At 47.0% G+C, this 72,089-nt stretch overlaps 1 long non-coding RNA gene and 1 pseudogene across 1 annotated transcript; one reads left to right on the top strand and one right to left on the bottom strand.

Annotated features, from left to right (window-relative positions):
- Positions 1–29,729: 29,729 nt before the first annotated feature.
- On the bottom strand, positions 29,730–54,055 carry LOC144582864 (uncharacterized). Its single transcript, XR_013536376.1, has 3 exons — positions 52,676–54,055; positions 42,507–42,715; positions 29,730–30,993 (listed from the first exon to the last, which is right to left on the bottom strand). It is a non-coding gene; the product is annotated as an uncharacterized LOC144582864 (long non-coding RNA).
- LOC118154246 (U6 spliceosomal RNA) lies at positions 35,347–35,442 on the top strand (annotated as a pseudogene).
- Positions 54,056–72,089: the final 18,034 nt, after the last annotated feature.

The raw sequence follows: 72,089 nt of genomic DNA, 5'->3' as shown, positions 1-72,089 counted from the left end.
TTTCTTTTAAGTTCTCTGAGCCTCAGTTTCCTCATCTGCAAACTGGGGATAATGATCTTTTTCTTGTAGTATGATAAAGATTAAGTTGGGTTTTTACCACTTTTTTTAATGGAAATTTTTATTGAGGTAATTGTAGATTCACATGCAGTTGTAAAAGATAATACATAGCTGTCCCTTTTACACTTTGCCCAGGTGCCCCCAGAGGTAACATTTTGCAAAACTGTAGTGTGATATTACAATTGGGATGTTGGCACTGATGCGATTCAGGAATAATTAAGCTGTGAGTTTTTCCCCAGGAATTTGTCAGAACATCCAATAAATATGGCAAGGGTGAGCATGAATTCAAACCTGCCTCTCGTCTGGTTCTGAGATAAGTAGCTATTGTTTCTGGCTGCCAGCACCCTTCCCCATCCCCCTATTCTCTATATTTCTCTGCATTCCCCTGCCTGCCTCCATGACACATGACTCACGCCACAACAACCAGCATGGCTTTTACTGTGGACTAAATATCGGTCAGAGATGTGCTTGTGACCCAAGCAGAGCCAATCAGAGTTCTTCCCCAGGAAACGTAAGAAGCTCCGTTTCCAACACTATGGCACCTGGGACCTGGGCTGAAGCATGTCCTCCTGATCTTGAGGTGAGAAGCTGTTTGCAAAGACAAGCAGAAGAGAGAGAGAGAGACAGGGAGGGAGCAGATAACATAGGTGCAGCTCCACTTCTTTCTTATCTCGTCTTGCCTTTCTTTGAGCCTCATAATAAGTGTTCCAGTCCTCTAAGCCAACATGTTTCCTGTGGTAAAGCAAGCTTTTTATTATGCTCATGGCACATGTGCCCAAGAGAGTCCAGAGCCAACATCATTGTAAGCATGTCACTCTGAGACTTCGTTTTCTCACCCTTGACATGGACAGTCATTCTACATTCTCAATGTGACTCAATGCAAAGATTCCCAGATAGGGTCTGGGGACCCTTCATGCTTGCCGGCTGATAAATTAAGGTGAATAATTTACCTTAAGAGGGAGGAAAGGAACTAGATGCTTGACTAGCTCCACCTGAGCTCATATCCCAGCTTTCTGAAAGACTGGGATTGTTAAGAGCAGTGCTTCTTAACCAGGTGATTCTGTCCCCCAGGGGACACGTGGCAATGTCTGTAGACATTTTTGGTTGTCAAAACCAGGAGGATGCTACTGGCATCAAGTGGGTAGAGACCAGGGATGCTGCTAAACATTCCACAGGGCACAGGACGGCCCCCACCACCAAGAACAATCCAGCCCCAAATATCACTAGTGTCGTGGCTGAGAAGCCCTGGTGTGAAGCGTTCTGGCAGCCAATCATTCAATTTCACCTTAAGATGTAGCCTATCTCTTCATTAATCACAAATGAATGATCAGGTTAATTCCAGTAGGCATTGTGACAAGGTGGGGAAAGTTCCTCTCCCAAGAAGCTTGAGGATCTGAGAGCAGGTATAGGGCAGAGGCAGAAAATAAAGCCACACATAAATTGAGGTCTACTCTGGCAGGGTGTTTGCTGTTGCCAATATAGTGGGCTTTCCCACCAAGCAAGGATGAGAGTTTTGCTAAATAAGTTTGATGGCACCAATGAAGACTGGACCTTGAAAGGCCTGTGGCTCATTTCACCAGATGTAAGTGGGAGCCTGCTCCGAGGCAAGCCCAATTCTAGGAACCGAGTACCTTGCAGTGAAAACACCAGGCCCAACCTTCCTTCCAGCCTGACGTTCTTGTTGGTGAGTGTTATGGGGGAAGAGAATGAGTGAAAACAGTAGGGGCAGAGGAGGGGATGGATGCTGAATTCTCCAATCTGTACCTTCACCACTCACCCGGGTGCTCCTGGTTCTAGAACTCTCATTTACCAGGCAGAAGGAAAGAGAAGCTAGCATCTATTGAGTTCTACTGGGGCCCAACTCTGTCTACACAGTCTTAACTAATCTCATTAATCCTCCTCCTACCTCTATGAGATAGACTCTTTATTTGGTTGTGACAGAGGAGGAAACTGAGGGCCTGTAGAAAAAGGAATTACTTCTATTTTTACATGACTTCATTTCAACTTTGTTTACAATGAGAAAAAAATTAGACATAGATTGCACCACTGCACTCCAGCCTGGGGGACAGAGTGAGACCACATCTCAAAAAAAAAACAAAAAATCTGGCACAATATTTAGCATATTGTAACACAGAAAATGTTTTATGAAAGCCCTCTTGCTTCTTCTCCTCCATCCTAGTTCCCTGGAATATGGGTGTGATGGCTGGAATTCCTGCAGCCGTAAAGAATCATGAGGTGACATCATTCTGAAGCTGCATACTAGGGACAGTGCAGCAGGAAGACAGATGGTGCCAAAATCCCTGATAAGTGTGCCTCCATCCCAGCCCTGGGCTATTCATCTTCAGACTTTCATGCAAGGAGATATATCTGTTTCTTTGAGGTTATTTCACTCTGGATTCTGTTCCTAGCAGCTGAATTTGATTTCCAACTGATTTAATGCTATGTCTAATTTTTTTTTGAGATGGGGTCTCACTCTGTCCCCCAGATTGGAGTGCAGTGGTGCAATAATGTCTAATTCTTTTCTTATTGTAAACAAAGTTGAAATTGAATCGTGGCAAAATAGAAGTAATTACCTTTTGTTGTTCCAGGCCCTCAGTTTCCTCCTCTGTCACAACCACATGTGGAGTCTATCTCATAGAGGTAGGAGGAGGGTCAGTGAGTTAGTCAAGATTGTGTAGACAGAGTGTCAGGCCCTCAAAAGAACTCAATAAATGTTAGCTGCTCTTCCTTGCCCCCTGGTAAACAAGAGTTCTAGAACCAGGAGTGCCTGGGTGAGTTGTGAAGGTACAGATTGGATAATACAGCATCCTTCACAAGTGTGACTCACAGAAATAATTTAAATTTTTATAGTAGCCGCAACAAAAAACAGTAAGAAGCAGGTGAAATAATTTTAGTAATATATTTTATTTAGGCTAAGATGTGCACAGTACCATTTCAACATGCAATCATTACTAAAAACGCTTAACGAGTTGTTTGGTTGGGGTTTTTGTGCTAAATATTCACATCTGTTGTGTGTTTCACACTCACAACACATCTCAGCTTGGACCAGCCACATTGCAAGGGTTCAGGAGCCACGTGGCATTCGGCTGCTCTTGCAAATCACAGGTCTAGAGCCCTGAGGTTCACTGTACCCAAGCAGATGACGACAGCCACAGACCCTGGAGGAGCCAGCCCACGCTGAGCCTCTTTTGTCACTTGGGACACCTTGACAGGGTCATCCCAGTGAACTCTCTTTTCACTCAACACAGAGCATAGTCCTGCGTGGGTCCAACAAGACTTGGAGTGTCCCTAAAAGAGACAAATAGTCTCTGTGGACCCAATATGTGTAGGTTCGTTCATTCATTTACCCAACAAGTATGTGCTGATCGGGGACACAGCAGTGATAAGACCTTTCTCCAGTATAGTGTGGTGGTTGTCAATGAGGGAGAGTGTTTTCTCCCAGGGGACGTGTAGTCATGCCTACAGACATCTGCGGTTGTTACAGCCGAAGGTGGGAATGCTATTGGCCTCTAGTGGGTAGAGGCTGGAGATGCCAATAGACATTGTACAATGTCCCCGAACAACAAGAATGATGCGGTCCCCAGTGTCATTGGTGCCAAGGTTGAGAAACCTTGTTCTGGTGAGGGAGCCTCGTAATCACCATAGCACAGTATGTCCAAAATGAGAAAAGCCAGGGGACTTGGAAGCACACAGGCGAGACCGTAGCCCGTGATGTCTGTGCTGAAATCAGAAGGAGGCACCATGCTGTGGGCAAGGGGGAGGCAAACAGCGTATCAGGCAGGTGGCACAGCCTGTGCAAAATCGGGAGATGCAAGAGGCTGATTTTCTGGGAGGAAGCAGAGAGGGCTGTGTTGCTGGAGTGGGTGGTGCAAGTGGAAGAATGGAACAAATGAGGTTGAAGAAGCAATATACAGAGGTCAGATCATGTAGGTCACTTAGTTCAGAATCTTGACTCAGTCTCAGGGGCAATAGGGAGCCTTAGAAGGTTCTGAAGTGAAGTGAGGGTTTGTAACCAAAACAGATTTGTCTCTTAGCAAACCAGGGAAGGAGACCGTTTTGGAGGCTGTTATGGTCATTCATTAGTATTTAAAGACCTCAGAGTGGGCTGCAGGACTCAGGCGCCTGTAGCCAGCTCTGCCTGTTTTGCTGCTGCGACTGCTGTTGTCTGTTTGATGCATTTGATGAGGGAAAAGCCTGCACTTCTGCACCTCCCCTTGAGCAGCATCTGAGCACGAGGAGTGCCCTGGGGCTTTGTGCTTCTGAGTTGGAGGAGGTGGGAAACCAGAGGGCTGTTCCAATGGCCCCTTCCTGCCCCTTTCCCCTACGTGCCCCTCTCCGCAGCCTGTCTCCAAACCAACCCTCCCGAGGTCCCAGCCTCAGGAACAAAAGCCCCAGACCATTTCCAGTAATGCAATTTCATGCTCTGAGGTCTTTCACTACTCTGGGAGCTTTTTTATTCCAAAAAGTGTATGTTCTCGAGAAAGACAAAACAAAGCCCAGCGTTTCTGTTTAGTTCCAGGAAGCGCTTTGAAAAGTCCCAGCTCTCCTTTTGACAACTGTGCTTCCTTTGTGGCCACTACCACCAGATCTAATTGTCTTTTTTTTTTTTTCCTTAAAAATGAATTTCCAGGCTGGGCACTGTGGCTCACACCTATAATCCCAGCACTTTGGGAGGTTAAGAGCGTGGATTACCTGAAGTCAGGTGTTCAAGACCAGCCTGGGCAACACGGTGAAACCCCATCTCTACTAAAAATGAAAGAATTAACTGGGCATGGTGGTGCACACCTGTAATCTCAGCTACTCCAGAGGCTGAGGCAGGATAATTGTTTGAACTCGGGAGGTGGAGGCTGCAGTGAGATGAGGTTGCACCACTGCACTCCAGCCTGGGCACAGAGCAAGACTGTGTTAGAGAGAGAGAGAGAGAGAGAGAGAGAGAGAGAGAGGAGTTTCCTTTGGGAAAAACTTTTTTTAAAAAAATTATGAATCCCCTCCCCCTCCTCTCTTCCTTCTCACCTGTCTTCCAACGTAACTCTAGTTTGCTCCTGCTCCTTTCTGAACAGAATAACAGCAGTCCAGGAAGAACAGGAAGGGGCAGGGGAATGCTGACTGGGTGTCAAGCTGCCTGTAAGAATGAAAGTGGACACTCTCTTGACTCCAAAGACCTCTGTCCTGAAAAGAACCCAAGCGTCCATCAACGGATAAGTAGATCAACAAAATATAGAATAACCATACAAAGGAATACTATCTGGTCTCGAAAGGAATAAAATTCGGACACTTGGTGCAACATAGGTGAGCCTTGAAGACATGAAGCTAAGTGAAATGAGCCAGACGCAAAAGGACAAACACTGTGTGAGCTCGCTTTCCCGGCTTCCCGGAGCAGGTAAATTGACAGGGACGGAAGATAGAAAGGAAGTCACCAGCAGCTCAGGGGAGGAGGGGACAGGATGTTAGTGTTTAATGGGGACAGAGTTATGGTTTGGGTCAACAAAAAGCTCTGGAGATGGGTGGTGGTGACCGCTGAACAACGACGCAGATGTCTTTAATGCCTCTGAGCTGTGTATTAAACCCGGCTAAGATGGTAAGTTTATGGCATTTGTATTTTACTACCATTTTTTGTTTGTTTGTTTGTTTGTTTGTTTGTTTGTTTGTTTGTTTGTTTTGAGATGGAGTCTCACTCTGTTGCCCAGGCTGGAGTGCAGTGGCGTGGTTTTGCCTCACTGCAACCTCTACCTCCCGAGTTTAAGCGATTCTCCTGCCTCAGCTTCCTGAGTAGCTGGGACTACGGGCACACACCACCATGCCCAGCTAATTTTTGTATTTTTACTAGAGACGGGGTGAGAAAAGCCCAGGGGACTTGGGAGCACATAGGAGGAAGCGTGAGCATGTAATATTTGCGCTAAGATCAGAAGGCTGCCCTGCGCTGTGGGCAAAGGGGGAACAGAAAGAGTGCATCAGGACCTGGGGAGAGGAACAACACACACGGGGCTTGTCAGGGAGGGGGACAAGGGAGGGAGAGCATCACAATATACAGCTAATGCATGCAGGGCTGAATACCTACGTGATGGGTTGATAGGTGCAGCAAACCACCATGGCACACATTTACCTATGTAACCAACCTACCCATCCTGCACATGTATCCTGGGACTTTAAATTAAATTTAAAATTTTTTAAAAAGAGCCAGGGTTCAGCTTCCCTGAAATTGCTCCTTTTAGGGAAGTCCCAAGCAGTGGAGGTGTTGGCTGCTGATGTAGTTTGGATCTGTGTCCCCTCCCGAATCTCATGTGGAATTGTAATTCTCAGTAATGGAGGTGGGGTCTGGTGGGAGGTGATTGGCTCATGGGGGTGGATTTCTCATGAATGTGGTTGTCACAACTGAAGGTGGTGGGGGGGATGCTATTGTCCTCTGATGGGCAGAGGCCAGAGATGCCAATAAACACTGCGCGATGCCCTGGACAGCCCCCCAACAACAAAGAATGATGCCGTCCCCAGTGTCAGTTGGGAAACCTTGTTCTGACAAGGGAGCCGTGTAATCACTGTAGCGTGACATGTCCACAGTGAGAAAAGCCAGGAGGCCTGGGAGCAAAGAGGAGGGACCGTTAGCATGTGATGTTTGCACTGAAATCAGAAGGCAGCACTAAGCTGTGGGCAAAGGGAGGATGCAAAGAGTGCATCAGGCAGATGGCACAGCATGTGCAGAATCAGGAGACAAGAGAGGGAAGCAACCTTCTCTTGCTGCTGTCCTCACAATAGTGACTTCTTGCGAGCTCTGGCTGTTTAAAAATGTGGCACCTCCCCTTTCTCTCTCTCTTGCTCCTGCTGTGACATGCCTGCTCCCCCTTTACCTTCCACCATGATTGGAAGCTCCCTGAGGCCTCCCCGGAAACCACATAGGTGCCAGCACCATGCTTCCTGTAAAGCCTGCAGAACTGTGAGCCAATTAAACCTCTTTTCTGTATAAATTACACAATCTCAAGTCTTTCTTTCTTTCTTTCTTTCTTTCTTTCTTTCTTTCTTTCTTTCTTTCTTTCTTTCTTTCTTTTCTTTCTTTCTTCCTTTCTAACAGAGTCTCGCTCTGTCACCAGGATGGAGTGCAATAGCAAGATCTTGGCTCACTGCAACCTCCGCCTCCTGGGTTCAAACTATTCTCCTGCCTCAGCCTCCCAAGTAGCTGGGATTACAGGTGCCCGCCACCATGCCCAGCTAATTTTTGTATATTTAGCAAAGAAAGGGTTTCATCATGTTGGCCAAGCTGGTTTCAAACTCCTGACCTTGTGATCCACCTGCCTCAGCCTCCCAAAGTGCTGGGATTATAGGCATGAGCCACCGTGCCCGGTCCTCAAATATTTCTTTATAGCAATGTAAGAACGTCCTAACATAGCTGCTAAGTGTACTTATTGTAGACTCTGTTGTGTCTGTCTGGTCATCATGCCTGCTTCTTTTAATAGCAACTCAATTTTTCTTGAAACCTCCCTCTTACTCCCAAACACACACACATGCATTTACTACACTTACCATCTTAGCCCACATGGTTGGGTAGAGCTGGTCCAGCCTCCATACCAAGAACCCTGGTCTGCTTGATCAGCATAATCCATCCCCTTGGTTACTTAACAGGTGCAGGAATGGGTACAGGACACATATTGGTGCAATCACAACAGTCCCAAGACCCAAGAAAAAAAGGTATCAGGCCTTTGAACTTGCCGAGAAGGTGGGACACAGGGCTGCATCTGTGTGCAACTGAGGAGGGAGAGCTTGACTGAAAGTTATGGCAATGGAAGAGAAAGAGACAAAGAAGCATAGAGATCCACTGCTGATATTTTAGTCCCTGGATCCAGCCATGCCTGAAGTGAGACACTCTTTGACCTGTCAGGGATATGAGTCAAATACTTCTCAATTTTGCTCAAGCTTGAACTGAATTTCTGTACTGACAATTTAGTAGACTCCTGAGTAATATCCTTTCAACAACCCCTTGGGGGTGACCGTTTTTTGTTTTTTTTTTTTTTTTGAGACCAAGTTTTGCTCTTTCACCCAGGCAAGAATGAAGTGGCATGATCTCAGCTCACTGCAACCTCCACCCCCTGGGTTCAAGCCATTCTCCTTCACCTCAGCCTCCCAAGTAACTGGGATTATAGTCACTGGCCACCATACCTGGCTAATTTTTGTATTTTTAGTAGAGATGGGGTTTCGTTATATTGGCCAGGTTGGTCTCGAACTCCTGACCTCAGATGATCCACCTGCCTCAGCCTCCCAAAGTGCTAGGATTACAGGCATGAGCCACCGTGCCTGGCTGAGCATTTTCATTATCAATACCTATTTTACAAATCATCTGAGGCTAAGCCTAATCATTTTGCCCAAGATCATCCAGACAGAAAATATTGGAATCATAATTCTATCTCCAGAGCTTGCATGTTTAATCCTGTCTTGTGTGGCCTCATATGAGGATATAAGGAAGCTGGTTCTAGCATCAGAGAGTGGTAAAAGCATGCCTTAGAGCCTTGAACCCCTTACCATCCCCCTCCCCAGCCCTCAGCTGTCTGTCCTGTTCCTTTGTTTTTACTTCTTGTTTTTGCTGTAAGATCTTTACTGTTTCTTCCCTGACTGGTCTTTGTCGCTGACTTTCCCCCTTTCTTTCTTAACCTCTTTTCTCCACCACCAGATTCCTAGAATCCCCTCCCAACCCCTCCTGCTGTTGACCTTAGAGGATACTCAGCAGGAAGTTTGTCTTTGTGTACCAGAGCTTCTTAAGCCTTCCCTGCCCCAAATTCAGAGGTGAGCCAGAGCAGGGGAAAGGCAATATATCACTTAGAAAGTAGTAAGTCAAACTCAAAATGCTTCAGACATAGGGGGTTACTATTTCACTGAAGTCAGGTGGGCCCAAGGTTGGATAATCCATGGCTTATTAACTTAAAAACCAAGATTCTTCCTCTCTTTTTGTCCCACCATCTTTGGGTTACTCCCCTCATAGTCACAACATGGCTGCCATTGCCCAGTTATTATCTGCTCATAGAGCCTCAACTGGAAGTAGTAAAGGGCTGTGTCTTCTTGATAACAGTTTTCTTCCTTTTTTTTTCATTCTTTTTTTTGAGACACGGTTTTACTCTGTCACCCAAGTTGGAGTTCAGTGGAGTAATCTTGGCTAATTGCAGCCTTGACCTCCCAGACTCAAGTGATCCTCCTGTCTCAGCCTCCTGGGACTGCAGGGGTGCACCATCACAGCTGGCTAATTTTTGTATTTTTTATAAAGACAGAGTTTCTCCAGGTTGCCCAGGCTGGTCTTGTACTTCTGGGGCTCAAGCAATCCATCCACCCACCTGGGCCTCACAAAGTATTAGGATTACAGGCATGAGTCACTGCACCTGGCCAATACTTTTCTTTCAAGAGCAGGAAATCTTCCCCAGAAGAACCCTCAGACATGCCCTCACTTCTCATTGGCTGGAATTTAATCCCAAGCCCTCCCTCAAACCAATCTCAGGAAAGGGGAATGGGCTTATCAGACAAGCACCCAGTTACTATGGCTGTGTAACAAATTATTCTCAAACTTAGAAGCATAATCCTTTTTTATGCTGATGGATTCTGAGTCAGTAATTCAGACAGAAGAAACAGCCTGTCTCTGAAGGCTGGGGCTAGAATTGTCCAAAGGCAGATTCACTCCATATCTGGTGGTAGATGCTGGCTGTTGGCCTCCGTTTTTCTCCATGGGCCTCTCCATGTGATCTACCCAGGTTAGCTAGCTTGGGCTTCCTCCCAGCATGGTGGCTGGGTTCCAGGGATAACAGGGGTGCAGGAGAGACAGAGACAGAGACAAAAACAGACAGGCAAAAACCATGTCACCTTTCCCGACCTGGCCTCAGGAGTCATTCAGCCTCACTTCCACTGCATTCTAGTGATTGAAGCAGTCACAAAATCCACCCAGGCTCAAAGGATAGGGAAATCACCTCTGCCTCTTTTTTTTTTTTTTTTTTTTTTTTAATGGACTCTTGCTCTGTTGCTGAGGCTGGAGTGCAGTGGCGCCATCTCGGCTCACTGCAACCTCCACCTCACAGGTTCAAGCGATTCTCCTGTCTCAGCCTCCTGAGTAGCTGGGACTACAGGTGCACGCCACCACAACCAGCTAATTTTTTGCATTTTTTTTAGTAGAGACAGGGTTTCACCATGTTGGCCAGGATGGTCTCGATCTCTTAACCTCGTGATCTGCCTGCCTTGGCCTCCCAAAGTGCTGAGATTACAGGCATGAGCCACCGCACCTGGCCAGTCACCTCTGCCTCTTAACGGAGTGTGGCAAGGCCTTGGAAGAGCATATGAAACCAGATATATCATTATAGCCATTTGGAAAAAATAGCTTTTGCCACACCAGGATTGGAAGCTACCGTTCCCGAAGCTCACCCTCACACGGGCTGTAGGGGAGAGAAGCAGGTGCTGTTGATTAGGTGGGAGAGGGGTGAGCAATGGGTGAGCAATGGGTGAGCAGGGAACTACATCTCCTACGAAAGGGACAGGACCTGTGTGCGGGCCCCAGCCAGGTGCGCCTCCATTCATTCCTCCCACGTGCCAGCTTCTTCAGCCTCAGGGCCTTGGCATATGCCATTCACTCTTCCTGGAATGTACTTCGATTCTTGGCCCATCTGATTCTTCCTCATCTTTCCAAGTGCAGCTTCAAGGGCGTTTCCTCCGACGGTCTTGCTGACCTCCAGCCTGAATCAGGTCCCCTGTCTAGAATCACCTGGAGCACGCCCTGCTGTTTGCTCCTGGGCTTCTCACGGTGATTAAGAACTCATCACCGGTGTGCAAGGTCCTGGTTACAGGTGTGGTCTCTGAACCAGGCACCTCGTATTCAAACCCAGGCCCTGCTCCTCACTGGCTGCGCAACCGCGGACCTGCCTCTTGACCTCTGCCAGGCTTGTTCCCTGACTGAGGATCATAACCACCGACCTCCTGGATCAAGTTCTTATGAAGATTAAATGCCATGCCAGAGGCAAAGCCCTCAGGTGAGTGCCTGGCACACGGCAGGTGCGGTCTGCCCCTATCCTTGTATCTGTTCCATGTCTCTCTCCCCTGGCAAGCTGCAGGAGTGTTTGCGATGCTCACCCCTAGCCCATTCTTCTTAATCCCTAGCTTGGCCACGTAGCCCATGTGGTGTCAGCAGTAAATCAGTATTTGTTGAATGAACTAGTAAGATGACGTGAGCAAATCTTCTTCCAACAGAAATGACCTTAGACTTGATTTAACTAGAAGCCCAGATGAACACACCTGCTCAGATCATGTCCCAGTGTGTGGACTCTTAAAGGCCTTAAGATGCCATAGGAATCTGCAGAGCACAAATGTGCAGATGTGGGGTGCGGGGGGGGGGGTGAGGTGTGGGTTGGGGATGCCGGGTGGGGGCAACAGCTGCTCAGCCTTTGCCAGGGAAGGGCGGTGGCGTGGGTGGAGCCCATCTGCAAGGCAATCATACTTCAAAAGCAGAGGCTGGTGGCAAGTAGAGACAGGTTCCTGCTTGCTCCTGAGCCTCTGAGGTTTCCCAACTTTCACCTCTGATCTTGGACTTCTTACCTCTTCAAGTCGGGGAGGGTAAGGGGCAGCTGGAGCTGTCAAAGTTCTCCGCACTCCACCCCCACTTCAGACCAACACACAATAGTTATTGTACCAGGACACCTACCAGCAATAAAATGAGTAAACAAAGTTTTTTCAGCAAACAAGTTATTCCATAGCGGGAGCTCTGGGAAGGGGCAGAAAAGGCTCTGAAGGGAAATGAACAAGTGGTGTTGGGCTCTGCCTTGCCCCCACCTCCTCTCCTCACTGGGCACACCCCACCCTGTGCCCAGGGATGAAGGATTCACAGGAAACCTGGAAACAGCACCTGGAGGGCAGGCTGGCCCCGGGACAGGCCCCCAGCCATGGGTAGGGTTGACTTGGTTGGGTCCTTCCTTGATTCAACTCTTTTAATCCAGCAGCTCCTAGAGGCACACACTAGACATTACCTCTGCAGGAAGGGCCTGAAAAGCCTAGAGGGTCCACTCCCACAGCCTGAGGAAAGCTCAGCCAACTGCCAGGTGTGACCTAGGGAAGAGGAAGCACTCACCTGCCAGGAAAGCCAGAGAGTCTGGCCTCACCTCTGACCCAGCCGCCTCCCCCGAGCCTGAGCGGCTCACTCCATCTCAGAACCATCTTTCCCACCCACCCCTCTCCCCGTCACCCCTTTGAGCAATAAGATGTTAATCCTTTTCCAAGAGGCACAGGAAATTAAAAGCAGAAGCATGAAAGGCCTTCTGAGGGACAAATTAATCCCACCATAACCACCCCTGTAACCCGCGCTCCACCTCTCCAGGAGCACCCCTGGATTCCCACTGTGTGTGTGCTTGTGGGGAGCTCTGCTGCCGTGGTCTCATTTTGCAGATGAGTAAGCAGAGGCTCAGTGAGGTTAGGAAGTGATTTGGTTAAAGATGCGAGGACATTGTCACCAGAACTTCATATCCCATGGAGAAGGTGACAGGGAGATGACAGACAGACAAGTGTTACTCCAGAGACGTTAGTGAGTTCACGAGGTCACTTGGCAAATGAGTGGGAGGAAGAGAGAGGGACCGAGGAGAATCAGGGCTTCTGAATTCGAGTCGAGCCAAAGTGGTTTTAGAATTTCTACCTAGAAGGGGCTCAGGACTAAGCCCAGATCTAAGGGGACCCTGCCCTGTCTGAAGATGGCACTCATAGAGGAATCATGGTTTTTACTTAGAGAGCATGCTCATTAGTTCATCTGTATGTTCGTCACCCCTTGGCACTGCCCTGAGATGAGCAATTCAGGAAACTGAGGCCCATTTGCATGCAGCCAGGGCTGGAAGTGCCTGTGTCTGTCTGCCCTGGCAGAAAGAAGAACCCGGGGGCTGCAGGAGGTCACATGGCTCCACCTGACTGCCGGGCCACTGTCCTTGTGGTTTTTCCCTTACAGCTTTTTTCTTTGCTATTAATCCGCAAGGTGAAAAGAACCCTGAGCCTGCTCAGCCACCCTGCAGGGCGCTGGCTCCCGGGCCGGCCCTAGGCTCCACACCCAGGTGGGTCAGAAAGTTCCCTTCCCTGCAAAATACTCAGGGAAAAAGAGAGGCTGAAACTGCTCCTCCTCCTGGAGTTTGGGTTTGTAATTATGTCTCCATGGCTGAGCCAGCAGGGCCTGTCCAAACGCAGTGGCTGGCCCCGTCCCTGCCTTGCTCAGCCCCAGGCCCCAGGGTTCCCTGGATAAACTGCTTTGTCCTGTGTGTGCTTTGCAAGGGGACAGCTGTCCAGTGGGGTGTGACTGCCTCTCCTCACTGTCTCCAAATGTTCAGTCTGACCCCCAAACCATCCCCCGCTCTGCAGCCCCTCCCCCTCTTGGTCTACACAGTCGGATTTGCTTCTCTGTCAGAGTTATTGGAAGGTTCTTCAGCACCCAAGTACCGAGTGGCTTCTGTGGGCTGGCACGCTGCTGGGCTCTGGGGAGACACCATGGGGAACAGACATACGCACTCTCACAGACCTTACAGTCCCGTAGGGAACGAAAAGGCTAGAGGAATGAATATCGAGCTGTAAGTTGTGACGAGCTCAGCTAAGGAGGTAAAGAGGATGCTATGAGAGGCTGGTCACGGTGGCTCATGCCTGTAATCCGAGCACTTTGGGAGGCTGAGACAGGAGAATCGCTTGAGCCCAGGAGTTCGAGACCAGCCTGAGCAATATGGCAACATCCCATTGCTACAAAAAAATGTGAAAATTAGCCGAGTGTAATGGTGTGCACCTGCAGTCCCAGCGACCTGGGAAGCTGAGGTAGGAGGATCACTTACGCCTGGGGAGGTCAAGGCTGCAGTGAACTGTGATGGCACCACTGCACTCCAGCCTGGGCTACAGAGCAACATCTGTCTCAAAGAAAAAAGGTACTATGAGACTCAGGGGCCAAGCCACACTCACTGGCCCGGGCAGGCCTCTCTGAGGAAGGAGGGCCGGATAAGCGGGGGTGCTGAGGGGAGGAGTCAGCCAGGGACAAGGTCTGACCTGAGGCAGGAGGCAGGGTGCTGAGCTGAGCCCCTGCAGTCCCCAGGACTCTGTGAACTCACTCCCTCACGGGTGAGCCAGCCTCATCCATGCCCTGCAAGTAAAACGGCTACAGAGAGGCCCAGCATCTTGCTAAGATTGCCCAGCTTGCAAGTGGCAGAGGCAGGATTTGAACACAGGCCACTCGCCCAGCCCTAGAGCCAGCATGCATAACAGGCCAACTCTGGAGGAGACTTCTGGCATGTAATGCAGCTGGTGCAAAGGCCTCTGAGGCGCTGGCCACCTGCACAGATGCTCACCTACTCGACGCTCCAAGAGCAGACCCAGCAAGGCTTCACTGTGGGTCAGAAGGTGCCCATCTCCCTGCCCAGAGGGGTTGAGCCTCTTGGCACCACAGAATGAAAGGAAGGGAAGGGACTGAGTCACTACAAATGGGGAAACTGAGGCCAAGAAGGGACTCCAGGTCCTTGGAGATTGGAGGGATGTGGGTCCCAACCCATCGGTCTGTGTCTGGCTCCCTCATGGCTTTCTCTCTCCTGGTTTGGACGCCCCAAGCCCCGGCATGGAGCCTGCAGCCTGGTGCCCGGAAGAGGCTTTCTGATGAATTCACTGACTGTCCATTCTTAAGGTTTGCCTCAGCTTTGACCATGAACTCCACATACCCATACCCGGTCTCTACCAGGTATGTGTGTGTCAGGGTCAGACTGTGTGAGTGTGTCTGTATGTGAGTGGGTGTGGGGGAGGCAGTGTCTGTATGTCTATATGTGAGTGGGTATGGGGGAGGGAGTGTGTGTGTGTGAGGGGGAGGTAGTGTCTGAGTGCATGTGTGAGTGTGTGAGGGGGAGGGTGTGTGTGTGTCTGTGTAAAGTGTGAGGGAAAGGGAGTGTGTCTGAGTGTGTGTGAGTGTAGGGGAAGGGAGTATGTGTGCATGTGCATAGGAACGACAGTGTGTGTGTGTATGTCTGTGAGCATATGAGCATGTGTGTAGGAGTAAATGTATGTACGAGTATGCATGTGCATAGGAATGAGCGTGTATGTGTGTGAGGAAAGGGAATGTGTGTGTGTGTTTCTGTGCATGTGCATAGGAATGACAGTGTGTATGTGTATGTGTTTGTGTGTGAGTCTGTGCATGTGCATAAGTATGACAGTGTGTGTCCATGTGTCTCTGTGTGTGAGTATATGAGCATGTGTGTAGAAATGAGTGTGTGTGTGTATGCATGTGCATAGGAATGAGTAGGTATATATCTGTGTGTGTAAATGTGTGTGTGTGTGTGTGAATCCCACCAACCTTGGGTAACACTGGCCCAGAAGAAGCGAGTGTCTGTGTATGAGAAAGTGTGTGTGTGTGTGTGTGTGTGTCAGCGTGTGAGTTCGCATTTTCTGGGTGTGTGTGTGTGTGTAGAGGAAGGGTGTTGTGTGAGACTGTGTGTAAAAGTGTATGGGAGTGTGTGCTTGCATGTGAGAGTGTGTGTCTGGGTGTGCATCCATAACTATGAGGGTGTGTAGGAGTCTGTGTGTGAGAGTGTGTGGGTGTGTACTGAGTGCATTGGCAGTGTGAGGATGTGGGTAAATGTGTGTGAGGATTGTGCCTGCATATGCTGCACGGACCTGTTTTCCAACAGGTCGCAGTGTGAATGGTCCAATTGTTAACCTCAGAGGCAGTGAAGGAAAGCCGCCTTTTGTCCTGTGGGGAGCTGAGAGCCAGGCCTGCGGGATGCTAAAGGGAGCAGCTTGAGGGAGGGGGCTTCCCTGTTCACGCAGCCGCCTTGCCTGGGACTTTACACATTCCCCAGAATGCCTGTTGCCTTGGAATTGACCCATAGAAGGTGAAAGGCTTTCTAAACCATGACTGATCAAATTGTTGCATTTTACCTGTGTCACCATTTCCTAAATGTAGAAAAGCAGGCTTTTCTGGAAGATGGAACGTGAGCCTCGCTTCAACATCTGTTACAATTTTGAAGAGCGGAGTTTAAATAAGCCAAGTCACACAGTCAGCCCAAGAGAAAGGACAGGAAACACACATGGGGCTCATGAGTTGACAGAGCTGTGAGTAACAGTTCTCCACTGAGCGCCCTGGGATGGCCTGTGGAGAGAGAACAAGGCTGCATTGGTTATGACTGGGTTATAAAAATCAACACCTGGGGCGATGAGTGTTGAGAAATTGATGTCATTTCTTTGCCATTGGTGGCTTCCTCATCTGCAATATGGGAATGTTGGTAACTTTTCACAGGGCTCTTCAGAGTTTTTCGTTTTGTTTTTGGTTTTGAGGTAGAGTCTCACTCTGTCACCCAGGCTGCAGTGCCGTGGCGTGATCTTGGCTCACTGCAACCTCCACCTCCCAGGTTCAAGCAATTCTCTTGTCTCAGTCTCCCAAGAAGCTGGGATTACAGGCGTGTGCCACCACACCCGGCTAATTTTTGTACTTTTAGTAGAGGTGGAGTTTCACCTTATTGACGAGGCTGGTCTCAAACTCCTGAGCTCAAGTGATCTGCCTGCCTCAACCTACCAAAGTGCTGGGATTTCAGGCGTGAGCCACCGCACCCGCCCAACCCCTAGAGCCTTAAATCCACATAGATGTGTGTGCGTTTACCCACCCATACACACAGAGGTCTGCACTTACCACCTGGAACATGCCTGGTCTGCAGCAATGGCTGCTTGGCAGGTAAGGATTGTCATTATTTCTACTATTTAAAAAAAAAATAGCACCTGAAAGCGTAATTTTGGAATGCTAGTTGTGTTTTCACTGCTATGCATTTTTGTAATAAAAATGTCCACTTGGGTACCAGATTACATTGGGGTTACCAGTCCCAGCCTAAGGACTCTAGCTCTCAGGACCACCAACCACAGGAAGCACTGGCCAGACGAGGTAGGTGCGGGCTCCCGAGGTGATGCTTTGGCAGAGCGAGCCTCTCAGGGTCTCTTGCCTGAACCCACTTGGCATGGCCCTTTCAGATTCTCTTGTGTTCTGTGTTCCTGCTCCTGTGCAGCCCCCACTCCCCCAACCCCTAGTTCCACCGTAGCTGTCTGCTCCTGTTAGCATTTGCCCCTGCCGCAGTGAGATGCTGAGTGGCTGAAGGCCCCGTCAATTCCCTTTCCCACTACACTGAGCAGGCGGATGAATCACTTTTGATTTTTCCCCCTTTGCTGGCAAATAGGAGTTGTCAGCACTCAACTCGAAAAGCTGCCGTGGGGAACATCCCCGGGAGGTGGATCTTGTCAGGTCAAAGGGCTTCTTGCCAAGGGGACAACCCCTGAGCCCACCAGTGGGGTGCAGCCTCAACCCCCTCCACAAAGGGGTCTTTCCCACATGATAGAGGCACCCCAATTTGTAGGCAACATGTGTCACAGGTGAGTTAGCTTCATCCCTGCAGAAAATTCTCCCCATCATCGGAGCAGAGTTTTCTAACCCACTCCCTCCTTCGTCAAACAAATCGCTTCATGTGCCTTTAAGTCTAAAAATCGCATTTAAATATTTGATTCGCTGCCATGAGCCAAGGAGAAAAATGTCTATTGATGGGTGCTCTGATGAGCTGTTTGGAGAATGTCTCCTTGCTGCTCACCCACACAACTATGGACATGCCTCTTTCCACTCATGCACTTTCAAGAAAGTAAAACAAATAAGATGCCAAAGAGCTCAAGGTGCCCGGGCTGGTGGCGGGGATTAAGGTGTAGAGTCTGCAAGGAAGCTGCTGAATGATCCATTTTATACAGATTGTGTCTGTTGATTTTACGTGGAGGTTTTTTTTTGGTAAACATCATCACATGGGAGTGTGTGTTTTCATTTCTTTCTGGAGAAATGAAAGACGTTTGTAGCTAAAGAGATAAACTCCCCAGGCTTTTAAGATTTTTTTTTCCCCCTTTATTGAAGTATGAGGAACACAGCCAAGGAGAAATGAAATCCGAATGCCAGGGAGATCATCACAGCTCTGGATGGGGCTTGGGCCCACAAAGTCCTGGCCACCACGTGAGAAGAAAGTCTTTGAGCGACAGCCATGAGAATCAACTTGAAAATTCCAAGTAAGAGCTGGGAATGAGGTACCCTATCAGGACATCCACCAGCTGACTTTCTCTTCATTTAATCCTAGCATCTAAACATAAAATTTCCATGTTCCTAGCCTAAAGGTTCGGCCCCAAAGCATTTGGCATTGTTAAAATTACACCACATATCAGGTACAGTGGCTCACATCTGTAATCTCAGTGCCTTAGGAGGCCAAGGCAGAAAGATGGCTTGAGCCCAGTTCAAGACCAGCCTGGCTAACATGGTGAAATCCCCAACTTTATCAAAAATACAAAAAGTAGCCAGGTGTGATGATATGTGCTTATACTCCCAACTACTTGGGAGGCTGAGGTAGGAGGATCTCTGGAGCCTGGAAGGTTGAGGCTGCAATGAACCATGATCACACCACTGCACTCCAGCTTGAGTGACAGAGTGAGACCCTGCCTTAAAAAAAAAAAAAAAAAAAAAAAAAAATCCAACATTGGCCACTGACCAGAAAATCTGTAGGGAAAGCAAAGATTTCCTTTTCTTGAATTAGATGTGTCTGCAAGAATTTGTCTTCTTTCTCTCTCTCTCTTTTTTTTTTTTTTATTTGATTTTTTTTTTAATGTTGAGTGAATTCAGGACTCATGCTGCCTGGGAAACAGTGTTGGTGTGATCTTGGGATAAAGAGTCCCCTGGGTGTGCCTAAGCTATGTGTTTTACCCATGGCCAGCACCCCGATGTACCCAGCAGGCTGTAGCCTTTCCTACTGTCTCTGATTAGGTACAACCGCCCCTTCTGCACAGCTGCAGAAGTTACAGGGAATCCGGACAATGTTTGTTCATCCTGAGAGCCTCTGTGCTCAGCACTAGGCCAGGAACACAGCAGGTCTCCAACAAAGACTGAGCAAACTAACCCAGGGCACTCTTGTACCTGTCAGTTTTCAACAGTGGGATATTTACTACAAAGGAAATTTTATTTGGCTGTGACAGCTAGAAGGATACCTCATATCTGACCTCAGTTTACATCACACTTTCATTTATTTATTTCATTATTCAATAAATATTGATCAAATATTATGGCAGCCAAGGAGGCAGCCCTGCAGATCTCCTCTTGAGAGTTCCTGCTGCAAGGAAAGGAGGTGGCCGACAGCCTCCAGATGCCACCCGGTCCAATCTATAGCGGCCTTCACAAAGGTTGTGCTGTCCCCAGGCTGCTCCTGGCCAGTGACTGAGTTCACAGTGCAGGCACTACAGCTGGGCCATTTCCCCCCAGAGTAGGATCCTCTGATGGGAAGTCTCTGTTCTGGGAGTTGTTACTGACTGGTGGAGATTTTCCTGCAACTGCCCTGTGGTTTGAGGCAGGTGTCAGGCCCACATGTTGGTCTGAGAGTGCTCCCTGACACTCCTGCTCTCACTACCTTTGACTCTCTACAGACATTCCCCCCAGTAAATTGTCCACATCTAACGCAGTCTTAGCATCTGCTTCTAGAGGACCTGTACTGATAGAAACCCTCATGTGCCAGGTGTCAGGGATTCAGCCAAGAAGTGGATTCTGTTTCAGTGCCTGCCTTCCTTGATCCACAAAACCAGGATGAAGGACTCTCTCTCAGAATGCCTCAGCACATTATATCTAAACAACCCTGAAATCCTGCCAGGTTCCAGGGAGAACGCCAATGACTGCAGGTATGTTATCCCCATCACCTTCACGTTACCCCTGGGATGGATATGCAGTGTAGTGCCCACATTGTAGATGAGGCCCCAGACTCAGAGAGGGCAGTAATTGCCCAAGTTTACAGGTGAGGGAGCAAGTGGGTGATGGAGGCAGGATTTTAACTCCAAATGTGTCTTACACCAAAGCCTGTGGGATCACTTCATTCTCCTGCACTCAACGAGGAGTACTACATCCACTTGGGATCTTTGGCTAGCTTAAGCAAAAGGATATTTGCTGGAAGAGGTGATCACAGGAGTGACCCAGGCCTAGAGCCAAGAGGAACTGAACCACTGCCCTGGAGTGAACAAACGGGTGCACCTGAGTGGACAGAGGAAGGCTGTGGGTTAGGAAGTCCCTCAATCCATGGTGGGAGGCAGGCACCCAGACATGCCCTCTCCTGGAAATGCTGTTCGAAAAAGAAAATCAATGTTATGCCTCTGAAACAACCAACATCAATTCCAAAGACCAAAAGTGGAATCCCTTCGGGAGTCCCTGCACAGCGTCCATGATGATGTCCCCAAGGCCACCCCCAGGTGGAACTCTCAACCTCCACACCTAGCACAGTGCCCAGGAGTTAGTAAGTGCTCAGTAAATGTTAGATGAATGGATGAATGGTCCCTAAATCTCTTTTTAAAATGAGAGGAAGAAGACTTAATAATTAATTAATTGAATGCATAAGGTTAGGGGGATAATGAAATGCGCCTATGTGATCCATTAGAGACTGTAATAAACACATAATTGGAACAGAATGTGACATGCTCTCACAAGATTTGCAAAGGGCTTTCGAATGTACAGGAAGGAGTGACTGATTTTATCCTGAGGTGAGATTAGGGTCAAGGGCAGTTTCACAGAAGACATGGACAGAGAGAAATGTGAACAGGAGATGGGAGATGTGAACTGGGTTTTGAGGCATGTGTAGGTGTTTGACTTTGGCTTAGCATTCTACTGTGGGACTGTATCAGTTTCCTATTGCTGCTGTAACAATTACCACAAATGTGATTGTTTAAAATCGTACAAGTAGTTTTTGGTTAGTTTTTTAAGATGGGGTCTTGCTCTGTCACCCAAGTTGGAGTGCAGTGGCGTGATCATAGCTTATTGTAGCCTAGAACTCCCAAGCTCAAGTGATCCTTCCACCTCAGCCTCCCAAGTAACGGGGACCATAGGCACATACCATCATGCCCAGCTAATTTTTAATTTTTTTGTAGAGATGGGTCCTCACTGTCTTGCCCAAACAGGTCTCAAAATCCTGGGCTCAAGCGATCCACCCACCTCAGCCTCCTAACTCATGTGAGTCACCACATCCAGGCTACAAAAGTATTATTTTAATTCTGGAGGTAAGAAGTTTTCAATGGATCATACTGAGCTAAAAGCAAGGTGTCAGCAGGTCTGCATTTCTTCAGGAGGCTCAAGAGAAGAATCCATTGCGTTGCATTTTTCAGCTTCTAGAGGCCAGCCGCATTCCTTGGCTTGTGGCCCCAGCCTCCATGTTCAAAGTCAGCAGTGCAGTGCCTTCACATGTCTCCCTGACTCCACTTTCTGCTTCTTTCTTTACATCTTCTCTGACTCTGACCTCCTGCCTCCCTCTTTCCCTTATAAAGGTCCTGTGATGACATTGGGCCACCAGGATGACCTCTCTACCTCAGGATGCTTCAGTTCTATCACATCTGCATTTTACCACGTCAAGGCAATCTACTCATGGATTGTGGGGATATCTTTGGGGCCACAATTCTGCCACCACAATGACTATGATTTATATATGTATATTTATTTATTCATTGTCCTTTAGGAAGATTTTATGTTGCTTCCAATTTTTCCCTATTTGATGAGGAGTTTCTTCCTTCTAGCCCTTTCTCTGGGTGCCAAGAGTGATGGTGTGTGCAAGGGATGGCCAATGACCCCACAATGCCAATGGACAACTTTGCTCCTGTCTGTATTCATTTTTGGCTGCTCCACTCACAGAAGGGGCAGCCCTGGCCAGGTGTTGTGGCTCATGCCTGTAATCCCAGCACTTTGGGAGGCCAAGGTGGGTGGATCACTTGAGGTCAGGAGTTTGAGACCAGCCTGGACAACATGGCAAAATCCCGTCTCTATTAAAATACAAAAATTAGCTGGTCATGGTGGCCAGTGCCTGTAATCCCAGTTACTCAGGAGGGCAGAGGTTGCACTGAGCTGAGATCGTACCACTATATTCCAGCCTGGGCAATAGAAAAAGACTCCATCTCAAAAAAAAAAAAAAAAAAAAAAAAGAAGAAGAAGAAAAGAAGAAGGAGAAGGAGAAAAAGGAAAGAAGGAAGAAGAAGAACGAAGAAGAAAAAAAAGAAGGAGAAGTAGGAGGGGGAGGAGGAGGGGGAGGGAACTCTATACATGTACATTGGGAATATCTTTTAAAATTTAAGACACATATTCTCTATCACCCAGTTCTTCTCCTTCTTTTTATCTAAACTTGAGGCAAACTTGCACAAACACTCAAAGAGGCAAGTACAAGGATGCTCATGGCAAAAACACAACTCATCTAAATGTCCATCAGTAGCAGAAAGACTACAAAGTGGGATTTTTCCATATCTGGAAATAGGGTGGAAGAAAAAGGAGGAGATAGCGGTAATTATTATTATAAAAGAAGAATTAACATTTATTGTGCTAAGTGTTGTTTTCAGAACTTTGTCTCAATTGCTCTAATGAATCTATATAAAAACCCTATCAATAAAAAAAAAAACCCTAGTAAGAAAACACTATTATTACTTCCACTTTATGGATGAGAAACTGTGGCTTAAAATACCAATTGCACAGTTAGCTAATGATTCTGAGGGTCAGCATTTTGGGCCAGGCTCAGCCTGGCAGTTCTTTCGCTGATCTTGGGTGGGCTCCTCCAAGTGTCTGCAGTCATCTGCCATTTATCTACGTGGCTCTGCTTCTGGGGCTTGCTGGCTATTGGCTAGGAAGCCAGAATCACTGAGCCATCTGTCTCTCATTACCCAGCAGGCTAGTCTTGGCTTCTGCACACTGGGGCCGTAGCAGGGATCCTGAGAAGGAAGCTCCATGTACAGGCTCTTCAAGCCTCTACTTAATTCATGGCTGTTATTGTCCCATTGGCCAAAGCAAGTCACGTGTTCCAGCCAGATTCATGGGGTGGATACCTCTTAAAAGTTCCGGCAAAGTCATGGCAAAGAGCACACAAACAGGGATGGGAAGAATCCGTGGCTGTTTTTGCAATCACCTCACTTGTGCAATCAAAAATCAATTCTTCCTAAAAAAAGAGTAAGCAGATTGTAAATAGATGACGGAGAACTTTTCAGGGTCAAGCTTTGGCTTCACCCTAACAGGTGGGAGATCTCTGGGCCATCTCCAGCCATGCTCCATTCACTGTGCTCATGCTGTCCCTTGCTCTAAAATCCAGTCAAACCTTCAGCAGGAGCTGACATTGTTGACAACTTCTTCCTTCTGTGGCTTTTCCTGGTTTCCCTGACACTTCTTCAGCCACTCCTTTTCTGTCTCCTTCACAGACTTATTCCTTCCATCTAGGAGATACACAAATTTGTTTCCCCTTCCGAAACCTCAGCTCTGAACTCTATACATGTACATTCAACTACTTGATTGCCTTTTCCCATCTCTACTTGGCTGGCTCAAGGGACTTTATCAGCTACTGGTACATAATAAAACATCCCTAAAAGCTAGCTATTTTGCTCATGATTCTGAAGTTAGCGACTCAAGCTGGAATTCGCTGGATGGGTCTTGTGATCTTGGCTGACCTCATCCAAGGTCAGCTAGAGCCAGGTAACCTAGGATGGGCTCAGCTGGGATGGCTCATATTGATCCATATGGTCTCTCATCATTCAACAGGTGAGCATGAGCCTGTCCACTTGGAGACCTTCGAGGGCTCTAAGAGAGTGAGTGGAAGCTTGTAAGGACTCAAGATGGGCTTATAGCTAGCAGGGTGCCCCTTCTTCCACATCCTGTCAGCCAAACATGCCACAAGGCCAGCCCAGAGATATGGAACATGACTCCTCCATTCAATGGAGAAACTACAAAGTCACATTGCAAAGGGGCATGAACACTGGGAGGAGAATAACTGGGGCCATTTGTGAAAGTCATCAACCACAGACACCTCAAACTCAACGAATTCAAAGCTGAACTCAAGACCTTCCCCAAAATCTCCACCTCTCCCAACATTCCACATCCCGATTAGTTTCACAGCAAAGAAAGAAACCCAGAAGTTATGACTCCTCTCTCTCCCTCACACTCCAGGTCAAATCCATCATCTCCAAAATACCCCTTACATGTGTTTTCCTTTCTCCATCCGGCCCTTCAGCCCCCAAATGAAGACACACACAGCATCTCATCTGATAGCTTCAGCAACCTCCAAATAGATCGCCTTCACCCACGTTGCCCCCTCTTGTAAATTCTGTATTTTGTGACGCTTGCCATTGTTCTGAGGAACAAATTGAATTCTGGTGTGTTCCTCGATAAAGTCCTTCAGCAGCTCCAGGCCCCTCAGCATGGCTTCATGCCTGTGAGATTTGCTTCAGCCCACGCCAGGACCCTGGTTCTTCACAATCCACCCATGCAAGTCTGCTTTCAATTTCTCAGATTCATGTAGATTCAATCGTGTTCCCAAAAAGATATATCCCAGTCTTAACCCCCCATACTTGTCAATGAGACAATATTTGGAAAAAGGGTCATGGCAGGTGTCATTAAGTTAAAGACCTTGATATGAGATCATCCTGGAATTAGGGTGGGCCCTAAGTCCAATGACTTGTGTCTTTTTAAGAGGAAGAAGAGGGAGGTGTAGAGACACAGGGACGCAGGGGAGAAGGCTGTGTGAAGAAGGAAGCAGAGCCTGGAATAAGTCATCCTCAGGCCACAGAACGCCAAGGGTTACTGACAGCCATCAGAAGCTGGAGGAGGCAAGAAAGGGTCTTTCCCCTAAAGCCTCCCCCAGGAACACGGCTCTGCAGACAACTGTATCTCAGACTTCTGGCCTCCAGCGTGTGAGAGAATCCATTTCTGTTGTTTTAAGCCACCAAGTTCATGGGAATTTGTTGAAACCACCCAAGAAACCACTGCAGCCTGTCAAGCCTCTGCCCCGGGTCTTCCCGTGGCCTGAAATGCTTCTTCTGGGCCCCCTCACCTGTCTGGCCCCTGTTTTCTTTCCTACATGAGCTCATTTCATTGCAGCTTCAGGAAAGGCTCTTCTAACTTACCCAGGAAGAGTCCCTTTCATAGTCTTTCTGGCACTACTTCTCTTCTTTCCCCCAGCTTTATTAAGGCATAATCAACAAATTAAAAATTCTGTTTCATTTCTTCTCTTTCACAAGGCTTGTGTGAATTGCAATTTTTCACGTATCTATATCTGCTATTAATGCCTTTGTCTGTCTCCCAAGCTGGACTGCAGCCCCCAAGAGAGCAAGGATGGCAGCAACGTTCTGTTCACCTCTGAACTTTCATCACCAGCCCACGATGGGTACTTAATACATACATGTGAAGCCAATGCTTGATGCCACTCACATTTTCCATTGTACGTAAAATTATAAATCACAAGGTGAAATAACTGGATCAATTAATAAAAAGAAAGAAGAAAACCTAAAAGTCCCACCTGGCAGGAAGAAGCCAGAGGTCAGGTGAGTGGGGATTAGCCCTCCGTCCTGCGGATTGTCAATCCTCCGAAGGTACAGGGTGACATTAACAGAGGCAGCTTCCTTTCCATGCAGTATCTCGGAACTGATCTGCATACAAGCTTCCTCTCTTTATCAATGCTGTGGCCGACAGAGGTGCCATTGAAACTCCCATGGACCTGTTCCAGAAACCTGGGCAGCATAGAAAGCTTGCCAGAGCAAGGCCTGGCCACTGCTGGGGAAGCACATGATTAAAGGAGGCTCTTGTCCATCCTTCCCTGGGAGTCAGAGGAGGTCTTGGGCCAGCCACGGTCATGGTCCCTCAGTGCTCCAGGAAGAATTCCTTGGCAGCAGTTAGTATAGACAACAAATAGTTATTGAGTCCTTACTGGGTGCCAGGCACAATGCTAGGGGCTAGAGAAACAGGAGTGAACTCACAAACTAAACTCCCAGCCCCAAGAAGAAACAGATGCCTATTAATCAATTATACAAGTAAATTAATAAACTGTAGGTTGTAGACTGGGCATGGTGGTCTGCACCTGTAATCCCAGCACTTTGGGAGGCTAAGGCAGGTGGATCACTTGAGGTCAGGAGTTCGAGACTAGCCTGGCCAATATAATGAAACCCCGTCTCTACTAAAAATACAAAAATTAGCTAGGCGTGGTGGTGCACACCTGTGCAACTCAGGAGGCTGAGACACTCGAGAATCGCTTGAACCCAGGAGATGGAGATTGCAGTAAGCTGAGATTCGGCCACTGCAGTCCAGCCTGGGCAGCAGAGTGAGGCTCCATCTCAAAAAAAAAAAAAAAAAAAATTGAAAAAAATAAACTATAGGTTGTGATAAGGGCATGACATAGAAGTACTATCTACTAGGAGAGTATGTAGGATTATCGGACCTGGTTTAGGGAATCAGGAGAGACTTCCTGGAGGAAGTGACATTTAAGACAATACTTAATGGATGGCCAGTCCCAACCCCATTCTCCTTTACTCATTCCTTCTACAAAGGCTGCAAGAATTAAACACTTTCCCAGCAGCTGGGGTTGCCCTGGAAGCTTTAACTAATGAGATCCAAGCTGAAGTCAGCTGGCTTCACTGTCCATCTTCCTGCCTTAAATGGGAATGAGACAGCTGGAGCTGAGGCAGCCGTCTTGTGACCCTGCGGGAAAGACAAAGAGAATCCCAGAGATAGCAGCCCCAAGTCACAGAACCAATACTAGAAACCAGCTGCCTCCAGATTTTTTTGTTATGGGAGAAAAATATGTCTGTTTTCATTTAAACCACTATAATTTTAGCCAAAAGCATTTCTAAGTGAAACAGGTCTCAAAGATGAGTAAGTGTTAACCATGTAAAGAGTGGCAGGAAGAGTGTTCCAAAGAGAGGAAACAGGCCGGGCATGGGGCTCAGACCTGTAACCCCAGCATTTTGGAAGGCCAAGGCAGGGGCATCACTTGAGGCCAGGAGTTCGAGACTAGCCTGGCCAATGTGGCAAAACCCCAACTCTACTAAAAATACAAAAATTAGCTGTGTGTGGTGGCATGTGCCTGTAATCCCACTTACTCAGGAGGCTGAGGCAGGAAAATCGCTTGAACCTAGGAGGTGAAAGCTGCAGTGAGCCAAGATTGTGCCATTGCACTCCAGCCTGGGTGACAAAGCGAGACTCCATCTCAGAGAGAGAGAGAGAGAGAGAGAGAGAGAGAGAGAGAGAACAGAAAATGCAAAGGACCTGGACTGGAAAAACCCAGTGGGGACCCAAGAGAAGGTCAATGTGTGGTTGAAGCTTAGAGGAGGAGGGGGACGGCACGGGCCATGAGGCTGGAGAAATTGGTAGAGCTTATAGAAGGCCATGAATGGTGGGTTATCCAAGTGCACCATGGAGGGCTAGAAGAGATTTAGGAAAAGGAGTGACACGAGATCAGGTTTTGCTTCCAGAAAACATCTAAGTAGGTTCTGGGGAATAGATCAGAAGATGTCAAGGGTGGGAGTTGAGAGACCAGTGATAACCATAGTTGAGGGAGGGAAGTGGGGGTGGCAGGAGAGGTGGTGGAAATGGGCAGAGAGATAGATCCTTCCAACCAGAGGTTTCCAGCAGGGTCTGTGCTGCCCTTGACATTTGGCAACATCTGGAGACATTTTTGGTCATAACACGTTAGGGGAGGGTGCCACTGGCATCTTGTGGGTTGAGGCTGAGGGTGCTGATCAGCCTCCTACAATGTACAAGAGATGTTCCCACCACACCCCAGCAGAGAGTCATCTGGCCCCAAATGTCCAGAGTGCTGAGGTCATGGGCATGGTCCCTCAGTGCTCCGGGAAGAATTAATGTGTTTATATTGTAGAAGGAAACTGGACACATGTTGGAAAGATGGGAAGCTAGAGAGAAAAGACCCGAAACCGGGGCCAGTTAAGAAATGGTGACTCTAATCCCAGCAAGAATCAGTGTGGAGCACAAACTACAAGCTGAGGTCAGTAGGGCTGGACTGCCCTCCTCGAGGCTGAGAATCCAGATTCCCAGTCATAAAGCACCCACACCTGGGCTCACTGAGGGTAGAACACAGGTGGGAATGATCTAGGTCACAGCAGTGTGTCTGCCCAGCCCCTGTCCTTACAGAGGAGGGTCCCAACTGCCATTCTGGTTGTCCATGTCCCCACCCTGGCCAAAAGCAGACTGGACAACGGGTGGACAACAGACTCAAAAGGAGTGATTGGCTCTCTTTCCCATGGACTGGTACTGACCCCTTCTTCCAGTCATGACCTCTGATTGTGCTCTGGGCAATGTCCAGCCCACCAAGAGTGTTAGTTACAACATCCTCTCTCTCCAAGGCATGGGCACAGGCCCCAAGCTCAGCCAGACTCTCTCCTTGGAACTTGAATTTTGAGCAGCCCCAGAACAGATGGGAAATGCTGATTTTCATCCCATCGGAGGTGCCCTGCGGGACTGTTCTTCGGGTCTGCTCTCTAGAGCCTGGGCTCCCTCTGGAACTCCCTTTGGAGTTTCTGTTTTTAGTTGGAGTTAGAGGCTTCTACACGTTCTCTTAATAAATTTCATTTTTCTGCCAGGCATGGTGGCTTATGCCCGTAATGCCAGCACTTTGGGAGGCCAAGGCCCGCAGATCGGGAGTTTTAAAGTCAGGAGTTCAAGACCAACCTGGCCAATATGGTGAACGTCTCTACTAAAAATATAAAAATTAGCTGGGTGTGGTGGTGGGCGCCCAGCTACTCAGGAAGCTGAGGCAGGAGAGTCACTTGAAGTGGGGAGGCGGAGGTTGCAGTGAGCTGAGATCATGCCACTGCACTCCAGCCTGAGCAACAGAGCGAGACTCTGTCTTTTTTAAAAAAAAGTCCTTTTATGCTAGTGTATTGGTTTCCTATTGGTGCAGGAACAAATTATTACAAACCTTTGTGGCTCAAAACAACACAAACGTCCTATCCTACAGTTCTGGAGGTTTGAAGACCAAAACCAACCTCACCAGACTCAAACATCAGTAGGGCTGCGTTCTTGCTGAAAACGGTCAGGAGAATCTGTTTTCTTGCCTCTCCCGGCTTCCAAAGGCCACTTGGTTTCCCTGGCTCCTGGTTCCTTCCTCGCGCGAGCCAACCTCTTGCTTCCAACAGTACATCTCCTACTCTTGACTGTGACCCTCCTGCCTGCCTTTCACAAGGACCCTTGTGATTACACAGGCCCACCTTAATAATCCAAGACAATCTCCTCATCTCAAATCCTTAACTCAACCATATCAGCAAAGTCCCTTTACCAAGTAAGAGAACATTCACAGGTTCTAGGAATGAGAGCACAGACATCTTTGGTGCCGGGGGAGGCACTATTCAGCTTAGAAGAGTTGGTTTCTGTTGCTTGCAACTAAAGAGTTCTGACTGATACGGCGAAAGTCACAAACCCAAACCCAAACCCTAAAGATACTGCATTTTGGCTGAATGCAGTGGCTCACACCTGTAATCCCAGCATTTTGGGAGGCTGAGATGGGTGGATTGCTTGAGCTCAGGAATTTGAGACCAGCCTGGGCAGCATGGTAAAACTCTGTCTCTACAAAAAATACAAAAATTAGCTGAGGATGGTGGTTTACACCCGTGGTCCCAGCTACTCAAGAGAATCACTTGAGCCCAGGTGGCAAAGGCTACAGTGAACCATGATCACGCCACTGCCCTCCTGCCTGGGCAACAGAGCGAGACTCTTTTAAAAATATATATATATATATATTTTTTTTTTTTTCCACCAGAACCTGTCTGCATAGAGAGCTCTGGATGTGGAAGACATGAATCCAGCCCCAGGCTGCAGTGGACAGTGGCGGTATATGTATAGAGATACAGATAAAATATCTTATATATATGTATATATATTGCATTTTATTTTTTCTTTGAATTGGCCTCAGGAATGCCTTGAACCCCACGGTTCACTGAAGCCCTGGGACTCATTTTTGTTTACCTGCCTAGTTGTTTAAGTTACCTGCCTAGCACTTGAGGGTACATTGTTTGCCATCCTCTATCAGGTGTATAGCTGTGGTTTCCAAAGATTAGTCCCATCTCAATACCCCACCCCAATGCTTTAGGACATGGCAGATGGATCAGTGCCCCTCCTGGAAGCTCCAGGCAGACCCTCAGCTGAACTTTTTATGGGAAGCTGTATCTGGATGGGAGGATGAATGAACAGGTGAAAGGAAGGGGAGGGAAGGGGAGGGGAAGTGGGGAGGGGAGGAAGGAAGGGTAGATGAATGGATGGGTAGACAGATGGATAGAGGAGGATGGATGGATGAATAGAAAGAAAAGATTATCCATATTTACCAGGATGAGGCCCCAGCAGTAGCAAAGATATGGAAGAAAAAGCAAATACAATGTGTTTATGTTATAGGCAGGAATAAAAGGAGGTGGGAGCTTTGCTGGTTTGGTCTGTGTTTGAAATAAAAAAAATACTCCTGGAAACGAACCTCCAGTCAGTTTCGTTTCTGCAAAGCAAACAGGCTTCTAGCCTCATTACAAAGATAGTCCATATTACCCACTCTCAGCCTCCCAGGTCCATTCGGCAGATCTGGTCCAATGAACCAAGAACCCAGATAGGAGAGCAGCAGTGGGAAGAGGACAGAACCAAATCCTCTCAAAAAGCTATAAAAAACCTCCAAGTTCAGGGAGGAAAAGTAATCATCCTGTAATTGACTGTTCACTAATGGAATCTATTAATTTATAGCCACAAAAGAATCAGCTAATTTGTGGTTAATGGTGTTTAAAAGATAAACAACATAGATTAAATCTATGGGGCCCAACCCGGGTTCACCAGAATCTGTCTGCACAGAAAGCTCTGGATGTGGGAGAGATGAGCGCAGCCCAAGGCTGGAATGGACAGTGGCGGTCAGAGGTCTGCTGGAAGCAAGAGATTTGGGTGGAATAGGTAAGTCCCGTCCTCCAAGGTATCAAATATAGTCCCAGAGGAGGCTTGTTTACTCTCTGGGTTCCTGTAAAATTTCGAGTCCTCTCCTCCCCGACACAACACCATCCCTGCTCTCCTCCCACGGGACACCCCCCCCCCCCGCCCCCGCAGCAGCTCCCTACCTGCCACATTCATTCCCACCTCTGGCCTTCGCACTTCCTCCTCTTGTAGCTGGACTGCCTTTTTTTTTCCTTTCTTTCCTGGGAAAAATAATCCAGATTATGCAGAGCTAGTTTATTGAATGTCCCCATGGAGGGGATGCCACACTATGCGTTTCACATAACTCCATCTCAGGGATTCCCCGACATCCCCTGCGAGGCTGTTCCTAGCCTATTCTCAGCCCCATTTTATTGGTCAGAAAGCTGAGGGCTAGAAAGAGAAGCAGCTGGCCCAAAGCGTCACTGTGCATGTGGGGTGGCTCTGAGATTTGAGTTCATGTCTTTCTGCTTCCAGAATCCAAGGGAAGACCAGCATTTCCCAAACCTTACTCATTCTTTTTTTTTTTTTTTTGAGATGGAGCCTTGCTCTGTCACCAGGGCTGGAGTCTCTCTCTGTCACCAAGGCTGGAGTGCAGTGGTGCTATCTCGGTTCACTGCAATCTCTGCCTCCTGGGTTCAAGTGAGTCTCCTGCTTCAACCTCTCGAGTAGCTGGGATCACACGCATGTGCCACCACATTCAGCTAATTTTTGCATTTTTAGTAGAGACGGGGTTTCACCACATCAGCCAGGCTGGTCTTGAACTCCTGACCTCAAGCGATCCGCCAGCCTTGGCCTCCCAAAGTGCTGGGATTACAGGCATGAGCAACTGCGCCTGGCCTTACTGAATCTCATAACGACATTTTTGCCATGTCTGCTACTACCCATCTTTATAATATTTGTTCAAATGGACTCCTTCTCACTTTGATTTTTTGTTAATTTTAGCTTCATCCTGAACAATGTCATCTAGGTCTGATAAGTTAATAATATAGTTGCTTCCAACATAAGTTTGGAATCAATACCTGACTACTAAAATAAACATGTGCCTGTGTCCTGCCTTATAATCTTATAAACCTCCATGGTTCAAGAACTACACACATTTTAACCATACATCCCAAAAAACCATAATCACACGGCATGTGTCCTGCTCACCACAGGCGGCATACAGTATCGAATTCTGCCCTTCATCAACCCTTTCCTGATACAAGCCACCCTTGAAAAGGCATCCAGAGCCCTCCTCTTCCCTGAAGCCCTCTTTGACTCCTCTAGCCCAAAAGTGCCCCTCTTTTTGTGGACAGCTAGAAAATTCATGCCATGAGCAAGCCACAGAAAGACAGGATAAAAAACAGGATGTGGCTTTTGTTTCTTCCAGTAGACTAGGAAATCTTGGAGGATTAAAACAAAACAATTCCTATACCTTGAAGTCTAAGCTCTGGGAAACAGAGGTGGACGCACACTGGAAGTGATGGACAGTACAAAGAGGAGGCCAGGCAGCTCTTCCACCGGTGGGTTGGGGCCGGCCTGAATCATCCTTCCTCCTTTGCTAACAAGGCTCAAAACTTCATCCGGGGACACTTCCTCCCGTCCCTCAGCCCAGGGCTCCAGGGTGGACCTGCGACACAACCTGGCCAGTCCATGCAGAACACCCCCCTCGCCGTTGCCATTGGTTCAGAAAGAGGCTGTTACCCAAACCTGGCAGAGGGAGCCAGGCCCAGCACTTTTGTTTAAACGGCTGGGGAAGGAGCCGCTCTCTTTCTTGCCGGCTTGAACCTGGGAGCCGTAAGCCTGGAGACACTGTCACCTTCCCGCTCCCACAGGGGGCCTGGGAGTTAGAACCCCTGGGGAAGAGGCAGAGACATGAGAGCGGCCAGGGCTTGGCAATGTGATTTGATATCCTGGATCGAGACATTCCTGACACTAAGAACTACCCTCGGATTTTTCAGCCAAACATTTTTTCCTGGCATAAGCCTTTTTAAATTGGGTTTTCTGTTACTTGGGACCAAAGCAACAGAAAGGGTTCCATGGAGGAACCCCTGACCGGGAGTCAGGGATGCAGACTCCATTGCATCTGGGGTCTAAATGCATCTGCGTGAGTCATTTCATCTCACATGACCCTGCGTCAAAGAGGCCTTCCCAGACCATTCTGTCAGCAACAGTTTCCGTCTATCCCCACCCCTCATTTCCTCGTCCAGCCCCATCCCTCCACAATATCACATTCTATATTCATGGCCTTGTTTGCTAGTACTCTGCCTTCCTCACTGCAGCGTCCTCAGAACTCAGAATAAGGCTGGCATGCAGAGGCCTCCTGTAAATATTTGTTGCAGGATCGCGCCTCAGTTTCTCCAGCTGTAAAATGGAAGAGCGGTGTTGCATTGTCTCTCAATATCCTTCCAACAGGGCTACATTTGCTTTCATTCTCTCATTGCTGCTGCCCAGACCTCCAGGAACATGGCGCAAGGTCTCACCCAAAGGCACTGGACTGCCTCCCAGAAAAACCACCTTTCCCACAAAATAGAAGTTTTATGATTTTCCTCCATTCCTTCCTCTGCCTACACAAGCTCATTGACTAGAAAGTCCCTCTTGATGTCTAACCTAATATTTCATGCTGCAACCCAAGTCTATTTATGAACATCTTTTCTGAGTCCTGGAGTTCAGCAGCTCAACTGTTGACTTCCAGACATTCCCAGCCAAGTAAGAACACAAAAGAACCAGTTTAAAGTGAGAAGAAACCCTTTGAGAAAAGAAAAACTGCTTTACCTAGGAGAGGCCCTCATTTTCTTCCCATGACCAGCTTCTGACTCGTCAGAAAGCTCTTTTCTTGCCTCCACACTTATGAACACAGCTCTTCCGGAGATGTGGGTACAAAAGATGAGAGTAAAATAAATAAACTATCTGTTTAATCGTTCTTATTGTCAAAACAATGGCTGGGCCAAAATACCGGGGCTCTGATTCATCCCAACTGACGTCCCTTCTAGGGAGGAGGCAGGAGGCAGGGAAGTAAGAATTTTTAAACCCGTTTTCCAGATGAACTCAGAGGAGACTGGGACTGTCCAGAGCACCAACCCCAGGTAAGCAACAGAAGCAAAACCCCTCTCTCTCTCTGTGGTCAGTAATTGGTCTTCTCTTCACTTAAATAGGGCAGAATTCAATGGCCAGGCATGGTCCCTCATACCTGTAATCCCAGCACTTTGGAAGGCCACGGCAGGTGGATCACTTGAGCTCAGGAGTTTGATACCAGCCTGGCCAACGTGGTGAAATCCCATCTCTACTAAAAATACAAAAAAAAAAAAATTAGCCAGGCGTGGTAGCAGCACTTGTAATCCCCTCTACTCAGGAGCCTGAGGCAGGAGAGTTGCTTGAACAGGAAGGCAGAAGTGGCAGTGAGCTGAGATCGTGCTACTGCACTCCAGCCTGGGTGACAGAGCAAGACTTCATTTCAAAAATAAATAAATAAAAATTAAAATAGGCTGGGTGCAGTGGCTCATGCCTCTAATCCCAACACTTTGGGAGGCAGAGGCAGGTAGACCACCTGAGGTCACCAGCCTGGCTAGCATGGTGAAACCCTGTCTCTACTAAAAATATAAAATTTAGCTGGATGTGGTGGCGGGTGCCTGTTGTCCCAGCTATTTGGGAGGCTGAGGCAGAAGAATTACTTGAACCTGGGAGGCAGAGGTTGCAGTGAGCTGAGATCACACGACCACACTCCAGCCTGGGTGACAGGGAGACTTCGTCTAAAAAATAAAAATAAGTGGGGCGGAATTCAAAGGAAGATTCACATAGTACCTAGCATGCAGGTTTCATCATTTATTCACTCATTCATTCATTCAAGAGAACAAAACCCTCATCTGAGCACTTTCCCTACACCCCAAGCTGGGTGTCTTCCCAAGATACCTTGCACCCTCCCAATCCTTCTGGAGGAGGAAAGTCAGGAACCATCTGTCCATTGGCTGAGTCGAGAGGTCAAATGACATTATTGTTGAAAATATTGTCCTAGCTTGTTCTTTGTCTTTTAATTTTATGTGTGGTGTTTCTTGACATCCAGGGATTGTTAATGTTTATATAGTCAGATCTTTGTGTCTTTCCTTTGAGGACTCTGGCCTGAGATACCTAGAAAGGGCCCTACAGGGAGTGATGTTTTGGGCCATATTTATGGTCATATGTCTTGAGCAGTTAGGGGTGCAAGGAGGTGATCCCGGATAATTCTTCTATTTTACAAACGAGGAAACTGAGGCTCCATGATGAGTAAGCAGCCCTGCTGGAGTCCGGGATTCTGCCCAGGGCTCTTTTTGCACATAACGAGTTGCTCACAGATGCCTTATAAAAATTAAGAAAAGACAGAGGCTCTCCCAGGCTGCATTTCAGAGTAATTGTCACAGCTTCTGTGAAGCCAGGGGCCATCTCATTCACCCTGTAAATTCCATGTCAGCTGCTTTGCTCTGAATATCCATCCAACTGTCCCACTGTGACTACAGGCACTCAAACCCATTCCCCTGAAGGCCCTTCTGGGCTTACGAAGGCAGACACCACCAGGGAAAACACGAAAAGAATCAACATAATCATTGGAAATTCCTGGGACTGTGCTGCACATATAGTAAAATTGGAATGATACAGAGAAGACGAGCTGTCCCCTGCACAAGGATGACGTGCAAATTTGAGAAACATTCCATACTTTTTTAATAATAAAAAAAAATTCCTGGAACAGTGAACTCATGGAAGCAGAGGGTAGAATGGTGATCGCCAGGGGTTGGTCAAAGGATAAATATTTTTAGTTAGAGAGGATAAGTTCAAGTGATTTGTTGTATTGTACAGTGACTATAGTTAATAACAAGATATTCGTTTCTTTCCCCCTCTCGTTGCCCAAGCAGGAGTGCAATGGCATGATCTCAGCTCACTGCAACCTCCACTTCCGGGGTTGAAGCGATTTTCCTGCCTCAGCCTCCTGAGTAGCTGGCATTACAGGCATGTCCCACCACGGCCGGCTAATTTTGTATTTTTAGTAGAGACGAGGTTTCTCCATGTTGGCCAGGCTGGTCTCGAACTCCCAACCTCAGGTGATCTGCCCACCGTGGCCTCCCAAAGTGCTGGGCATGAGTTACCGCACCCGGCCTAATAACAAAATACTCTTGAAAATCAGTAAGAGAGTAGATTTTAAATGTTCTCACCACAAAGAATCTTAAGTATGTGAGGGAATGCATATGCTAATTAGCCTGAGTTAGCCACTCTACCAGGTATACATATTTCAAAACATCATGTTGTACACAATAAATATATGCAACTGTATTCATTATAATTAACTATTTTTAAAACCCTTGGACATAAAAAACCTTCACTAATGCAATTAAAAGATATAAAACAACAAGGAAAAATATTTCCAACCTACATGACAAAGTATTTAGCCTCTTAAAATAGACAAAGCTCGTATAGAGGCATAAAAATGGCTAAAGAAAAATGACAGGCAAGTCACAGAAATGGAAATAAAAGTGGGCAATGGATACAGGAGAAATGTTTAGATTCGTGAGGAATCAAGCAATGGGGGTGGAAATTGTAGCAACATCCCTTCGTATGCCTTTCAGAGCAGCAATATTTGAAAGGAACGGTAACCCACAGTGTTAGCCAGGTGGGGAGATGCCATGCTTACAACTGGAGGAAGGAAATCAATTCAGCTGTTCTGAGTTTTAGAATACATATTAAAATTCTTGAAAAATCATTTTTTATTCCTAAGGAATTATTTAAAAACTACATATAAAGAGGGAAATGTAATTCCACATCATTTATATGGGAAAAGCTGAAAGTAGCTTATAGGCTCAGCACCAAAGTCTGTATTGGTGAAATATTCTACAATACAGACTTTGCTGTAATAATATGAAGCCACGGAAGTGAACGATGCTTCATAAAAGATGATGACAACATGCAGTTAAAAAAAAAATCAGATTAATAAGCCGGGAGCTATGGCTCATGCCTGTAATCACAGCACTTTGGGAGGCTGAGGTGAGAGGATTACTAGAAGCCAGAAGTTCAAGACCAGCCTGGCCAACATGGTGAAACGCCATCTCTACCGAAAATACAAAAATTAGCCAGGCATGGTGGCATGTGCCTGTAATCCCAGCTACTCAAGAGGCTGAGACAGGACAGTCACTTGAACCCTGGAAGTGGAGGTTGCAGTGAGCCAAGATTGCACCACTGCACTCCAGCCTGGGCAACAAAGCCAGACTCCATCTAAAAAAAAACATTGGGTTACAAATCAATATATATATACATACATCATTCCATTTCTGAAACACACACACATACATGAATACAAGCACACAGAAAACAATCTGGAGGAGATATTCACTAAATTGTTAGCAGTGGTTTTCTACAGGAGGTAGAATTATTTACATTTTTTTTCTCTGCATTGTCACTGATGTATACCAGGACTGAAGAAGATGAGGAGGGGCCGGGGAGAGAGACTCACATTCCCATTGGCAATGTTTTTTGGCATAAACTTTCTAGGCAAATACCTTGGTATTTATCAAAAGTCTTAATATGTGTGAATCATTTCACCAGTAATTTTACTTCTAGGAAATTACCCCAAGGAAATAATCACAGATGTGTGCAAAGACTTAGGTATCAGGATGTCCATTGTACAGTTATTTACAAGAGCAAAAAGTTGGAACCAGCCTAAATATCCAACAATAGAGAATTGTTTAAATAAGTGTCGGTTTGCTTTTACAATGAAGCGCTATGCCGTCATTTAAAGTCATATTGCATGTTAGATGTCATGACAAAACATTCTTGCCGTAAAGAAAAAAAGTTTACAGTGGCATATGATAGCAATATTGCAAAATACACGATAAATTATGAATTCTCATGTACAAAAGGCTGAAAGGCAGATGTTTTCAGTGGTAATCACGGAGCGATAGGATTCTAGGTCATTTTGTTGTTTCTTTGTGTTTTCCTACACTTTGCAATTTCAGAACAAAAAAAACAGGCTACTGCCACAATATGATCTCCTTTAAGAAAAAAAAAAAAATCTCAGGAACACAGAAACAAAAAGAAACTCATTGCCGGGCACAGTGGCTCATGCCTGTAATCCCAGCCCTTTGGGAGGCAGAGGCGGGTGGATCGCCTGAGGTCAGGAGTTCGAGACTAGCCTGACCAACATAGTGAAATCCCGTCTCTATTAAAAATATAAAAAATGAGTCGGGCGTGATAGCGGGCGCCTGTAATCCCAGCTACTTGGGAGGCTGAGGCAGGAGAATCACTTGAATCCGGGAGGCGGAGGTATCGATGAGCCGAGATTGCGCCATTGCATTCCAGCCTGGGCAATAAGAGCGAGACTTTGTCTCAAAAAAAAAAAGAAAGGAAGGAAGAAAAAAAAAGAAACTCATCATTCAACTGTAAATTCTCACTTCCAAGCCAGACTGCTTGGCGATGACAAGGCGGAGCTAGTTGAGAAATCAAACAGCCACCGGGTTTATGATTCAAATACGTCCCCTCTAGCCATTCCCTCTCAGTGCCACCTGGAATCCGTCTTCCCCTCAAAGCTGCTCCCAGTCAATCCACAAGCTTTGGGGGGGGGAAGAAAACTGACCTGTTTTTGTTTGTTTATTTATTTATTAATTTATTTTTGAGGTGGAGTCTCACTCTGTCATCCAGGCTATAGTGCAGTGGCATGATCTTGGCTCACTGCAGCCTCCACCTGCCAGGTTCAAGCGATGTCCTGCCTCAGCCTCCTGAGTAGCTGGGAATGCAGGTGCCCACTACCATGCCTGGCTAATATTTTGTATTTTTAATAGAGATGGGATTTCACCATGTTGGCCAGGCTGGTCTCAGACTCCAGACCTCGTGATCCACCCGCCTCAGCCTCCCAAAGTGCTGGGATTACAGTCACAAGCCACCGCGCCGGGCTGAAAACTGAATGTTTTGAATATTAGGGACAGAAGCCTGTTGCGTCCAGCTAGCTGCACTGCTCACACTTGCTCAGTCATCTCTGTTGCGTAATGATGAGTAATTTGCAGTATTCTCAGAAAGACTGTTGTCAGGACAGGACACAAATTTCTAAATGTGTTCCAGGCTCATCCCCTTTTCTTGTGGGGAAAATTGATCCATTTGCTAAAGATAGGTAAAGCCACAGAAAGCCTGGAACTGCATCCCTAGTTGTCTGGACTTTTATCCCAGAGGCTCCTGTCCCAAACAGCTGAGATGTTCAATCCTAACGACCTCTCACTGCTAATGCGGACCAGAATAGGAGCAGGTTGCAAGTGGAGAAGCTCCCAAATAGGGCATGAAGTGAGTACCCAAGGCCACCCCCAGATGGGTGGGGCAGGGACCAGGGACAGGGCAGCTAGAAGGAAGGAGCACTCCTCGACAGCTGCCTTAAATACTGGATGTGGGGAGAGAATTCTGGGCCCACGAGTGGGTTTTTAGGGGCCTTTCGAGACAGCTCCAGGGAATGCTGTCTCCTTCCTTCTATTCCTTCCTCCCTCTTTCCTTTCCCCCTTCCTTCTCTCTTTTCTTCCCCCTTCCTCCCTTCCCTCCTTCTCTTTCTCTAATTTTTGTATTTTTAATAGAGACGGGCTTTTCCCCTCTCCTCTCTCTCCCTTTCCTCCTTCTCTCCTTGCCTTCTTCCTTCTTTGCTTCCCTCCCTTTCTTCCTTCCTTTTGTTCTTTCCTTCCTTCTCCCTCCCTCCCTCTCTGCTGTCCCTCCTTTCTTCCTACTCCTGTAACTATCTACTGAGCACCCAGCACGTGTCAAGCTCCTGCCTAGCCCTGCATGATGAACAAACCCAGGCAGACCCCTTTCCTCGTGGATGTCCAGTCCAGCACAGTGCTGCCCAAGCAATATATGATGTGAGCCCTAGAAGTCATCTGAAATCTTCTAGTAGCCACAAATCAAATTATAAAAGTAAACAGGCACACTGAATTTTATCCCCCATTTTAGTTAACCCACTATATCCAAAATATTATCACTTCGGCATATAGTCAATATATGTCAATAATTAATGAAATTGTTTATATTCTGTTTTTCAGACTAAGTCTTTGAAATCCAGTGTGACTTATACTCACTGTACATCTCAACTCAGTCCAGCTGCATTTCAAGTACTCAGTGGCCACTGGGGTCTGAGGCAGAGATTCTCAACCAGGACCCCAGCGTTGCAGTGTGGGCTGTGCTGTGCACTGCGGGGCATCCAGCAGTGACCCTGGACTCTGTCTCCTAACTCCAGTAGTGTCCCCTCTCCAGATGCAACAACCACAAATGCCTCCAGACACTGCCAAATGTCCCCTAGAGGTGGGAGCAAAGTTGCCCCCTGTTGATCTAGTGGCCACAGCACTGGACAGGGTGAGGCTGGTGAGGCAGGGAGATGCAGTGAGCACCTGAACGCAAGGGTGGGTGCAAGGGAGGGGCATACCGCGAGGAAGAGTGACCCCAGATGGCAGCTGACCCCACTGTCCAGGAGGAGGGTCCCAGATGACCAGGGTTTAAGCTGAGACCTTTCTCAAGTCCAACAACCACACGTCCCACAGAAGGCTAAGCTGGGGTCTGATGGCCCCAAGAGATTCCCTCCCAGCTCTCAGCCTCAGTTTCCCTACCTGTGTAATGGGGACAGCAATGCCCATTCTATTCATATCCCATGATATACCAGGGCTGCTGGAAGGCTCAAATGCAATTTGGGATGTAAATATTAAGAGTGTAGAATGAAAGTGTGCTTCAAACAAGACATGGTAGCACTGCTATTCTTCACTCCCTCTTCCGTCAAAGCTCCAGGACCTCATTCGAAAGAGGGCCAGGGATAGCCAGCCCGGTGCTCACACCTGTAATCCCAGCACTTCAAGAGGCCAAGGCTGGCAGATCACTTGAGCTCAGGAGTTTGAGACCAGCCCGGCCAACATGGTGAAACCTGTTTCTACTAAAAATACAAAAATTAGTTGGGTGTGGGGGTGTGCACCTGTAAGTAATCCCAGCTACTCAGGAGGCTGAGGCACGAGAATTGCTTGAACCTGGGAGGCAGAGTTGCAGTGAACTGAGATTACACCACTGCACCCCAGCCTGGGTGACAGAGTGAGACTCAGTTTCAAAAAAAAACAGGGCCAAGGAAGCACTGGGACAGACCCAGATTTCAGCCTCTCTAAGCCCCTACTGCTTACTAGCTGTGTAACTCAGGGAAGTTACTTAACCTCTCTGAGACTGTTGCCTCATCTGTGATATGAGTCCGAGAAGAGTGTCCCCTTCAGAAATGTGCCATAAAGTTAAGGGAAGAAATGTATACAATGGACTTCTTCTCAGAATACCAAGCACAGGATTTAACCAAAGCTCAGCCAGCACTGGCTTTGTGTTACTTAAGCTGGTATTCTACCCAGTCACTTACGGACCAGGTACTGTCTTAGGCACGCAGGGATACAGATAGGCTTCCTAAACATGGAAATTTACTTTGCAGGAGTAGATCAGACAATACACAAGCGAGAGATAAATGGACCAAATCATTCTAGTGGGGGTAAAGGTTAAAAGTAATAAAACAGGGTCATGTGAGAGAAAGTAGCCTCCTAGAAGTGACCCCAGATCTCAGACGATGAGCAGGTAGGGAGCCTGGATCTGGGAACAGCTTTCCAGCTAGAGGAAGTAGAAAGGCAAAAGCCTTGAAGTGAGCTCAACCTGCCTTGTATCAGGAAGGGAAGGAAAGGGGAGGGGAGGGGTGGGGAAACCAGAGGAGGAGAAACCAGGGAGGAGAGAGGAAGCCATGGGAGGGGAGAGGAGACCAGGGGAGGGGAGAGGAGGCCAGGGGAAAGGAGGGGAAGCCAGGGGAGGGGAGGGGAAACCAGGGGAGGGGAGGGGAGGCCAGGGCAGCTGCAGCAGAGTGTGGAGGGAGGGGAATGGTGGTAGGATTTGAAGTCTGAGAGGTAGAAGGGGCCAGCTCAGCAGGGACCTACTAGCCACAGCTGACATTTATTGAGTGTACCCTGTGTGCCAGGTTTAAATGCATCCTTTCACTTTATCCCCCATGAATCCTGTGAAAAAGACACTATCATTGTCTCTACTTTGTAGATAAGGAAACTGAAGCCTGGAGAGATTTTAATTATCTTAATTATTTCTTAGCTGTGGTCCCTCAAGGGGTTACCGGTAGAGGATGGAAGAAAATAAGACTTGAATACAGGCAGTCTGACTCCCCTGCTGGACTCCATGGTTAAAAATTAAAAACAACACAACAGAAGCCACTGGAAGGTTCTCTGCCCTCCTCCAAGGCAGACACAGCTATTGATTGCCAGACCTGTGCAAGTGGGTGATGGCCCAGGCTGGCATGCCTGACCCTCCCTCCACACCCCCAGAGCCTGAGCCACAGCCAGACAGAGGTTACACCTCGGGGACACCCCACACCCTCAAAAGCTGATAGGGTGGAGACAAAAACAAAATATGTCGCTGCGATTGGGCTTCGGAGTGCCCAGGGTCCTCGGCCTCCCCGATCAAAAGGGGGAATTTGCTAGAGTCAGCTTGTGCGGTTTACACCCAGGGGCTCCTCTGATTTTCAGACCCAGAAAATCAGAGAAAACCATAAGAGGCCCTGGTGAGTCCCAGCACGGTGTCTGTCCTTACTGCCTCCAGCAGAAGAGATAACAGAGTTGGCGGCTCTGGTTGACCCGAGGCAGTGCTTGGCAGAGGGACCAGGGAGGCTTACAGGTTCTCTGCTTTCACCGCTGCTCTGTTTAGACAAAGGCAAAGTTGCAAGCTCTTTTTAAAAAGGCAAGAAAAACAAGAAACACACCTGTCAGAGGCTTTGGAGCTGGGTTGGGTGCGTGCAGACTCCTGTGATGTGGGAGGGAGGTAGAGAGGGAGGTGTGACTTCCAGGAGAAAGTGGCAGAAGGAAGGCTGGCTGAAGGCTGCAGCCCAGGAGCCCAGGTGGGCTGGAGTAGGGGGACCTGCACATCTGTCTGAGCACATCTCTCCAGGGCTTGGGGCCTCAGTTTGCCCACCTGCAGAAGGGGATAATAATAATAGTCGGTTAATACGCACCAGGGACTTTGCTTATGCTACTTTCTTTAATCTGGACAGCAACTCCGCAACGTAGTTTTATTTTATTTGCAGATGAGAAAATGGAATAGTTACAAATTTGAAGAAAAGTCTCCAAACCCCGTTCATCTGACCCCAAAACTGTGCTCTTTAATTTCCCAACACATACAAAATACTCCAAAAACATCAAGAACAACCACCACGATAATAGCTAACACGTATGTAGCACTTCCAGTGAGCCAGGCGCTCTGCAAATGTGTTTAAATCTTGCAGCAACTCTGAATTAGGGGCGATTATTATCCCAGTTTTACAGATGTGGGAACTAAGGTGCAGATGAAAATAAAATAATGTTTCTTCATTTACTTTTTCATTTCCACGGCTCTAAGGAGCTTTTCTGGAACATTTTCTCTACTTACCACTCCCTCCATATGCAATTTTAATGCCACAGATATACAGTGTATCTATTTATGTAGTGAATGTACACGTGGGCTTTATACATAAAAAGTAGGATGTCTAGTCCTGGTGCGGTGGCTCACGCCTGAAATTCCAGCACTTTTGGGAGCCTACGCAGGCAGACGGCCTGAGCTGAGGAGTTCGAGACCAGCCTGCGCAATGTGGTGAAATCCCAACTCTACCAAAAAAAGGGGGGGGATTTTTTTTTTGCCACTGAAGAACCAATTTTTACCCCTTTGGGAGAGAGATCACCTTCATGAACTCAAAGATTGCCAAGATCAGCCAGGCATGGTGGGGTGGCTCACGCCTGTAATCCCAGCACTTTGGGAGGCCAAGACAGGTGGATCATTCAAGGTCGGGAGTTCAAGATCAGCCTGGCCTCATTTCTACTAAAAATACAAAAATTAACCAGGCACGGTGGCAGGTGCCTGTAATCCCAGCTACTCAGGCGGCTAAGGGAGGAAAATGGCTTGAACCCAGGAGGCAGAGGTTGCAGCAGCTGAGATCCTGCCACTGCACTCCAGCCTGGGAGACAGAGAAAGACTCTGTCTCAAAAAAAAAAAAAAAATTTCCAAGATGACGAAGTTTGCAAAAATCTCTTTCACACTCAGATTCACCACACACTTTTAGCCTTCTAAAGAAGGGAGAGGGATGGGGATAGTCTCACTTTCTGGAACTCAGTGTTTCCCAGGCCTCCTAACCATGAAAACCTACTTCCAAGGAGCAGCTAGAAACATCCCAGTGGCAGACATTTGGTCATTTGTGACCAAATAAATTCCAGCTGAGACCTCAGTATGATTATAACGCAGTAAGATTTGAGCAAACCTACAAAGACAGTTTTTGAGATAATGAAGGAAATTTGAACATGGTCTGCATATTGTGTGATATTAAGAAATTATTATTGTTTTTGTTAAGTGTAAGAGTGTGATTATGGTTATTTGAAAAAATATATTTATGTGTTCAAGATACATACTGAAGAATTTGGCGACAAAATGATTCAGTGTCTGGGATTTGCTTTAAAATATTCTAGCGCCTCTACCCTCCTCATGGAGAGACGGAAATATGAAGAAACAACATCAGAAAGATCGTTGCTGAAACCTGAGTCGGTACTTGGGGGGTTCTTCGACTATACTCAAGTTTGAAATATCCATTAATGAAAAATTAAAATAAATGAGCAAGAAAGAAAAAAGAATAAAAGAAAAGCTGCAGTCTTCTGAGAAGGCAATTCTTTCCTACTGATGGAAAAAGAAGAGAGAGCAGGCTGCTCATTCATTCATTCATTCATTCATCAAATTCTGATTAACCACCCACCATGGGTCAGCACAAACCTTGAGTGCTGGGCTCGCAGGAGCCGACAGGACCTTGGTCTTCCTGCCCTTGGGCAGCCCCCAGCTTTGCCCAGGCCAGATGACCAGGAGGAAATTGTTCCAGGTTTGTGCAGTTCACACAGGGCAGAGGCACTGGGAGCCTCAAAGTGAGTTTTTCCCCTCCCAGGCCCATTTGAAAGGGAAGGAATTTGATCAGTTAAGCTACATCCAGTGCCCACCTCATTGCCAACCACTGTGGCCAGGAGGTGGGCCTAAGGCCCAGGAGGGATGTGTGGTTCCAGGCACAGGGACCTAGGGAATCCCGGGGGTGTAATGTCACCTGCATGTTTGCAGGGAGCAGTGGCACTGGAGGAGGGTGGGGCCCTAGGAGGAGAGGGGCCAACAGCCTCTGCCAGGGCCATTGCCTTTGTGGGAAGAGGAAAGCCACATTGTTCGCAAAGCATAACTCACAATCTCTGAGCTTACTGTCTTCTTTTTAAAGATGTTTTAAATTTTTGTAGATTTAAGGAGTACAAGTGCATTTTTGTTACACAGACACCGTAGTGCGCAGTGGGGAGGTCGCACCACCACCTGAGTGGTGGAAACTGTGCCCACGCTTCCCATCTCCAAGATGAGCTGTTAAGCACTTCACATGCATTATCTCATTGGGTCCCACCCGCAACCCTGGAAGGCAAAGACCGACATTAGCCCCACTTTCCACCCAGGGAAACCGAGGCACAGAGTGGTTTATGCAGTTTCATAGCTCTGCCCAGGATTGCAGCATTTGCACCTAGTCACTGCATGATCCACACTCAAACTCCCTGTCTCCACCTTCACCTGCTGCGCAGAGGTAGCTTTGCAAGGAATCAGATGTGTCCAGATGCTTTAAGGATGTCTACTCCCAACTTCCCTAATCCTTCTCCCTGCTAAAGACTAATCAGAAGAAAGTGGAGGGGGCACCTAACCTGCACTCATTGGGTATATTTTTGATGGACAGAAAACACTCAAAACTGGCCAGATCTGCTGAGGGGACATGGCTGCCCTGTGTCACTCTGTGGGGAGAAGAGTCATCCTCTGCCAGGGGCAGTGGAAGTGGTCACTGGAGTCCCTGAAACATCCCTATCCATGGCTCAGGTCTGCCCCCTCAGCCCAAGGCAGCTGAGGCCACTTTCTTTGTGGCCATGGTTTGCCAGCAGGCCCACCCTTCCTCCCCTCCCTCCCACCAGTCCAGAGAGAATCCAGAGACAGGCATTCCGGCAGCGGGAAGGAGCTTGTTCACCTTCAAGCCAAGAGGCCATGCCCGTGAGCGTGGGGCTCACGGGATGGAGGATGGTGCCCGTGGGCTCTGCAGTAAGATGTCTGGGTCCCATCTCAGCCTTGCTGCTTTCTAGCTGTGCAATCTCGGCCAGGTTAAACAATCTCTCTTCACAACAATATCTCTGCAAAATGGGGGTCATACTGGGGGTCAACCTCCATCACGGGCTTGTTGCTAATTCAACAACAGCACTTGGGTAGGGTAAGTACTCAGAAGAGATCCCACCATCTTTAGTGCCCACGTGAGTTTCTATGTTTCAGCACGAAGCTCAGGAGTTCCAGGGGTGCAGTCGTTACTTGTAGAATGAATGAATAAACTAGTTACTTATCAATGTTTTTTAGAATTCAATTGCTTGGCCGGGTGCGGTGGTTCATGCCTGTAATCCTAGCAGAATCACTTCAGCCTGGGAGGCAGAGGTTGCAGGTGCCGAGATGGCACCACTGCACTCCAGCCTGGGTGACAGTGGGAGACTCTGTCTCAAAAAAGAAAAGAAAAAAAGTTTCCTAAGGCCTCCCCAGCCACAGATCCAAACTATTTCAACGTTTAATTCCAATGGTTGGTCAGATAATGGGATGGTCTTGACCAAGTATAAAACCCCTGGAAACAGATTAAGTCCATTAGTTTGCCCCCAAACTAAAACACAGGGTTACCAGAAGGCCCTATGAGTACTACCCATGGTAAGCAGAATTCTAAGCCCCAACATTCCCTCCCCTTGTGGTTCATGTCCTGGATAACCGCCTCTGTTTGGTGTGGTCATACGATAGGACGGTCACACTTGTGATTATGTTATTATGTCCTAGGGCAAAATAAAGAGATTTTCTCATGTGATTAAGGTGCTGTAGGAATTGCCTTTGTGTTCATCAAAGGGAGATGATCCTGGGTGGGCCTGACCTCATCAGGTGAGCCTTTTCAAAGAGGCTGTAGAAATCAGAGAAGGAAGAAGGGTGTGTTCATAGCAGCAGCCATCCTTCTGCTATCCAGGAAGAAGCAAGCTTTATGAGTTCTGCAGCTGAAACAAAATGAACTTTGCCAATAACCACATCTGCCTGGGAGAGGACCCTGAGCCTCCAAGAGGAGAACCCAGCTTCAGCCAGCATCTTGACTGCAGCCTTTCGAGACCCAGAGCTGAGGATCCAGTTAAGCTGTGCCTGGAATCCTTTGACACGAAAACAGTGGGATCATAAATGTGAGATGATCAGTGATGCTGTTTTAAGCCACCACTGAGTTTCTATGGTCGTTAGTTACACAGCAATTGAAAGCAAGCACACCAGTCATCGTGGCCGTTTCTCAAGGCTCACTCTGTGCCAACCATCATGTGTAAGGACTTTTTTCCTTTTTGTTTTCTGAGACAAGTTCCCACTCTGTCGCCCAGGCTGGAGTGTAGTGGCGCAGTCTCAGCTCACTGTAACTTCCGTTTTCCAGTTTCAAGCAATTCTCCTGCCTAACCCTCCTGAATAGCTGAGACCACAGGTGCACATCACAACACCCAGCTAATATTTTCTTTTCTTTTTTTTTTTTTGAGAGAGAGTCTCGCTCTATCACCAGGCTGGAATGTAGTGGCATGATACCGACTCACTGCAACTTCCATTTTCCAGTTTCAAGGGATTCTCCTGCCTCAGCCTCCCTAGTAGCTGGGACTACAGGCACGCACCACCACGCCTGGCTAATTTTTTTGTATTTTTAGTAGAGACAGGGTTTCACCATGTAGGCCAGGATGGTCTCGATCTTTTGACCTCATGATCTGCCCACCTCAGCCTCCCAAAGTGCTGGGATTACAGCCTGAGTCACCATGCCCAGCCCTAATATTTTCATTTTTTTGTAGAGATGGGGTTTCGTCATATTGCCCAGGCTGGCCTTGAACTCCTGGGCTCGTGGGATCCTCCCACCTCCCAAAGTGCTGGGATTACAGGCATGAGCCACGGTGCCCAGCCAGCTAAGGACTTTTATGTACTGTATCTCAGGTCATGTTCTCAGTAATTGAAGTAGGTTTCAATGATATTCCCATTTAACAGTTAGGGAGACCGAGACCTAAAGAAGTCACATAGGCTGCTCATGGCTAGTTAGTGACAGACAAAATTTAAATCCAAGTGGCCTTCCCCCAGAGCCTACCCCAGGTGCTAGAACTTACAATATTTTTAAGTACGTATGAAAGCACAGACATGAACATTTTGGAATGGGTGCATGTTACACTTTGGTAACCTGAATGGTGACATGAGAATAGAATGTTTTGCTTTTATGCTTTAGTTTCTCATTTATTTGACAATGAGTGCTATATTTTAACAACCGGAAAAAGAAAGAAAAATACTTTGTATCCAGGGACAATCTCTGAGTGGTGAAATTACAGTCCTCTTTTACATTTTTCCTTTCATCTTATTTTTCTACTGTATCCGCAACAGATGTGTTGCTTATATAATTTTTTTTTTTTTTTTTTTTTTTTTTTTTTTTTTTTTTTGAGACAGAGTTTCACTCTTGTTGCCCAGGCTGGAGTGCAATGGCATGATCTCGGCTCACTGCAACCTCCGCCTCCCAGTTCAAGCAATTCTCCTGCCTCAGCCTCCCAAGTAGCTGGGATTACAGGCATGTGCCACCACGCCTAGCTAATTTTGTATTTTTGGTAGAGATAGGGTTTCTCCATGTTGGTCAGGCTGGTCTCAAACTCCTGACCTCAGGTGACCCACCCGCCTCAGCCTCCCAAAGTGCTGGGATTACAGGCGTGAGCCACCATGCCTGGCCACTTGTATATTTTTTAAAAGCTCAAGCAGATAAAACAAGGGAATGTGTTTCAGAAAGTGAAAGCAAAAAAAGAGAGAAATGACCCAGGACAAGAGGCCTGGGCCCAGACATTCCGAGGAGAAAGGGCCAGGGTCTTGTGCTAATAAAAGCCAATTTGCTGGCAAACTTGAAATGCAGGCTTCGGATCTCCCGGAGGATGTAGCTACCTGAGCCTCCCAGCAACTGGGCTCTTATTAAACATTTGCAGCTTCTTCTGCAAATGTTGTCACTTGAAACTTTGTTATTTTAATTGGTAGCTATTCCTGTGGGCTCTTGTTTGAAGGAAAGCTGCTAAGAAATCCGGCTCCAGGCATTTCTTCGACATAGGGAAAGGCAAGGAGAGAAGCGCTCACTGACCCCCAGGCGCACTGGATGGAGCTTACGCTTGGGTTAATTAACAAGGGCTCATATGCCAACCTCTGCGAGACACTTCCTTTTGCATGTCTCTCATTTTGTCTTTCCACGTCTCTGTGAGGTGAGTCCTAGCATTATTTTCATTTTACAGATGAAGAAGTTGAGGTTTCAGGAGCTCAAGTAATAATAATACCCTATTGCATTAAATTTAAGGCATACTATATGCCACTATGAAAAAAAAAAAAAGCCTTAGCTATCAATGTATAAAGCACCATGGACTATAAGATGCATCTGATTATTATAAGATGCATCCTGAGAGATGTTAAAAGATGCATCTAAAAACCCAAGGTTCTATGCGCTATTCTGACTTGAACCCTGGAACAGGGAAAACAGTCACTAATGGGAAAACTGGTGACATTCAAATAAACAGTTTAGCTAATAGTACTGTGCCAATGTTAATGTGTTTGCTTTGATTTAAAAAAAAGTACTGCCGGGTTCAGTGGCTCACGCCTGTAATCCCACACTCTGGGAGGCCGAGACGGGTGGATCATGAGGTCAAGAGATCGAGACCATCCTGGTCAACATGATGAAACCCCGTCTCTACTAAAAATACAAAAAATTAGCTGGGCATGGTGGCATGTGCCTGTAATCCCAGCTACTCAGGAGGCTGAGACAGGAGAATTGCCTGAACCTAGGAGGCAGAGGTTGCGGTCAGCCAAGATCGCGCCATTGCACTCCAGCCTGGGGAACAAGAGCAAAACTCTGTCTCAAAAAAAAAAAAAAAAAGTACCATGGACATGTAAAATATTCGTGCTAGAAGCTAGGTGTGAGAAGAAGAAAATAAGGGAAATCTCTGTTCTAGATTTGCAACTTTTCCATCATTTATTATTCATAAATAAATTTTCCAAGTAAAGAGATTCCAAAATTAAGTTTATTTTTTAAATGATAAAATATGGCAAGTGCTAACGTTGATACAGTATCTACCAGGTGCAGGCATTAGTGTGGTATCAATGAAGTCAATGACACGTTGATCAATGGAACAGAACGCAGAGTTCAGAAAGGGACCCAGACCTTTCAGGTCAGGTGATTTTCAATAATAGTGTCAAAGCAATTCAATGCAAAAAGGAAAGTCTTTCAGCAAATGGTGCTGCCACCGTTGAGCATCCACACACAAAACAATGAGCTTCAACCCACATCTCAACATTGACTTCTTTTAAAAGGTTGAAATTGATCACAGATCTCGGTGTAAAAACTGAAACTCCAGTCTGGGCACAGTGGCTCACATCTGTAATCCCAGCACTTTAGGAGGCTGAGGCAGGTGGATCACCTGAGATCAGGAGTTTGAGACCAGCCTGGCTCATATGATAAAACCCCATCTCTACTAAAAATATAAAAAATTAGCCAGGTGTGGTTGTGCGTGCCTGTGATCCCAGCTACTCAGGAGGCTGAGGCAGGAGAATCGCTTGAACCCAGGAGGTAGAGGTTGCAGTGAGCCAAGATCACACCATTGCATGCCAGCCTGGGTAACAAGAGCGAAACTCAGTCTCAAAAAAAAAAGATAGAACACAAAAAGCATAAAATGTAAATGAACAAATTGATAAATTGACTTCAATCGAAAAACTTCAGCTCTTCAAGAGACACTGTTACAAAAATGAAAAGACAAGCCACAGACTGGGAAAATACATTTGCAAAACACGTATCTGATAGAGGACTGGAATGGAGATCATATAAATAGCCCTCACACGACAATGATAAGAAAACAAATGACTCGGCCGGGCGCGGTGGCTCACGCCTGTAATCCCAGCACTTTGGGAGGCCGAGGCGGGTTGATCATGAGGTTAAGAGATGGAGACCATCCTGGTCAACATGGTGAAACCCCGTCTCTACTAAAAATACAAAAAATTAGCTGGGCATGGTGGCACGTGCCTGTAATCCCAGCTACTCGGGAGGCTGAGGCAGGAGAATTGCCTGAACCCAGGAGGCGGAGGTTGCGGTGAGCCGAGATCACGCCATTGCACTCCAGCCTGGGTAACAAGAGCAAAACTCCATCTCAAAAAAAAAGAAAGAAAACAAATGACTCAATTAAAAATGAGCAAAATATTTGAACCAACACCTTGTTAAGGCTAATGAAATATAGCCTGAGAAGGACTCCAGACTCTATATTTGAGTCCTTGTGGATGAAACATAACCTAACTTAATAGGCAGATGGATTGAAAACCTAACTTAGGAGTAGGCACCTGTAACAGTCGCTGGGGCTTGGCCAACCCTAACGGCCATAAGCAGTCACCCTCACACTGCTGAGAGTTCAAACTGTGTTCAAATAAGGCAAACGCCGGGCTGGAACCAATCCAGATGTTTCCGTACCTCACTTCTGATTTCTGTATGCCACTTTTTTTTTTTTTACTATAAATTGGATCTGACCACGAGGCACCCCTGGAATCTCTCTGAGTCTCTCCAGCTGTGATTCTGGGGGCTGTCCCATTTGCAAATCATTCATTGCTCAAACTCCTTTAAATTTAATTCGGCTGAATTTTTCTTTTAACAACCTCACCAAAGAATATATATGGATGGCCAATACACCAGTGAAAAGATGCTCAACAGTATTAGTCACTAGGAAACTGCAAATTAAAACCACAGAAAGATACCACTACATACAAATGCCAACAAACAAATCATCCCCCTCGGAAAAAAGACACCGGACCATCCCAATGCCAGTGAGGGTATAGAAAACGAACCCTTGAAGACCACATGTGGAGATGCAAAATTGCCCAGGCACTATGGAAAACATCCTAGATATATCTTAGATATTTATCCAAGATAAACAGAGACAGATGTTCATACAAAAACCTGTCCACGAATGTTTAGAGTGGCTTAATTCATAATTGCCAAAAACTGAAAAGAAGCCAAATGTCCATCAACAGATCAATGGATGAACTGTGGTATATCTTTCCAGCGGAAAGCTATTCAACAATAAAAAACCAGCCCACAGCAGCATGGAAGAATTTTCAATGCGTTGTACTGAGTGAAAGGGCCAGACTCAAAAGGCTGCCTCCTGATTGATTCCACTTATATGACCTGCTAGAGAAGGCAAAACTACAGGGACAGAAAAAATAACACTAGTTGCCATGGGCTGAGGATAGGGGTTGTGAGTGACTAAACAGCAACACAAGGGAATTTGAGCGGGGATGGAAATGTTCTATAGTTTGTGACCATGGTCACACAATGGCATGTATTGCAAAATTAGTAAAACTGTACAACTAAAAAGGGTGAATTTCATTGTGTTTAAGTTAGACCTCAATAAAATTGAATTTAGAAGAATCAGCCCTTGGCCAGGCACAGTGATTTTGTACAGCTCAGTTGTGATTTCCAAGGTTTAAGAAGAGTAGTGCATTAGCCGATGTGGTGGTGTGCACCTGTAGTCCTAACTACTTGGGAGGCTGGGGCAGGAGAATTGCTTGAACCCAGGAGGTAGAGGTTGCAGTGAGCTGAGATTATGCCACTGTATTCCAGCCTGGGTTATACAGTGAGACTCCATCTCAAAAAAAAAGAAAAAGAAGATTGATGTTGGCCAGGGCAGTGGCTCATGCCTCTAATCTTAGCACTTTGGGAGGCTGAGGCAGGTGGATCACTTGAGGTCAGGAGTTGGAGAACAGCTTGGCCAACATGGTGAAACCCCATCTCTACTAAAAATACAAAAATTAGCGAGGCGTGATGGTGGGTACCTGTAAGCTGCTCAGGAGGCTGAGGTGGGAGAATCGCTGAAACCTGGGAGGTGGAGGTTGCAGAGAGCCAAGATCACACCGCAGCACTCTATCCTGGGTGACAGAATGAGACTCCATCTAAAAAAGAAAAAAAGGATCAGCCCCATCTGCAGAGGGGGACACTGAGGGAATGTCATGTGGTGCTAACGCAGGTCATTGGGAGACATAGGTGGGAACCTGCTCACCTGCCCCTTAGGAGCACCCACTTTTTCTGTCCAAACTGAGCATGAGCCCTAGACACAGAGAGCCTGAGTTAAACTAGCAGGGCGAGCTCCCCCTTCACTGCATGCTGGTGGACTCTGCGCCTTGGTTGCCTGTTCTGTGAAATGAGTCACGAAGGGCACCTACATAGTAGGATTGTGGTAGAGATTAAATGAGTGATTATGTGAAAACCTCAGCATCATGCTTGGAACACGGCAAATACCATTAATCTTTAGTAATGTCTCAGGTAGAAATTAGAGTCAATTATTGCTAGGGTTTATTTTCTCACATGAATGCCAGGGATGGGCAGTCAGTGGCACTCAAAGGATCAGTGGTGCCAGTGCTAAGATGGCTATGTTTCCTTTGGCCTTTTTCTTCAGCCCCAAGATGGGAGCCAGTGCCCCAGCCATCATATTTGTATTCCAGCCAAAAAGAATGAGGAGTGGGGAGTGGTGAAAGGGCCCACCTCTCAACTGAGTCCGTCCCTTGAAGAACTCTCCTGGGCACCCCACCCACTGCCTTCTGCTTATGCATGGATGGCCTTGCCCATTGCAAAGGAAGTGCAGAAATGTAGTCCTTTGGCTGAACTCATCTCAGGATTCAAAAATTTTGGATTTCTATTAGAGAAGAGGAAGGACACTAAACAGTGTGAAGGCATCCAGCAGTCTCTGCCAAGATGTTTTTGTTTTTCCTTTTCTGAAGACCCTTTTATTACCTGCTAGACATCACTAGGTGTCATGGTTTGGAGCAGGAGTCACAGAGCAACATGCCTCCAGGCAGATGTCCTTACATGCATGAGGTAGGCTTCCAGGCAGAGAGATAATAGGGAGTGGTGGGGACTAGAGCAAAGTGGAGTGTGCCTGGCCTGTCTCTAGGTGGCTGCCAACGAGAACCGGCTAATTCTGCTAAAAAGGAGAAGACCAGTGTTGTGTGAGCTTTTTTTATTTTTTTTTTGAACAGAGCCTTGCTCTGTCACCCCAGCTGGAGTGCAGTGGTGTGATCTTGGCTTACAGAGCAAGACTCAAAAAAAAAAAAAATAAAAGATGAAATATTCTCATTTTTAGGTAATGAAATGATTTCAAATTTACTGAAAAAAATTATGTGTACTAAACAACAAAATTGTGGGCATGAACTTACTTGGGGCTGATTCTTTTTCTTTTCTTTTTTTGTTTAATTTAGAGATGGAATCTAGCTATGTTGCCCAGGCTGGAGTGCAGTGGCTATTCACAGGCACAATCCCACTACTGATCAGCATGGGAGTTTTGACCTGCTCCGTTTCTGACCTGGACTGGTTGACCCCTCCTTAGGCAACCTGATGGTCCCCTGCTCCCAGGAGGTCACCATATTGAGGCCAAACTTAGTGCGGACCCCCGGTCGGTATAGCGCACTACAGACCAGAACTCCTGGGCTCAAGTGGTCCTCCCACGTTAGCCTCCCCAGTAGCTGGGACTATAGGCACATACCACCGTGCTTGGCCTTTTTTTTTTTTTTTTTTTTTTTGAGATGGAGTTTTGCTCTTGTCACCCAGGCTTGAGTGCAGTGGTGTAATCTCAGCTCATTGCCAACTCTGCCTCCCAGGTTCAAATGATTCTCCTGCCTCAGCCTCCTGAGTAGCTGGAATTACAGGTGCCCACGACCACACCCAGCTAATTTTGTATTTTTAGTAGAGACAAGCTTTCACCACGTTGGCCAGGCTGGTCTCGAACTCCTGACCTCAAGTGATCCGCCTGCCTCAGTCTCCCAAAGTGCTGGGATTACAGGTGTGAGACACTGCACCCAGCCAGCATTACTCTTCTTCTTTTATTTATTTATTTATTTATTTATTTTTTAGATATGGAGTCTCACTGTGCAACAGGCTGGAATGCAGTGACACGATCTCAGCTCACTACAACCTGTACTCCTGGGTTTAAGCAATTCTCCTGCCCCAGCCTCCCGAGTAGCTGGGATTACAGGGGCATGCCACCACACCAGCTAATGCATTACTCTTCTTAAACCTTGGGAATCACAACAGAGCTGCAAAGCTCCTTTCCTGCCATTCCAGGTGCCAGTGTGTCCTGAGGGGCGGTCCACATTCTCTGTCAAAGACACTTGCTCCTGGAAACTCCTGTTCTGCTAAATTAAACAACCAGGAGAAGACTGTGGGCCTATAGAATTTCCTGCATGAGGCCCGTAACAGGCACTTGATAAATCTCTGTAGTTGATAATCCAAGGTCTTGACTCTCAAGTTGCAGCTCTGCCAACCAAGCCTGGCTATGGCTGCCAGGCAGCATCCCTGTGCTCTGAAGGGCTGGGGCTCCACCAGTGCGTGTTCGCTCCTCTCCAGTAAGGATGTCTGTAATTTCAGTGGGTCTGCATCTCCCTCCTCTGAAAATAGCATCTCAATCCAGCATAGTGGAGCCACTCCATCCTCATCCTCCCATGCGTCTATTCAGATAGGAATCAATCCCCTGCTCCAGAGCTGGCGCATGGCATAGGTGTGGCCAATCAGTGTAGTCCACCACTGACCACAGTGATTGGTTCAGGGATGGACATGTGGCCAAAGTCAGCCCAGTGAGAATCAGCCCTAGGTTATTTTTTTGTTTTTGTTTTTGTTTTTGCTATTTTGGAAATGACAAGTTTCTTTCTACTGAGGATGCTAAACTGATGGTCAGAAATCCTGAATTGCTCAGGACTGCCACAGGGGAAAAAAAACTGCCTGAGGAAGTAACCAACCAGTACCAGTAGAAAACAGAGAGGAGTAATGGGTGAGGCAGGGGAGAGAGAGAGAAATACAGGCCAAGTCCCTGGGACATTGTTTAAATCCCTAGATCCACCCATTCTTGAACTCCCAAATTAAAAACATGAGTCTAGTGTCATTCAGACCTAGGCTCAAAACCAGGATCTGCAGCCTGCCAACATGGTGAAACTCAGTCTCTACGAAAAAATACAAAAAAACATTAGCTGGGCATGGTGGCATGTGTCTGCGATACCAGCTACTTGAGAGGCTGAGGCACAAGAATCACTTGAACCTGGGAGGCCGGTTGCAGTGAGCTGAGATTGCACCACTGCACTCCAGCCTGGGCAACAGAGCAAGACCCTGTCTCAAAAACAAAAACAGCAATGAGATCTGCTTTTTACCAGTTGTGTGGCCATGACATGCTGGTTTTTTGCTGTGTTTCCTTCCCAACAACCATTCCTGCTTCTAATAACGGTGTTTGACTTGCTCTGGAGAAACTATTCCTCCCTTACTTTTGGTCCATGTGGTTCTACAGTGTTTGACCCTCTCCCCTGGCTTGGGGTAGAATCTTGAATGAGGGAAGAGCAGTCAGAGCCACAGTGATTGGTTCACCAATGAGCACATGACCAAGCTGGACCAGTAAGAGTCAGCCCTGGGATTTTTAGTTGGATGCTCTGTCTGCTAAGCCTGAATGTAGTTACCCGTGGCTGGAAAGGAAGCTGCCTTCATAAAAATCAGTCAAGGGACTTAAGTAGCCATGGACTGACTTTCCAGTGACATAAGCCAATCTGTTCTTATTTTGTGTATTCAACCCAGTTTGAGTGTATTTCCTGACCCTTACAACCAAAGCTTGCCTAATGCTCCCATTCCTTCTGCAGCTTAGACATCGATTCAGTGAAAATGAATGAGCATGCTTTTCAATATACCTGGTGCAGCCTCTTCTTCTGGACTGAGCTTCAGCTCTCCATGCTGGCGGCAGGGGATGAACCAGGTATGCCCAGGAGGGCCCTTCTCATAATCCCCAAAGGAAGGGTAACCAATTTATGCTACATCCAAGCAGAGATTGCAACCAAATGTGTCGAGTTTTGCCGGAGGAGATTCCTTCCTGGGCAGGAGCAGTGAACTTTCGAGCAGCACAGCCCCTCCTGTAAGAGGTCACTGCGCACTCAGACCTGCCCGGACAGGCCGCCCGCGCTTCAACACTGGCCTTTTCAGGCCCTGAATAGGATCCCTTTATTCAAGTCTTTTTCAGAAAGACACACCCTTTTCCTTCTGGCTGTACCCTTATTTGGATTAAGTCTCTGGGCCAGCTTCACAAACTGAGAAGCAAAGCATTGTTCTTAAGTCTTGGCCCAGCTCTGGTGGGGATGGACGGAAAGATGACAATTGGTGAGCTCCAGAACCATCCCATAATAATCCCATCCCGACATGACCAAGTCCGTGGTCCACTCCCATCAGAGGCCTGGAGCAAGTCTCAGCATTGCAACTGATGTCCCCTGAGTTGGTTCTAGCCCACAGATCCCATTCACTCTGCAAAGTCTATCTTAATCTTTCTATGTGAAGCCGGCATCTAAAAGACATGTGATTTCATGCAGCAATTGGGATCCCCACCCCATCATGAAGTAGAAGCCTGCACGCCCCCATAGCTGCACTGGCTCGAGCCAAGGAGCAGCCGCCAGCCTCCAGGAGGCAGAGGGGCTCTGGTCTGCCACCCTCTGCCTCATCTTCGTGCCTGGCCCCAGAGAAATCTGGACCTGTGGTCCCAGATCCAGCCCATTCCAAGCCCGTTTAGTCCCACTCACCCCCACCCACCAGGCTCAGCCATGCTTCTCTCTGTTTCTTAAACATACCACATTCTCTGCCGCTCCTGGGCCTTTGCACGCAATCCCCTGCTGGGGCTGCTCAGCCTGCTGCTTTCTGCGGCCTGGACGAGATTCTGCATCCACAGCATCTCCTTCGAGTGATGTTCAGACACATTGTTCATTTCTCTCCTTTCCCTTTTTCCTTCCATTGTTTTTTAAAAATAATAATTCTTATTTATTTTGATTAAAATACTTGAAGAACTTTGATTTTTCAAGAGTCAAAAGAATTTGATGGCTTTTTTTTCTTTGCAAAGATGATTTTAATAATTTGCTGTAGGCTGGGCATGGTGGCTCACACCTGTAATCCCAGCACTTTGGGAGGCCAAGGCAGGCAGATTAAGGGGTCAGGAGATTGAGACCATCCTGGCCAACATGGTGAAACACCTTCTCTACTAAAAATACACAAAAAATTAGCCAGGCGTGGTGCCAGGCACCTGTAATCCCAGCTACTCGGGAGGCTGAGGCAGGAGAATCACTTGGACTGGGGAGGTGGAGGTTGCAGTGAGCCAAGATCAGGCCACTGCATACCAGCCTGGACGACAGAGTGAGACTTTGCCTCAAAATAAATAAATAAATAAAATAATTAGGTGTAGGCTGGGCCTAGTGGCTCACTCCTATAATCTCAGCACTTAGGAAGGCTGAGGTGGGAGAATTGCTTGAGGCCAGGCGTTCAAGACTAGCCTTGGCAACATGGTAAGACCCTGTCTCTACAGAAAAGTAAAAACATTAGCTGTGTGTGGTCTGTGCACCTGTAGTCCCAGCTACTCAGGAGGCTGAAGTGGGAGAACTGCTTGAGCCTCGGAGGTGGAGGTTTCAGTGAGCAATGATTATGGCACTGCACCCCAGTCTAAGCAACAGAACAAGACCCTGTCTTAAAATAATAAATAAATAAATAAAATGATCGTTGTTTTCTTATCTTTTGGCCTTTCTATTCCTCCTTTCTTTGTCTTCCTCCCCCTCTTCCTTTCCTCTCTCCCTCCCCCTTTCCTTCCTTCTTCCCTATTTTTCTTCTCAGCATCATTGTTAGAGGTGCCAAAACCACAGGTTTCCATTTATGTTAGCTCACAATGGAAAGACTCAACCTCCCCTGTGTCCACCCATATTTGTCTTTTCGAACTAGTACAATTAGCAAATTCTATTTTTATGAAAAAAAATTTCTCTTTGCAAAGAAACCATTGGCTTTCATCAGAACCGTCAGCAACTTCCATCTGGTGCCCAAAGGCTTGGCACTCTCCAGAATCTGGGGTCAAGATGCTGATGGAGGGGGACACCCGAGAGGCCCCCAGCTCCCAAGCAGAGGCATAGGACTGTCCTATCCACAGCCACTTTCCTGCCCCACCACTTCCCCACATTCTCAGGCCCTTCTCCCCAACCTCACACATCCAAAGAGTTCTCCAACCCTTTATATGGTTTCCTTTCTAAAAATAGCATGTGTGGCTCCCAGCTGCTCTTTCTCACCTCAGGAGACAGGAAAGACTCATGGGGTTGGCATTGGGAGTGAAATGGTGGAGAGTGGGGAAAATTCCTTTTTCAACAGAGCTGTTCCTCTCACTCTTACTAAAGGGTGAGGGGTTACCTTGGAATTAATCTCATACCAGACAGTAGGAGTGGCCCTTTCTCTCTTAGCCACAATCCCCTTCCTGTTTCATTACACACAAACACCCTCCTACCACTGAGGTGGAATAAACTCAAGAAGCTTTGTCCACATCGGAACGGGTTTCCCCTGGTCTATGGGCACTTCAACATGTAGGCCTGAATTCTCAAAATGCTTCCAGGAAGGTGACAAAGTGGGCTTAACTCCCTGCACATGTCTCTGCTTGCCCGTGATAATGGCTAACTCCAATTTTCTTTTCCAACTTGTTATTGAAAGGAAAAAGCAAAAGCTGTCCACTGCCCCTGGACACAGCATCGCTAGTCCACAGCCTCTGTGCCTCAAACACCCCTGGGATTTGGGATAGCAGGACTCTGAGCTGCTGCTTCCATTTCCCAGAGGCCACAGTGGTGGTCCAGCAGCCCAGGAGCTCCAGCTGGACTCACCCGCTAACTGTCTGGCACATCACCATCATCACCATCTTTACATACCAGAAAGACTCCTGGCTGAGTCATCGTCCTTAGAGGCTTGAAGAGGTGCCATGGCGCCAAGCAACATTCACTGTGATAGCCGTCAGGGGAGCACACAGGAGCAGAAGGGGCTGGTCAGTGCTGCATGAGGCCTGGTGTTGGCTGGGACATGACATGTCCCCAGTCATTTCCTTTGACTCTCATTGACCTCCGTCAAGGCAGTAGGTTGAATTGTGTCTCCTTAAAGTTCATGTCTACCTAGAACTTCAGAACATGACCTTATTTGGAAATAGGGGTTTTGTGGATACAATTAAGGTAAAGATAGAGATGAGATTATCCTGGATTAGGGTGAGCCCTAAATCCAATGAGAGTGTCCTTATAAGAGACGGAAAAGGACACAGAGAAATCCACTTGAAGATGGAGGTGGAGATGGGAGTGATGTGTCTACAAGCCAAGAAATACCAAGGATTGCCAGGAGCAACCAGTAGTGAGGAGAGAGGCCTGGGATGGGTTTTCCCTCAAAGCCTCCAGAAGACACCAACCCTGCCAATCCCATGCTTTTAGACTTCTGATCTCCAGAACTGTAAGAGAGCACATTTCTGTTTTCTTTTAATACACCCAGTTTATGGTAATTTATTATGGCAGCTATAGAATGCAAATACAGTCAGGGGACAAAGGAGCATTACTCCATATTTTTTCTGTGGGGCAAAATGCCCTTTCAGGGGGTGGGCATAAGTCAACAAAGTTGGAGCTGGAAACAGTCCAGTATTTTGACATTACCACCATTATCATTACCACCATCACAATCATCTGCATCATCATCGTCACCACCATCACCATTATCATCACTATCATAACCATCATCACCATCACTACCGCTATCATCATCACCATCACCACCATCATTACCATTCTCATCACTATCATAACCATCACCATTACCATCACTACCACTATCATCATCACCATCACCACCATCAGCATCATCGCCATCACCACCACTATCATAACTCTCAGCATCATCATTACTACCATCATCATCATCACCATCACCACCATCAGCATCATCACCATCATTACCCTCACACTATCACCATCATTATCATTACCATTATCACCATCATCACCATCACCATCATCACCACCATCATCACCATCACCATCATCACCACCATTATCATCATCACCATCACCATCATCACCATCATCACCACCATCATCACCATCATCGTTATCATTATCACCATCACCACCATCAGCATCATCACCATCACCATCACTATTATAACCTTCACCATCACCATCACTACCATCATCATCATCACCATCACCACCATCATCATCATCATTACCATCACACTATCACCATCATTATCATTACCATTATCATCATCATTACCATCATCACCATCACCATCACCACCATCATCATCACCATCATTACCATCACACTATCACCATCATTATCATTACCATCACTATCATAATCACCATCACCATCATTACCATCATCACCATCACCACCATCACCATCATAACCATCACATCACCACCATCATCACCATTACCATCATCACCATCATAACCATCACATCACGATCACCATCACCATCATCACTACCATTAACAGCAGCAGCAGCATCCCCATCATTATCATCACCACCATCACCATCATCGCCAACACCATTGGCAGCAGCATCATCACCATGGGTATCATTTAGTGAGCATGTATTACATGCCATATGCTAGACACTGGACATCCCTTCCTCAGTCCTCCTAACAATACTACAAGGTAGCTTTAAGTGTTTCCGTTTTCCGAACCAGAAAACTAAAACCTAAGAGACTTAATGACATTTTCCTCATGTTCTAAACTTAGATGGCCATTCCACATAGTGACTAGCTGAGTGACCTCTAGCAAATTTATCACCGGGTTGATCTTCAAATCCTGTACCTACAAAATGAGTTTAACAAGGATGCCCACCTCACAGGGTTATTGTGGGAGTGGATAAGAGGATGAATATAAAGCACTTGCTGCAGTTCTTGCTTTGCTCTTGCCCCATCAGCTGCTAGGGAGGAAGGGAGGGTCTTCTTTGTCTCCAGCTCCAGCCACATTATCAACTCCCTGCACAGCCCTGCATGTCACAAGGGCAGGAACCAGGAGCCATAAGGCCTGCCAGAAAACCAGGTCATTTCTAGTCATTTCTAGGGGCACAAACATCTCACTGTACCCCATCTGGCCCCTCAGCAACTGAAATCCAAACCAGTTTCCTACTCCAAGAATAGGATTGGCTATGTAAGTTTCAGGGCCCAGTAAAAAAATGCAAATATTCCAAACTTATTAAGAATTTCAAGACAACAACAACAGAGCATCAATCATGCACAGAGTCTTCTCGAGTGCAGGGTCCTGTGTGACTGCTAGCTCTACCTGCATGTGAAGCAGGCCTTGCCCAAGGACTCTGCTGGCCTGGCTGGCTCCCCACCCAGAACGCTTCGCTGTTGTTTGACATCTCTGCACACCACCTGCTCTTTCCCTATGGCCACCCTGGCTGGGTGTCTGTGCTGATGAGTGCCCTGACGTTCAGGGCAAGCACATCTCCCCAAGCAGTTGAGAGCAAAGGTCCCTGGAATGTAGCCAGGCTGCAGAAGCTGGCACATGGGCAGACCATTGATGAGCCACAGAAAACCTCAGCAAGTCCGTCACACCCCACTGAAAAATGTAAGTCAACACCAATCCAGCCCTTTCTGCCATGAAGCTTCAAGCTGTGGCCTGCCTAATCCCATATGTGATTTGGTCTGATTAACCTGATCCAATGCACTGACAGGGACGGTGGGCAAACCCAACCCTGCCCCTGCTTAGGGCCACATTCAACTTTCCATGAACGTCCCACTGCAGCTAATACCTAAATGAGGAGCATGACTGTTAGGCAGGCAAAGAAAAAGGCAGGTGAGGTACAGTGAGCAGGTAAAGGCTCCAGCATTGGAGGGCCAGCAACCATCATGGAGGGAGGCCATTCGCACTACCCTAAGAAGAAGCTGCGATTTAGTGAGGACTTCTATTTATCCAGTCATTGAGTTAAGGCAGGAGCTGGCAAAACTTTTTCTCTAAAGGTCTAGATAGTAAATATTTGAGGCTCCGAGGGTCGCACAGTCTCTGTTGCAATTGCTCAACCCTGCCATCATAGAGTAATCTGTAGCGCTCAGGCAATAGGTAAGTGAATGAGGTGGCTGTGTTCCAACAACACTTTATTTACCAAAGCAGGTGCCATGTAGATTGGTCCCATGAGCTGTAGCTTGACAACTCCGGGACTAAACGATTTAGACACATTATGACATTTAATTGTCTCCCCAATGTGTGCTTCCACCTCCCTGACTCAAGAACCTTTGTCTGCCCCCACCATCTATTCATCAATTTATCACTTTATGTTTGTTTTTCCCACACTAGATTGTAAGCCCCATGAGATCAGGGACTGTGTCTGTTTGCTCACTGATGTAAACTCACTATTTAGAATGATAGGTGCTCAAAAAGGATTCGTTAAATAAAGTAAGCATCTCATTGCCACGTTGCAGATAAAAACATGTTCAGAAAAAGAAAGTAACTTGCTTAAGGGCACAAAGTTAGAAAAAGAAAGACCTGGTTCTTTGGTGACTGTGCTCAGGGAATTTGTTGTAAAACACATAATGGGATAAATGAATAAAGTGGGTTATGGGTAGGGTAACAGGGCGTGGTGGAGACTGCGGCTAACTAGAGTATACACACTTAACTAAAAGGGGCGCTGCTCCTCGGCTCCAGCCAACTATGGCCCAGTTTGACTCTGTGCCCCGCACGGCCAGACCTTCCGGATTTCCTAGAGAAGTCGGAAATCCAGGCTTTCATGTGAGATATTCCAATTCTTAAATGTTGGCAAGCATTTGATTCCCCCACCCCCACCCCTTAACCTCTGTGCTAGCCAAAGAAAGCATGCCATCACTTTGTGGCCTCTGGCTTAAAACTATTAAATACTCGGAAAGTTGCATCCATTAGCCCATCTTCTTCATGCACCCAGGTAGTCTAGCTGCATTGTCAGATGCACTGAAGGATACACAAAATTAGAACTGGAACAAGACTGAGCCATTTGTTACAGAATCGTCTCTAATCTCTTAATACATAGAGAAATCAGAACCAGTCATGCTCTGGTCTTGGAAAATGCTTCCTTTTCTAATTTTTAACATTCTCCTGAGAAGGGATATAGGGTCCCCAAGGATATGGTGACCCCTAAAATGTCCTGGTTTTAGGTAAAGATCTGAGTTTGTCACACAATCCCACACCCACCAACCTGGTGCTAGCTCCGTAAGAAATCATCGGGTGACTTCCCATTTCTCCGGTGAGAATACCTTCTCATGGGTGGTAAAAATCTCTGGGTTATTCCTGCTCAATGCCTCTCCCCAATCTGGTTAATGACTTCCTCCTATCTTTGAAACCTTGCACCTCTCCCCATGGGGTTCTGCTTCAGCTGCAAATCATATGCTTGCCTGCCACTCCCTTGAGAGAGAGAGAGAGAGAAAGAGAGAGAGAGAGAGAGAGAGAGAGAGAGAGAGACAGTACTCTCTCCCTCACTATCCCAATTGGCCCAGGGATATGCATATGATCTAGACTGGACCAATCAGAGCCCTGCCCTGGGTTTTTTATAGGCAAACCCTGAGAAACTCAAGCTCTCTATAGCCTCTGTGACTGCCACAAGCAAGGTTACATTGTATGTAATCCTGGTTTTGCCTGTGCCCATGACCCTCAACACATGCCCATGACCTTTACACAGCTGCATAGGGGAAGTCCCTCTATGGAAGAGCAAGAGGCCAAATAGAGAGAGAGAGAGAGAGAGAGAGAAGAACTGGAAAAGAGAGCACTCTGATGACAACATATGAATCTATGGAACCACCTTTGTGCTTCCTGGTTCTGTGAGCCAAACAGTATCCTTTCTGGCTTTAACTTAGTTTAAATTGAGATTTTATCCCAGAAAACCCAGAAACTCTGACTGCATCCCAAATGCCCCATTGGTGCCAATGATAGTCTAACTCTAGCTTGCCCCTCTGAAGGAGTTCAAGATCAAAGAAGTTATCTTTTTGCAGAAATTAGTCTTGCAAGAAGAATTAGAGAGACAGAGACATGGCCAGTTGTATAGGTTCCTCTTCAGGTTTTAAGAATGTGATGTGAGACCAGGCCTGGTGGCTCATGCCTGAAATTCCAGAAGTTTGGGAGGCTAAGTCAGGTGGATCACCTGAGGCCAAGAGTTCGAGACCAGCCTAGCCAACATGGTGAAACCCTGTCTTTACTAAAGACAGGTTTACTAAAACTACAAAAATTACCCCGGCATGGTGGCAGATGCCTGTAATCCCAGCTACTCAGGAGGCTGAGGCAGGAGGATCACCTGAACTCCAGAGGCAGAGGTTACAATAAGCTGAGATCGTGCCATTGCACTCCAGCCTGGGTGACAGAGCAAGACTCCATCTCAAAAAAAAAAAAAAAAAAGAAAAAGAAAAGAAATGCAATGTGAGTGCTTCATAACCATGTCCACCAAAATATTTTTAATTGCAGAGAAAACAGCAAACAAATTATCTGAGAGTCTAAATGACTTGGCTGCAGCACTCTCAAAATTTTTTTGAAATACCGTGTTTTAAACTTTAAAAATCTATGAAGACATTTGTTATTCTATTCCATCATGTCCTGAAACACTTGTCTTAAATTATCTTAAAAGGGTTTGCAACCAGCTTCAGAAGAAATCCCATGTTTAAGCTGTGGCTTCACATACCCCTGGGCCCATCCCTGCCTGCCTCAGAGACAACCATCTTGGGAAGCAGGCCAGAAATTCTACTGACCTTCAAACTGAGAATCAATGCCAGAAAGGAGCCTCAAGTTCATTCTCTAGAGTAATTTAGCTCTGGCCTATTCTTTTCTCTTTTTTTTTTTTCTGAGAATATATATTTTATTTAGTCATTTTGTTTACAACTGAAACTCCAGGAGTTCAAAATTAACATCCTTGCCTGTGAGCTTCTTATAGACACCAGAAAAAGTTTCAACCTTGTTTTCCACATTGTGCTGCTGTGCTTTGCCCAAATGAACCTTTATGAGCCGCTGCCATCCAGTTTCATGCAGATTCTCTTGCCCACAATCTAGCTTGCGAAGACCAAGTACTCCAGGATTGCCTCATGCACAACTGTCACGGCACGGCTCCTGGGACGCTTTTGCTTATTGTTTGCACGGCTTTTTCGAGTTGGCTTAGGCAGAAAGTGCCTCTGAGCGATAAAGACAACATGCTTCCCACTGGACTTTCCCTCCGATTCACATACTAGTGGGACTTGGATTTTCTGGAAAGATTTCAGTTGAGGAATGGGAACAAAGATTATGATCGCTTTCTGACCACCACCAACTTCAGTTTCCTTGGCTGCCTGAATATTCAGCTCCCTGAGCTGAGCCTTGAGGTTCAAGTTCATCTCCAGCGCCAGAAGAGCCTGGAAGATGCCGGACTCAAACTCTGCCTTCTTGCCATCGGGCTTCACCATCCTGGCACTTGAACTGAACATGGCTTTCTCCTTGGTGAACATCAGCTTAGGAAGAGACCCAAATCTCAGCTCTGGCCCCTTCTTGCATGCCCTTCTCAGCATCCCCTCCCCCACTCCCAGTCTACCAGCAGAGTCCCATGGAGGCAGCCTGGTGACGATTCATTTCTATTTTAATATGAGTGAGGGAGTGCTATGCGTGCAATGTGCCCCATAAAGTTCATGTGTCAGAAACTTAATCCCCAGTGGAACAGTGTTGAGAGGTGGGACCTTTCAGAGGTGACTGGTCATGAGGGCTCTGCCATCGTGAATGGATTAGTGGCATTATCTCAGAAGTGTGTTAGTTATCAAGAGAGTTGGTTCCTAATAAAAAGATGAGTTTGGCCCCCTTCTCTCTCTTTTACACATGTGCTCTCCTGCCCTTCCACCTTCCACTATGGGATGACATAGCAAGAAGGTCCTTGCAAGATGCAGGCTCCTCAATCTGGGACTTCCCCTTCCTCAGCACTATAAGAAATAAATCTCTCTTCTTTACCAATTACCCAGTCTAAGGTATTCTGTTACAGCAACATGAAATAAGCTGAGACAGGAACGGTGCACTGGGCATGGAGCTGCTGCTATAACAAACACCTGAACATGTGGAAGCCACTTCCGAGCTGAGTAATGGTCCAGGCGCAGTGACTCACTCCTGTAATCCCAGAACTTTGGGAGGCTGAAAAGGGTGGATCACCTGAGGTCAGAAGTTCGAGACCAGCATGGCCAACATAGCAAAAACCCATCTCTACTAAAAATAGAAAAGTTAGCTAGGCATGGTGGTGGGCACCTGTAGTCCCAGCTACTCAGGTGGCTGAGGTAGGAGAATCGCTTGAACCTGGGAGGCAGAGATTGCAGTGAGCTGAGATCACACCACTGCATTCCAGCCTGGGTAACAGAGTGAGACTCCAAAAAAAAAAAAAAAAAAAAAAACCCTGGATAATGGATGGAGGCTGGATTCAGAGGAAGATGTTAGAAAAGCCTCTGTTGCTATGAAGGAAATATTGAGGGCGATTCTGGTGAGAGCTCAGAAGGGAACAGCTTAGGGAAAGTCTGAATCATCTTAGAGATTACTTAAGTGGTCATGACTAGAAGGCTGGTAGAAATTGGGATGGGAAAGACCATTTTGATGAAGTGTAGAAGGAAATGAGAACTATCTTTTTGAAAACTGGAGTAAAGGTCACCCTTATTACAAGGAGGCAAAGAACTTGGCTGAACTGTGTCCTTGACCAAGGGCTTTATGGAAGGCAGAGAGCTAAAAGTGATGAACTAGGATATCTGGCAGAAGAAATTTCTAAGCAAAATATTAAAGGAATTGTGTGGCTACTTTTAATGACAGAGTACAATGTGAGAGGAGAAAAATTAAGGAAACATTTTATAATTAAAAGAAAAGCATAGCAGAGAGGTTTTCAAGAGTCAGATCTTGGCCACAAAAAAAGTCATCTTTAGGAAAGCAAACCAAGGGTGAGGCTATGACCATTTGTTTAAAATACAAATATTGACAGAAGGAAGACAGGTGCTATTTTCCAAGACAGTGCAAGAGGTCCCATGAGGGTCACGTGCAAGAAGGAAGCACTAGAATGCCAAAGTTATGTATCAGTCTGTGGGGATCGCTCCCGTGTGAGGCCCCTAGGAAATGGGCCTCGCAATACGGTGAGCTTGAGCCCGGACACAGATCCCTGGTTGTGGGAGTCGAGCTGAGGGAAAGCAGGAACCGAGAGAGGGACTATGTTATTCTAAATAATTAACAGACATTACTTTATGGATATGAGGACTTGGGAGGCAATGTATCCACTTTCGGCTCCTTATGGTTTATTGCTTGATTGTGCTCATTTTGGACCCTTGTTACCTTCGTTGTAAAATATTAACTTAAGTATTTACACTTGGTAACTTACTTACCATAACTTACTGGGCGTGACTGTAACTTACTTACCTTGACCTATTGGGCATAACCTACTTACTGGAAGTAACCTACTTACTGGGCATAACCTACTTACTGGACTTAACTTACTTACTGGGTGTAACTTAGTGGGCATAACTTGCTTACCGTAACTTAAGTACGTTGATCTGGCGTAAACAACGTTAACTTCAGAAAAGTATATAATGAAACATATTGCAAAAATAAAATTGCTGCATGGGCATAGCGCATGTAGCCCTCCAGACCTCACTCTTTTCTATCTCCTTTTTTTCCAGCGCACGCTCTCTTCCAGGTTTGGGACCCTCTCGCTGGACGAGATTCCCGGGCTCGCATTCAGTTCACAACAGCTGGCACCCCGAAAGTGGGACCTGGACATGAGGGACAATTGTGATACCTACAAACTATACAGGTGAAGCTGCTGTGTAAGTGAGTGAATAACCTTTTCATCTGGAGTAAAATGTGAGGCAAATAGAATCTAAAGAGCATAAATTGTACAGCTTTTGCAACATATGATTAAGTCACATCGTTGTGATATTAAACTTAAAACTGTTGAGGAATTTGTGCACATAGTACGCGAGCTTTGTCTGTGGGTTGTGGATTCTGAGATTAAACTTAAAACTGAGGGAGCAAGGAGCGCGCACTGCTCTCGCATGATCTCGCACCACTCGCGTGACTGGCCGGTGTGTGCATGAGGTGCTGGCTCCTGGGACACGGACTGCCAAGAGCACGCCACTGCGAGGGGCATCCGGGTCCGAATAGGCTACCCGGGCCGGCACGAAGTGCGGGCAGGCAGGCCCAGCGCTCACTCGCCCGGTGTCTCCTCCTGTGGCGGCTGCTCCTCAGCACCGCCAGCCCCAGCGCCGCTCCTGGGGCCAGCCAGAGAGAAATCAGCAGAGAAGGCCACCCCAGCTCAGCCAGAAGGAAGTTAGCAAAGGTGGCAGCAGCCCTCGAGAATTTGGCGGCAGCAGGACCCGCGGAGCCACTTTGTATGCAACCCGACAAGGGGCAGCGGCATAACCACCTGACAGAGGCCCAGGCGCTCAATGCACCTTCTGCCCACACGAGGAGGAGAGGCCAGTAGAGGACTGTGAACGAAAAGTTGTCCCCCAGGATGGACTTCACCATGCAACCAAAGCCTGCCACTGCCCTCTCTGGCATCGTGAGTGCTGACGGAAAGATCACTTACCCTTCAGGTGTAAAAGAGATCACCGACAAGATCACCATGGATGAGATGATCAAATGCCTGAAGGTTTTGGGGTTCCTTAACGTTTCTGGACCTTGGTATGATGATGGGAACTCAAATGGACATTGATAAGAAAATTGATAAAAGACTTAATGCTTTGGAACAAACTGTTACTATTCTTAGTGACTACTACTCCTTATAATGACACTAAATGACAGTGGCCTCTTGTTAAGGCCCATTTACAAGGAATTTGGACTCATGACAATTTCCTTCTCCCGGTACTCTTTCGCCTTGTGTTCGCCTCCCTTCAACAATTGCGGCTCAAGCTTTTTGAGTTGCATCTAAAAACAAAAGGGAGAACTGTGGGGATCGCTCCCGTGTGAGGCCTCTAGGAAATGGGCCTCGCAATACGGTGAGCTTGAGCCCCCCGGACACAGATCCCCGGTTGGGGGAGTTGAGCTGAGGGAAAGCAGGAACTGAGAGAGGGACTATGTTATTCTAAATAATTAACAGACATTACTTTATGGACATGAGGACTTGGGAGGCAATGTGTCCACTTTCGGCTCCTTATGGTTTATTGCTTGATTGTGTTCATTTTGGACCCTTGTTACCTTCATTGTAAAATATTAACTTAAGTATTTACACTTGGTAACTTACCATAACTTACTGGGCGTGACTGTGACTGACTTACCTTGACCTATTGGGCGTAACCTACTTACTGGAAGTAACCTACTTACTGGGCGTAACCTACTTACTGAACTTAACTTACTGGGCGTAACTTAGTGGGCATAACTTGCTTACTGTAACTTAAGTACGTTGATCTGGCGTAAACAACTTTGACTTCAGAAAAGTATATAATGAAACGTATTGCAAAAATAAAATTGCTGCATGGGCATAGCGCATGTAGCCCTCCAGACCTCACTCTTTTCTATCTCCTTTTTTTCCGGCACACGCTCTCTTCCAGGTTTGGGACCCTCTCGCTGCATGAGATTCCCGGGCTCGCGTTCAGTTCACAACATCAGTCCAAGTTCAAAGGCCTCAGAACCAGGAAAGTCAATGGTGTAACGCCCAGTCCAAAGCCAAAGTCCTAAGAACCCTGGTGGCATGGTGAAGGGGAAGGGTGTGAGTGTTAAGTCCTGTAGTACAAAGGCCAGGGAGCCTGGAGTTCTGATGTCTGATGGCAGGAGAAAAAGAATGTCCCAGGTCCGGAAAAGACAGAAAAAATTGCTTTTCCTGTCTTTTTTGTCCTGAGCCCCCAGCTGCTTGGATGGTGCCCACCCATATTGAGGGCAAAGCTTCCCCACTCAGTTCACTGACTCAGTTCACATGCCAATCTTGTCTGGAAACACCCTCACACACTCACTCAGAAATGCTTCGCCAGTTCTCTAGGTATCCCTTAATCCAGTCAAGCTGGCACCTTAAATTACCCAACACAGAGAGGGTCGCATCATCTCATCCTCAGCCCAAGCCGCTTATCCAAATATGCCTGTGACTGCAGATGCTTGAGAGAATATTCTCTCAGAATGGAGGGCTGACAAATGGCATTTTCTCTATCTCATTGCCTTCTCAGTGACAAATTCGTGTCCTGGAGATTTTAGCAGCCCCTGTGGCTACTCAGCTGATCCAGTCTTTAATCAAGCTCTGTCCCCCAATGACCTGTGTGCTCCAGCGTGAGGAGAAAAATAGACATCTCTTTCTTCTCCTCGTCAGTCAAACATGCAAACTTCATCAAAATGCCATTACTGAGTATCCTCTGTATGTGTCAGTACTATTTCATCAACTTGCCTGAGCGGAGTGCCTACTATGTGGAAGGCCCTGGAGATGCCAATGAACTGAATATGGTGGGTCACCAAGGAACTCTCAGGCTCCTGAGCCAATGGCGCTCCTGCTGGGAGATGCATGCTGGAGACGGAATTGGTGCTCGGCGCTGTGAGTCCATGGGGAGTCAAGAAGCCTTTGCAACCATTTACTGAGCATTGTGTGTATTTGTGGCACAAGGCTTGGACCTGAAAGGCATCTACTTGAAGGGAAGGAGAGGGATTTCTATTCTAAACCTACCAGAATGCTTAGTAGGTAAGAGGGTCGGGCTCTTTCCATCTGCAGAGGAACCCTAGAGTGATTCATGCCCTTCCATTGCGTTTAACGAAGTTGGTGAAATTTGTTGTGTTTTTTTTTTCTTAATGGAGTTTCGCTCTGTCACCCATACTGGAGTGCAATGGCATGATCTCAGCTCATTGCAACCTCCACCTCCCAGGTTCAAGTGATACTCCTGTTTCATCATGTTGGCCAGGCTGGTCTTGAACTCCTGACCTCAAGTGATCTACCTGCCTCAGTCCCTCAAAGTGCTAGGATTACAGGCGTGAGCCACCACTCCCAGCCGGTTGGTGAAAATTTATTGAACTCCTACTCTGTGCTCAGCATTGCTGAAGACACTAGAGATACAGCCAAAAATAGAACCAAGTCCCTGCTCTCAGGAAGAATACTTCCTAGAATTAGAATAATAATATATGACTGCTATTAATAACACTCATAATGCTCACCCAGTACCAAGATTCACCCAGTACAAGTTCTCAGTTCTTATCTACTTAATCCTCATACTGTGTTTTACTCTCGTCTCTACTTTGTAGATGAGAAAACTGAGTCTCAACGAGGTCAAGCATCCTGCCTAAGGTCGCACAGATGGTAAGTGGCAGAGCTAGGTAACTGAACCCAGAAAGTCTGACTCTGGAGTCTACCATTCATCACTATTACTACAAATACGAATCCCACGAATCATTATTAGACGACTGGCTCAAATGTAAAACTGCTGTCATGTTCCAGACACCATGCTAAGTACTTCCTGTATATCCAAGTATGTACTGAGCATCTAC

Source organism: Callithrix jacchus, chromosome 5, assembly GCF_049354715.1.
Source record: "Callithrix jacchus isolate 240 chromosome 5, calJac240_pri, whole genome shotgun sequence".
NCBI lineage: Eukaryota > Metazoa > Chordata > Mammalia > Primates > Cebidae > Callithrix > Callithrix jacchus.
Note: the sequence above shows the minus strand (reverse complement) of the source record. Positions and strands in the feature narration are given on the sequence as shown.